This window comes from Dromiciops gliroides, chromosome 3, assembly GCF_019393635.1.
Source record: "Dromiciops gliroides isolate mDroGli1 chromosome 3, mDroGli1.pri, whole genome shotgun sequence".
Taxonomy (NCBI): domain Eukaryota; kingdom Metazoa; phylum Chordata; class Mammalia; order Microbiotheria; family Microbiotheriidae; genus Dromiciops; species Dromiciops gliroides.
The window spans coordinates 667,897,365-667,968,995 of record NC_057863.1 but is presented as its reverse complement, the minus strand read 5'-3'; the positions used below and the strand labels follow the sequence as shown (position 1 = coordinate 667,968,995).

The window sequence follows — 71,631 nt, the reverse complement described above, 5'->3', positions numbered from 1 at the left end:
GATGGGATGGACCAAGGGACAGCTGAGGTCCATTGCCACTCAGGCATGTTGGGGTTCTGCAAGCTCTGGGGGGGCTGCTGAGCCCAGCAGCCAGCACAGGCGGGAGGGAGGAAGGGCCTCCCAGGGACCCCTGGCTCTGGGCTAAGAAGCACACAGACCAGAAGGTGGGGGATGGTCTCTAGGGAGGGGACATTCTGGGCCCTTGGGTTGTTGAAGTGAATTCCTTCCAGCTGACCCTCCTCCCTGAGGGTGGATCTAGGAACACAGACCTGGAACTGTTCTACAGAGAAGGAAACTGAGGCACAGAGAGCTTAAGTGACATGCCCAAGGCTCAGAGGTGGAACTTGAAAACTGCTCCTCTGGCTCCAGAGTGAAGGTATACCCACTGTGGGAGCAGATCCCCCTGAGGGAAGGTATCTCTCCCTCTGGGCAAGGCCAGAGCAGTGAGGGGAGGAGAATAGCTCCTGGGAAAGCCTTGAGGAAGCTGGGAGCTGGGGCTCCTGCAGGGAGCTCAGGGGGAGCCTCACTCCAAGGAGCCCTAAGTCAGCCCCCACCCACAGTCACCTTCTGCAGGCCCCAGCTCGCTCAGGGTGACTCTGTGTGACCCCTAACTGCACTTTGCTAACTACCATGCAGGGGTCTTCCTGTCTCTGTCCCTCTCTGTGTCTGTTTTTCTCTGTTTCTCTGTCTCTGCATTGTCTCTCCAGCCCTGTCATTGTCTCTGTCTGTGACTAAGGTCTCCAACCTCTTCTCCCTCACTCCCACCCCCTTCCCTCTTCAGGTCTGCTGGGAACACTCATTAGCTTCCTCTCAAGCCAATTAGTCACTGTGGTAATTTTCTCATTCTGAGCATAAGGGAAAGGGGGTGAAAGAGGGAGGGGGCTTGTGTGCCAACATCCCTGAGGAGAAGAGAGGGCTGAGGGAAGAAGGAAGAAAGTGAGGGCTTGGGGAGCCCAGGTCACCAGAAGGCTGCTGGCACCTAGCCTGCAGATCAGCCTTCAGGACTGTCATTGGTAGTGAGCTCCCCATCCCTGAAGGGCTGACAGTGGACAGACCCTATGTGACCACCTGTAGGGATTGGTGTAAATCGTGGAGTGACTGGTCTAGGTCAGGGTGTCTTCAGCTTTTCCCGCTTGTGGCCCCTTTGGCCTGTGTGTAATTTAAGATTCTAAATGTGGATTTTAATCTGTTCCCCCAGTTTTGGGGGGAACTGACTAAAAATCACTGATAAAATGAGTTTAGGTTTTTAAGGGTTTATTGGAAAATAGAAAGAAAAAGATTGAGAACAGAATTCTAACAGCCTGGCATTTCTATCTTTCCTCAAATTTCCTGTGAAGTCCTCTGCCGCCACCACCATCAAGTCAGGAAGCCAAAAAGCCCCCGCGCTCTCTGCGCAGGCTCCCTTTCCTCCTTCCTGTCTCCTCCCAGACCATAGGAGGCTCCTCAAGTTGATTGGCTGGTAGCCTTGATAGACAGCACCCATGAGCAAATGTCATTTCCTGACGCCAAGGAAAAGCCACAATTCCTCTGAGGCATTTTCCTCATGGTGGACCTTTCCCACAGCAAGTCTCCAGTAGGTGGCGTCATTCCAATCATTACACCTGGGATGTTTTCTTGTGGCCCAGGTCTATAGGTGTATAAAATAGGTACACATGACCCTCTTCTGCTGCCAAGTTTCTTGTGACCCCACACTCAGGTACAGGACCCCAGGCTTAGAAGCTGGAGTCTAGGGGACCTCCAGGCCCTTCCTGTTCTGGAGCTGGGGAAATCCCACCTCTCTGCAATCCCAGCAAAGGTTCTCCAGGACTCTCTCCCTGCCTCTCCCTCTGGGCTGCCCTCGGGATGCTCTGCAGCCCTTTCCTGCCAGGCCAGAGGATGCTCTTCATCCTGTAAGCCCCCTCCACCTCTGGGCAATCCTCCCACCCCAGGGCCCACAGCCCCTGGTGGCTCTTCCTCTGATTAGCTGCTTCTGCCCAGAGCTGCCATTTCTAGGAGGAGCCTCAGGTCAGCCCTGTTTCCTCAGCCCTCCCGACATGTCCAACCGGTCCCTTCTTCCCTCCCTCCCTTTCCAGCTTCCTTTTGTGTGCTGGCTTCTCCCATTAGAGTAGAAGCCCTGTGAGGGCAAGCACTGTCTTTCTTTCTGCGTCTGTTTGTTGTCTCAACCTTTTTCACGATGCCTGGTACATTCTACTGTTATTTATTGATTTTTATTTTATTTTTTGCAGGGCAAATGAGGGTTAAGTGATTTGCCCAGGGTCACATAGCTAGTAAGTGTCAAATGTCTGAGGCCAGATTTGAACTCAGGTCCTCCTGAATCCAGGTCTGGTGCCACCTAGTTGCCCCTGCAAATGCTATTTTTATTGAACTAAGTTCTTCCTAACTGCTTCTTAACTTCACTTGACCCATTGGACAGAAGGATCATGCCTGTCCTGCTAGACCTGCTGCCCTGAGGGTAGCACTTAGGGAGACACATTTGTGTTGACACAGAGAAGAAATACTGTTCTGAGATGGAATGGGGTTGGGGCTCCTTCCCTAGAAGCCAGCGACCTTCCCCAATGTACGACCACTTGTTGGCATGCCAAAGGCCACCTGAGCTCTGGCACTTCTGGCAGCTCTGAGATTCAGGGAATCTTGGGTGCCTGAGGACCACCTCCCCCACTGCATTTCCAAAGGCCATGATGCCTTCAGAGGGATATTCTGGATACTCGCCAGGCTGAAGGAGCACCTGCTTGTCTTGAGGACATGATCTCCACCTTCATGCCTAGAATCTCCTCCATCCTTACCTCTGCCTTTCACAGACACAATCTTCATTCAAGACTGCTCACTCTACCCTTCACTGGATGGCAGGTGGCATCTCCTCCCCCCTCCCCAGTAGTAGAATATGACCAGGAGCCTCTCTCTTGGTTGAGCTGACTTATCTCACTCTGAACAGGAGAGCCCTTTCATTAGTATTGTGTGGTATCTATCCTTTTATTTGTCCTTTAATTCTCTGATTTGGACAGATGGGTTTCTCTGCTATTCTCTGTGCGTTCATTTTGGAACCAGACTTAGGCATGGAAGGACAAGCTCGCATCCCTCCATTGAGAGGCAACAATAGAAGTTAACCAGAACCTGAAAACCACGTCTCCTAGATGAACAAAATGTAAGGTAGTAGAGAGACATCACTCTAGTCTGGTACCCCCTCTCTCTGAAGGGAACAGAGTGGCCAAGCTTCTGATGCCAAGATCCTGCTTGCTTCCTGGCAGGAATTACGTCTTCCTTGGTGAAGGTTGGGGAGAAGATGCTTGGAGATACCACACAAGGATACTCCATGGTACATGGATGGGCAGTCCCACTAGACACACACACACCCAGACATGTGTATTCATATGCACACATGTATCTACATGTATATATAAGTGTACATATGTGCTTGTGCCAAATAGGTACAAGATCATCTTTTAGGAGGAGGAAGCACTAAGAGCTGGTGGGGAGAGGGGAATCTGGGTTGGAATTGGGGTCAGCATTTGAGCCGAACTTCGAAGCTGACTAAAGAACTGAGAAGGGGCAGCCTATCAGGCATGGGGGACAGCCTGTGAAGAAGTGAGGAGGAAGGAGAGGGAGAGTCAAGTGTGAGGAGCAGCCTGGAGGACAAAGAGGATAGGAAGGGGAGGAAGACATCAGTACCTTGGAGAGGTCACGTCTGAAGGCCTTGCTTCTAAGCCGGGAGGGAGCCACCCGGGCTTCATGAGCTGGGCAGTGCTCTGGGACCATCTCAGTGACAGCAGGCTGGAGAATAAATGACAGGACAGAGATCACCCAAAGCAGCTCAAGCCCCTGCTCCAGCCCTCACTCGGACCATCTTGTTAGACCTAACACTGATGAGAACCTCAGCATCTTGCCACAATCCTTAACATTAAGCCTGCTTGGGGTTCCCAGGTCCATGCCAGCCCTTGGGCTGAACCCTCTCTCATACCTCACAGTGACTGCAACCTCATCCCCAGCATGCACCCTAACTCAGACAGTCATCCAGTCCCTGACATGGAAATGACTCTGATCCTTAAAGCAGACCCACCCCTAACTGATTGGCCTCTAATCCCAGAAGCTCACTACCCTCCTCAACCATAGCCCATATTCACACTGACATCCTGTCACATGGTCTAGGACCAACACAAACCTCAGCACCCATCCAGACCCCATACCTACATGGAGCCAGGAAGACTACTGACTGACCCCCTTGGGCCCCGTGGGCAAACATTCTTCCTTGATTATCTCTCTGCCATTCCTCTTGGTGGTCATTGCACCCCTGTTCTCCCTTCCTCAAAATGCCAATGCCTCTTCTACCCCTCTGTGCACCAGTGCCATCTCAAATTCTGAACCTACTCCTCAGTCAATAAACATTGATGTTCCAGGCTCTGCGCTAAATGCTGGAGCTTAGGAAGGAGGCAAAAAGACCGTCCCTGTCCTCAAGGACCTTACACTCTCATGGGGGGAGTGTAGCATAGGGATGCTCTAAATTGCTTGTGTCCTCCAGTTATTCAAGTAACTATTCCAGTGGTCCAGAAGCAACTCAGCCTCCCCTCAGCAAGCGTTCAATCTTCTTCCCCCAAAAGGGGAGGTCCTTCAAAAACTGCCTATGGAGAGGTTTCTCCTTCTGACCTCAGTAGCACATGTAACTTCAGGGTGGGCCAGATGTGGCCCCTCCCAAATGAGTCAGCTAAACTCCAATAATTTCTACCACAATACATAGACTTTCCCTGCATTTGTTTTACTGTTTATGCAGGAGGTTTTAACATCAGATTATAAGGGAATGAGGAACCCAAGTGTTGTCATTACCAGCACAGGCGGCAGATTCCTGATTACACAGACATTGCTTAACAGGAAAAAAACAGGCCCATAAATTCTGAGTTGTACCCCCTAAAACTGTTATCCTGCTGTTTTAAATTGCTTTACTGAGGGAACATGTCTTGAGATTCCCTCATGCATGCATGTTCATCCTGATGAGCAGAAATCCAATGGGTTCTTATCTAGACAACTGTGTTTTATTGTCTGTTTTTATGGGGGACAGGTTTGTGTTGTTAACGGGAGACAACAATCAAACAAATGCATACATAGCCAATTATATACAGGTTAAGTGGGAAATAACCAAGAAAAAGGAGGTTCTAGAAGTGGAGGGGCTGAGGAAGGCTTCTGGTAGAAGGTGGGGTTCCATCTGGGATGTAGAGGAAGCCAGAGGGATCAGGAGGAAGAGAGGGGAGAGGTGGCTAGTAAAAAGCCAGGAGCCAAGAGATGAAGGTTCTTGTTCATGGCACACGCAGGAGGCCAGTGACACAGGAGAAGAGTGAGGTTTGAGTGGATGGGAAAAGTGGCATGAGGCTGGGGGATGAGGGACTTTGAAGGCCAAACTGAGCACTTTGTGTTTGATCCTGGAAGCCACTGGGGTTGATTGTGTAGGAGGGAGTGACAGACTGGAAAGCATTTAAAAAAAACAAACATTTTATTGAAAGCTTTGAGTTCCCAATTCTCTCCTTCCCTCCCTTCCTCCCTTCCCTTACATGGTAACCAATCAGATATAGATTATACATGGGCAATTATGCTGTATTAGTCATTTTGTAGAAGAAAACTTGAATAAAAGAAAAAAATGAACAGAAGTGAAATATAGCCTGCTTCAGTCTTTGTTCCATCACTAGACTAGTCAATACTCGACTGCAAACTTTCTTTACAATAACCCCTACAGGTGGGCACAAAAAGGTCTGTCCGCTATCAGCCCTTCAGGGATGGGGAGCCCACTACCAATGACAGTCCTGAAGGCTGATCTGCAGGCTAGGTGCCAGCAGCCTTCTGGTAACCTGGGCTCCCCAAGCCCTCACTTTCTTCCTTCTTCCCTCAGCCCTCTCTTCTCCTCAGGGATGTTGGCACACAAGCCCCCTCCCTCTTTCACCCCCTTTCCCTTATGCTCAGAATGAGAAAATTACCACAGTGACTAATTGGCTTGAGAGGAAGCTAATGAGTGTTCCCAGCAGACCTGAAGAGGGAAGGGGGTGGGAGTGAGGGAGAAGAGGTTGGAGACCTTAGTCACAGACAGAGACAATGACAGGGCTGGAGAGACAATGCAGAGACAGAGAAACAGAGAAAAACAGACACAGAGAGGGACAGAGACAGGAAGACCCCTGCATGGTAGTTAGCAAAGTGCAGTTAGGGGTCACCCTGAGCGAGCTGGGGCCTGCAGAAGGTGACTGTGGGTGGGGGCTGACTTAGGGCTCCTTGGAGTGAGGCTCCCCCTGAGCTCCTTGTAGGAACCCCAGCTCCCAGCTTCCTCAAGGCTTCCTCTGGCCTTGCCCAGAGGGAGAGATGCCTTCCCTCAGGGGGATCTGCTCCCACAGTGGGTACACCTTCACTCTGGAGCCAGAGGAGCAGTTTTCAAGTTCCACCTCTGAGCCTTGGGCAAGTCACTTAAGCTCTCTGTGCCTCAGTTTCCTTCTCTGTAGAACAGTTCCAGGTCTGTGTTCCTAGATCCACCCTCAGGGAGGAGGGTCAGCCAGAAGGAATTCACTTCAACAACCCAAGGGCCCAGAATGTCCCCTCCCTAGAGACCACCCCCCACCTTCTGGTCTGTGTGCTGCTTAGCCCAGAGCCAGAGCCCCTGGGAAGTCCTTCTCAGATGTGTCCTGTCCTGCCTGCTGGGCTCAGCAGCCCCCCAGGTGCCCGCAGAACCCCAGCATGCCTGAGCAGCAATGGGCCTCAGCTGTCCCTTGGTCCATCCCGTCCCCCAGAGAATGTTCCATGTGCCATCCCTGGGGAGCACTCCCTCGCCTTGCTGACCTGTACATGTACACTCAGAGTTCATCCATTTCATCTTCAGAGGAGGATAGCATTTTATCATGGGTCCTTCAGAATTGTCTTGGATCACTGGCTTGATCAGAGTAGCTGTCTTTCACAGCCCTCCCCTCTTCTAAAGTTCTCTATTCCTGTCCAGGACAACACTGTGCTCCCAAATGCTCAGGCTCACAACCCAGGTGTCATCCTGGTCTCCTCCTCCATGACTTACCCCTAGATCCAATCAGTTGCCAAGACCTGTCACTTTTACCCTCCTAAAATCTCTCCAGTGATGCTGCCACTACCCTGGTGCCTCATCATCTCCAGCCTGGACTATTGCAATAATCTGCTGGTTGTTCCCCCTGTCTCAGGTCTTCCCCCACTCAAGTCAGCCTACCCTCCTCCACTCAGCTGCCCAAGTAAGCTTCCTGAGCCTCAGGTGTGACCCTGCCATCTGCCTCCCCCAGCCTCACTCAACAGACTGCAATGGCTCCCTACCACCTCCAGGATCAATTATTACATCCTCAGGTGGGTTGTCTCTCTGTTTTACCCCACCCCTCACCCCCGTCTCTTTCTCTCTCTCTCTCTCTCTCTCTCTCTCTCTTTCCCTCTCTCCCCTTCTCTCTTTCTCAGTTTCTGTCTCTCCCTGTCTCTGCTCAAAGTCTTTTCTTACCTGTGCCCCTGACATCTTTCCAGCCTTCTTACACTTGACACCCCCTTCAATTCAGTGGCTCTGGCCCCCTTTCTGTTCCTCACAAGACATTCTATCTCCCAACTCCAGGCATTTCTCCATATGCCTACAATGCTATCCATCCTCATCCTCCCCTCCTTTCTTCCTTCAAGTCCCAGCAAAAATCCCCCCTTCTGTGTGAGGGCTTTCCTTACCCTCTCTTATTGCCAGTGTTTTCCTTCTGAGATGCTCCAATTTGCCCTGTCTGTCCATAATTGCTTACTTGTTCTCTCCCCCTTTAGAATGTGAGCTCCTTAAAAGGAGGGATTGTGTTCAGCCTTTCTTTGAATTTCTAGTACTTAGCACAGTGCCTGGCACATAGTAGGTGCTTAATAAATAAATGTTTATTGGGGCAGCTAGGTGTCACAGTGGATAGAGCACCAGCCCTGGATTCAGGAGTACCTGAGTTCAAATCCGGCCTGAGACACTTAACACTTACTAGCTGTGTGACCCTGGGCAAGTCACTTAACCCCAAATGCCTCACTAAAAACAAAAAAACAAAAAAAAAATGTTTATTGACTGACTGAGCTCACAGTGGGGGGGTGGGAAAAGGCTGTGAAGGAATGATGCCCACTGTCACCAATATTATTCAATATTGTATTGGAAATCCTAGAAATAACAATAAGAAAAAGAAATGGAAGGCATCAGATAGGGAATGGGGCCATAAACCTATCTCTTTTTGCAGACAATATGATAATATACTTGGAAAATCCCAAAGACTCAACTAACTAAAAAGTTAGTTGTCTTAATATGAATATATGGATCACCTGGATTTGATGGAGGTGCCTTATTATCTAAAAGTATTTTTTATGAAACCCTAGGTTAATAGGAGCAACATGTCCTTCAACTGAACTCCAAACTGAACCCAGATAGCTAGCAGATAAAAGTCTCTACCTGGTGACTTTTCCCTCAGGATAGTAAGTCCCTATCTTATGGTAACATCTGAGAGTCCTCAACCTTGCCAAACCCTTTTTTGGAATCCTGTAATCTTATCATGATGCTTCTGTATTCCCTCCATACTTGTTATAACTGAAATTGTTAAACTGCTTTTGCTTCTGGGTTGACTTCTGTATCATGCTATTGAAACTGACAATGCCCTGTAAGCAGTGGACAAAATCCATATATACCCTCAGAAATGGAGAGTCCCCCAAGCTCTCCTCTTAGGAGGGGAGTCTCCACATGATCATACTGTGTTATCTTTCTTCTTGAGACAAAATATTAAATTGATATTATGTTTTTTCTGTTTGCCTCTGATCTGCTTTGTAGGAGGAGAGGTCCATATGGATATCATGTTCTGTGATCTGGTTAATAGGAAATTAATTTCTCTGATCTGGTTTTGGTAAGAGAAATTATAAGATATTATGATTTCTCTAATATGTTTATTAATTTGTAGGAGATTAAAGATTATTTCTCTGATCTGTTTGTAGGAGACAGGCAGACACAAAAACTATATGTTAATATTCTACAGTTGAAATGATTAATGACTTTAGCAAAGTAGTAGGATATAAAGTAAGTCCACATAAATCATCAGCATTCTTATATGTCACAAACAAAACTCTTTAAGAAAAAAATAGTAAAAAAAAAAATTATCCCATTTAAAATAATTCTAGACAGTATAAAATACCTGGCAGTTGGGGCAGCTAGGTGGTGCAGTGGATAAAGCACCAGCCCTGGATTCAGGAGTACCCGAGTTCAAATCCGGCCTCAGACACTTGATACTTACTAGCTGTGTGACCCTGGGCAAGTCACTTAACCCCCATTGCCCCGCAAAAAATAAATAAATAAAAAATAAAAAATACCTGGCAGTACATCTGCCAACACAAAATTATTTTTTTAAAAACATTTATACAAATAAATTCAGATTTAAATAATTGGGCAAACATCAATTGTTCATGGGTAGACAGGGCCAATAAAATAAAAATGACAATTTTGTCCAAAGTAACTTGTATATTCAACATCATCGCAATTAAATTACCAATTTTTTTTTACTGAATTAGAAAAAAATATAATTGTATATATATAACCTATATCTGATTGCTTACCACCTGAGGGAGGGAAAAGGGGGGGGGGATAGAAAAAAATGGAGCCCAAAATTATAAATAAAAATGTTTATTACTTATAAAAAACACTGCTTAAAAAATGATTCTGACAGCCTTTTTGATTTTTAAAACAAATTTCTTTCTGGCTTTCTACTTATATTTGTAATTCTCAGTACTTAGCACAGGACCCGGAACATGGGAAATGTTTAATAAATACTTGTGGGCTGACTAAATATAAGGTATTTCCTTCTATAAATGTGTGCTTGCTGGGTCTCATAAAAAAATTTTTTTAAAGTGTAGTCAGAAAAAAAACCAGGAAAAAAACATAAAAAAAACCAAACAATAACAAAATTAATTTGGAAAAACAAAAAGTCAAGAATATCAAAGGAAATAAAAAATATATAAAGGAAGGAGGTTTACCAGTTCCAGATCTTAAACTATATTATAATCTGGTACTAGCTAAGAAATAAAAGGAAGCTCAGTGGAATACAGTAGAAATATAATTTACAACAGAAAAGACACATAGTAACCTTTTACTTGACAAAGACTTTAGATTTGAGGTGTTAAGGGCTAAAATTCTAGCTAGTCTGTCTAAAATATCCATTGAGTGGTCACCAATAAATTATAAGCTTTAGCAAGAGTTAGACTTTTAAGCATTTATTAAGGAGAATAAGAATTTGGTAAAGAGAGAAAGAAAGGCCTAGATTCCTATCTATTAAAGGGAGAGCACATTTCTAGCTCCCTTCTCTGCCGGAGTCCTCAGCAAAGAGCCAGACTGAGCCCCAGTCTCTTCCCTCTTCCTCCCACTAGTCCCTTCCTGCCGCCAAAGAAAAGACTCCTGGTCTTGCCCTCAAAGACCTTCACTTCATGGGCGGAACTCTTCTACAGTAAGTCTCCAGCAGGTGGCGTCATTCCAATCGTTACAGTTCTCCGCTTTGTTTCCTCAAGAAACGGGACGTTTCCTTGATGAAACAGTCAAAAATAACAGAATATAATAACCTATGCTAACAATATGTTAATAACAATATAGAAAAGGGAGAGAGGAAAGTTTTGTCCAGAGGGGCGGTTTTTTGTCCTCATGAACCGACGCTTTGACATTGGTCTTGCAAAGGGAGGGCCTCTGCAGAGGGTACATGTTATAGATGGTGTATATTATAACAGAAAGAGAAATAGAAAAAAACAACAACAAAACAAAACCGTTCATTTAAAGTCTTTGAAAGTCTTTTCTCGGATGTCCTCTAGGTGTAGTCATGGAATGGAAGTCTTTTCAGGGGTTGATGTGTGGATGCTGGTAATCAGCCAGGAAAATTTCCTACAAAATTGAGCTTAACACAACTTTAAAATAGCTTTGCCAATAATCAAATCAAACAACAAAAGTTCTCAAAAACATGTCTAAGGGAATTCAGAATCTTAGTTGTTACACATGAAACATTCTTTAATATTAATATTACTAAAGTCCCCCCTTGTGGAGGGTAAATTGAGAAGACAATTGCTACGATATTAATTTTTTAAAATGATTTTTATCTTTGTTTCATCACTTTTTGCATCATCTGCCTAATTATCCTCATGCCATTATGAGAAATTTAAAAATCTAATATAATTGGTAACAGATGTCAAGGCCAAATTCAACACTGTATTTATCACGACACCTAAGATAATTATGGGGGTTACCATAAAAGAACAGAGAAATGATGGGATATGAGCATTCCCACACTTGAGCAATATGTACTGCCCATGAAGTATGCCAGGCTTAAAATAGGTGGATGGAATATATGTCAATGCCACTGAACATATTGGAGGAAACTGAGTCAGACTCAATGAGATGCATGGGATTGAGATGTCCATAGCATCAGGCATATAGGAGGGAGCATAGAAGCCAGGTGTAGAAGTGAGATGGGTGGGATCAAAACTTCCAGCCATCTGTATAGTATTGTGGGGAAAAATAAAATAAAATATTAAACCAAGAGAATCCAATCTCAACATTTGTCAAAAGCCGTTCCCTCGGCCATACCTTGACTTCATACATGTCTCCCCTCATGTGACAGTTCAGTGTCTGCTCTTGCATGTATTCCTCTTGTGATTGGATAGCATCTTGGCCAACTGGCATCTGATAACTCAGAATAAAGGCAATTAATGTCTTAAATGATAAGTTCCCACAATCTAAGTCTCATATGGATTTAAAAATTGAGGATAATAAATGATTGCAAAAAATGTGAATACATCTTGACTCAGAACACAATATATAATTATGCAACAATTTCAAATAATACCCCCTTTTTTTTTACTTAGTATACAATTACTTTTGTGAAAAATCAGAACATATTTAAATATAAGTTAAAGCACAACAGAATCTCAAAGAAAACTTTTACAAATGTTCCACTCTTTTTTTTTTTTGGAATATGCTTATCAAAAATAATACTTCTAGAATCAATTTACACTTGCTATGGCAACCAATTTGCCAGGGAAATGCTTTAAAGAGTTTGATCAAATATTCAGTTGAGAAAAAATAACAAAAACAAACAACTCAGAATATGGGAACACAATACTCCTAGAATTAACATTGTATTATGAAATCAAAACCATCTTGCAATGCTTAGATAGATGAATGAATAGAAGAAAATACACGTGGAACAATAAAAGACAATGAAATTCAAACTAAGGAAATCTAAATGAATAAGAACTTAATATTAATAAGAGTCTTATAAAATATAAACTTGATCACATGACTATAAAAAGCTTTTACAAATATTCTCCTTGTTTTAAAAACTAAGTATAAGACACAATCTCAAAAGCATGAAAATCTCTGTGAAAATAGACCCATACCATTAATTTCAAAATGTAGGTGTAATAGCATAGAAATCCTATGTAACCTCTGAACTGATACTATTACTCTGAGTGAATTCAGAACACTTTTGATTCCAATATCTAAAATCCCCAATACTCATATCAATACCTTGCTGCTTACTTCTACATTTCTGTAAAATATATACCCTTCCATGGCAAAAGAAGCTGAGTCTTGAACTATGTTGATGGTTGTCATTCTTATTCAGCTTAAGTTTTTCTTCTTTAGCCCCTCTATATTGTCTGTCAGTCTTTTCACCATACAAATGCTTTATAAGATTACTAATTAAAGACAAAAGAAGGTTAGCAAAATTATGAACAAAATGATCATATCTGGAATTTAAAGGGCTTTCTAAGGTTGTCTCAGAAGCACAGCCAGGCTGGGGAAGGGCTGAGCCTGAAGCTGCAAATGTAGGTAGAGAAAGCTGCGCATGTGCAAAATCAGGACCTGAGGAAGGTGGATTAGATCTCGTGACCTCCCGGGCAGGATAATCAAGGAGAGGAGGGGGAGGAGGTGGAGTACCTAGAGAAGGGGAGGGGACCACTTCTCCCACATGGTGTACAGCCCAGGAATCAAACTCAGGCCTGGGTTCCCCTTCTGCCACTGCTGGGGGATTAAAAGCTTCTAGAGAAGCCTCCAGGCATGCAAAATTAGAGCAACAATTAGTGTTAGAATTCAGAAAAGCTGAAGAAATCAGAGCTTTCTCTGAAAAAGCATGGCTGGGAGGGGGGGGGGGGATGAGCACCTTGCTAGCCCTTCTAACAAAAGTAAAAATAAAAATAGAAAATCCACAAAAACAAAGCATTAACATGATCTTATCCCCCATTTGTCTGGTTAAACAGACTAAAATCAAAAATAGGGTAATTAGGGAGTTTAAAAGGTCCATATGAAAAAATTTAAAGGGAAAACACCTGGCAATTCAGCAGTACTTCAGATTTAAAGGGATAGGGTAGGGAAAATTTCTTACCCAACCGAAAGATCAGAAGTGAGCTTCAGCTTTCCTCTTCATGGTTAGCCATCTGTTAAGGGCTAAAATTCTAGCTAGTCTGTCTAAAATATCCAATGAGTGGTCGCCAATAAATAATAAGCTTTAGCAAGAGTTAGAATTTTAAGCATTTATTAAGGAGAATAAGAATTTGATAAAGAGAGAAAGAAAGGCCTAGATTCCTATCTATTAAAGGGAGAACGCATTTCTAGCTCCCTTCTCTGCCAGAGTCCTCAGGAAAGAGCCAGACTGAGCCCCAGTCTCTTCCCTCTTCCTCCCACTAGCCAACGAGAATCCTGGTCTTACCCTCAAAGACCTTTACTTCATGGGCGGAACTCTTCTACAGTAAGTCTCCAGCAGGTGGCGTCATTCCAATCGTTACAGAGGATAAGAATTCATTATTTGGTAAAAATTGTTGGGAAAACTGGAAAACAGTATGACAGAAACTGGGCATAGACTAATATCTCGTGCCATTTAGTAAGATAAGGTCAAAATGGATACATGACCTAGATACAATGAGAGATTATACAAGAAAATTAGAAGAAAATGAAACATATTACTTATCAGACTTATGGATAGGCAAACAATTTATGAATAAACAAGAGATAGAGAGAAAAGTTAGATTCAAATGTATAATTCTTATTACATTAAATTTAAAAGGTTTTATATAAATAAAACAATTGTAGCCAAGACCAAAAGGAAAGTAGAAAACTGAGAACAGTTTTTATAGATGGATATATCCATCACATATATAAATTATGAAGAACTTTGTCAAATCTATAAGAATATGTCATTCCCCAATTGATCAATGATCAAAGGATATGAACAGGTAGTTTTCCAATAAAGAATTCAAAACAATTTATTATCATATGAAAAAATGCTCTAATTCATTATTAATTACAGAAATGCAAATTAAAACAACCGTGAGATATCATTTTAGAGCTACCATGTTGGCTAAAATGGTGGAAGGGGAAAGTCACAAATGTAAGAGGGGACATGGAAAAATTGGGACATATTCATTGTTGGTGGAATTATGTATTGATCCAACCATTTTGGAAAGCAATCTGGCAATACCACAACTTGGTCTTTGCCACCATGAAGAGAACTGCTTTAGACATTTTAGAACATATAGTTTCTTTTCCTTTTTTTCCTAAGAACTGGAAATTGCAGGGATGTCCAATAATTAGGAAATGGATGAATAAGTGGTGGTATATGATTATGTTGGAATACTTCTCTGCTATAAGAAATGCTGAGCTCCTTGATTTGATGGGATTTTTAATAGTATTTTATTTTTTCCAATTACATGTAAAGATAGTTTTCAACATTTTATTTTTGTAGGACTTTGAATTCCAAAATTTTCTCCTTCCCTCCCCCCTCCCCAAGACAGCAAACAATCTGATATAGGTTATACAGTACAATCATGATAAACATATTTCCATATTAGTTGTGTTGTGAGAAAAGAACCAGAACAAAAAGGGAAAACCACAAGAAAGAAGAAATAAAAAAACAACTACAACAACAAAAGTGAAAATAGTATGTTTTCATCTGCATTCAGACTCCATAATTCCTTTTTCTGTATGTGGAGAGGATTTTCCATCATGAGTCTTTTGGAATTGTCTTGGATCATTGTATTGCCAAAAAGAGCTAAGTTTATCATCACATTATGTTGCTGTTACTGTGTACAATGTTCTGGTTCTGCTCACTTCACTCAGCATCAGTCCACTTAAGTCTCTTCAGGTTTTTCCACAATCTGCCTGCTCATCATTTCTTACAGCACAATAATATTCCATTATATCCATATAAATTTGATTCAGTTCTCTATACTTGTGAACTCAATGATTTTAGAAAATCATGGAAAGATTTACACAAAATAATGTAGAATGAAATGAGCAGAACCAAGTGGACATTGTATACAGTAACAACAATATTATTTTAAGAATAACTTTGAATGAATCTGTGGTTTTGTCTATTATAAATATCCAAATTAACTCTAAAGGATATATGAAGAAGACTCTATCCACATCCAGAGAAGGAACTGATAAATAGAAGTATGTATAGAATAATTTTACATACTTCTTTCTTTTTTGTTTGTTTGTGGTTAATGGTAGCCATCTGTGGGCAGTGGGGGGAGAGGGGAGAAAAAAATTGACATGGCCATTTTGCTGTATATTTGTGTGAGAAATTATCATTTATAACATATACCTTGGGGAGATTTAGAGTTCCCTCCTTCTTCCAAAGCCCTAATTTTTCAAGGTGTGGCTTCTCCTCAATAATAAGACTGCATTAACTCTTTATCTTGGTTAGACCCCACCCAACCATGCATCTCATCTAGTATGGAGAGGCTCACTGTGTTCTGCTCAGGCTTGGGTGGAGACAGATTCTTTTGTCTAGATGGCTGAATTCTGGGGGTAGTCTGAGTAGTGGTGTTCTCTGTTCAGGGTTTCACTCAGCTCCCCCCCCCCCAAACACACACACACACACACACCATTGAAAGAGATATACATTCTGTGAATTGATATGGTTGGTCTGGTATAGCCCGCCTTCAAATCTACTGTCTGATGAACCACCTACTGTTTGGAAAGGTGTATGAACTATGAGCATACTGCCATAATTGTCTTTGGTCTGAGGAAGACAGCCAAATGATCACCCTTTTATTAATACCCTGCTGGCCTTTTAAAAAGTAATTAAATTATCCAGAAACTGTCTCTAGTCATCACATTCGAAGTCACAGCGAGCTGTTCATAGTAGATTTGCAGTTTCATGTGGAGTCGTCTTTTTATTGTCTTGTCATGGGAATGCTTGTTTTAGTTCATAAAATAAAGTTTCAAAACGGAATACGGAAGAAAAGGGCACAATGTCTGGAGAGCCTTTCCGGGGTGGCCATTCCCAGTTCTGTCTCCCAAGAACACTGCAGAGGGGGGGCAGACAGAAGGAGCACCAGGCCCTGCCCACCCCCACCCCCGATCAGATCTGGCAAGGACTGGATCTTCTTCATCTTTCTGCCTGCTGAGTGGGCTGGACTCAGGCTTCTCAAAATCCCCTTCTTCCAAGTCCCCCAGTTCTGAAGTGCCCTGGCTCTATGACTCAGCCTTCCCCTCCTCCCTCCCCCTCTGGCTCCCATAAAAGCATGTCCCATGGCACCCATGATCCAGAAGCCACATCCCCTGAGCTGCTTCTGACTGGCTGGGCCAGGGGAGGAAGGAAGGGTGGGAAGATTTCAGGTCTCTTTCTCTGGGGCTCACTCTGTTCAAACTGCTCTCTTGTCCACATTCACTGGATCCCTGCGTCTGTCCCTCAACTTCCCTTAGGTTTGTCCCTCAACCTGTGAACCTCCAAACTTCTCTGTCTGTGTGTCTCTGTCTGTGTCTGTCACCCTTTCTCTTTCCCCTTCTCCTCCTCCCTCTCCTCTCTGTCCCTGTCTCCATCCTCCCTTTGTCTCTCTCCTCCCTCTGTCTCTCCTCCCTTTGTCTCTCTGTCTCTCTCTCTGTCTCTCTCTCTGTCTCTATCTCTCTGATTCTGTCTCCATCTGTGTCTCTGACTCTTTCCACCACCACCCTTTTCCTCTCTGTCTGTCTTTATCTTTCTCTCTGTGTCTCTCTCCTTCTCTTTCCTGTTTCCCTCTCTCCCTCTCTCTGCCTCTCTCTGTCTTTCTATCTCTCTCTTCCCCCTTCTTCTGTGCCTCTTGCTTGGCATCCAAGCCACTGGATTTGTACTTCTCTTCTTCAGATGGCCACTCCAGCTCCAGCCATTGTTCTCATCCTCCTCCTGAGCCTGCCTTGGCTTCCCGAGTCTGCCCCAGGACACAGGGTAAGAGATATTATGCCATTGGTCTGTCCTTGCCCTTGTCCCTGGTGCTAGTCCTTCCCCAGCCCTTGCCTCTGCCCCGTCAACCCATTGTCCTGTTCTTTCCCTGTCCCTGACCTTCTTTTTGGTCCTGTCTTTTTTCTTCTTAGTCCTTACCCCTCCCTGACTCCTCTCCCATCCAAGTCCCTGCCCCTAGTCCTAAACTTTCCTCCATTCATGTCTCTGTCCCTTTCCTAGCCCCTGCTCCTGCATTTGTCCCTGCCCTAGTGCTTACCCGATGCCTGTCCCTTATCTCATGATTCTTGGATTCCAACAGTGGGTTGGGAATCAGCACACCTGGGTCCTGATCCAGCCTGTCCTTGGAGGTACTTTGTCCAATCCCAGGACTCCATTTTCTCTAGTGGAATAATAGGGGCTAGGACAAAACCACATCTAAATCCCTTTCCCCTCTGATCCTTTATAATCTGTAAATTTGGGGAACTAATGGTTGGGGGGATGGGGAAATTATCAAAGTTCCCTATTTGTCTCTCTTCAGGGTGAGACAAACTTGGAGGGAGGAGGAGGAACCTAGACCCCTTCCTACATTATACATGTGGAAGATATGGCTGAGGAATTGCATGCCCCCCCCCCCACACACACACACATGCCCCAGCTGTACTGGCCTCTGATGGTTTCTTTATGAGTCTAACTTTGTTTCCCTTTCTCTATCTCGATCCAGATACATGGAGGGTGGACACTAAACAGCGCTGGTTATTTGCTGGGCCCCGGTACGTACCCCCTTGGGGAGTCTCTTGCTGTCTCTAGTCTCTGCCAGTTCCCAGGGGCCACCTCTAACAATTTTTCTTTTTCTTTCTTTCTTCTTTTATTTTTAATTTATGGATTAAAACAAGAATTTCCTCAACATTGTAAAAAATTTTTAAAAGATTGAACATGAAACTGCAAACCTATTATGCACAATGTGCTCTTCCTTTCAAATACAGAGCAAAATTATTGCATAAATTCCTTTTTTTTTTGCTTCCTTCCCCCCTCCTGTCCTAAAGATGGCTGCCATTAGGCACTTATAGGTATATGTATATATATTTATATACATTTTATATATTTATATCTACATTTAATTTATATATATACATACACAGAGAGAGAGAAAGAGAGAGACTCTTTGCATGCTTTCATTTATCAGTTCTTTTTCTGGATGCAGACAGAATCTTTCTTCATATGTTCTTTAGAGTTAATTTGGGGATTTATAATAGTCAAAATAACTTATTTGCTCTTAAAACAATATTGCTCTGTATACGATATTCTCTTGGTTCTGCTCATTTCACTCTTCATTATTTCATGCAAGTCTTTCCATATTTGCCTAAAAATCACTGAGTTCATCATTTCTTATAGCACAGTAGGATTCCATCACAATCATACACCACTACTTGGTCAGCCATTCCCCAATGTATTTCCCATTCACATTCAGTTAGAATTACTATTTGTGAATTTTCCTCCATCTTATTTTTACTCACTATTTTCTTTTGTAGCCTCTTTTCATTCTATCCCCATGACTTCATCTTCTCCCCTTATCCATTTATTCCCTATTTTATCCTCCCCTCTAAAAGTCCCTCCATTATCTATTTCCCACCCTCTTAATCTTACTATCCCCTTCTAACAGTCCCTCCATCACCGTACCCTCAGTTTTCTCACCTCTCTAGAAGTTTAGAAGGCTTCTGAACCTCTTCAGATGTGGGAGTTGTTTCTTCTTCAACCCAGATGAGAGTAAGCTTCCAATATTACCAGCCCTCCACCCCCACCTGCTTTCTCTGCATCACACCTCATCGTTATGAGATCATTTCTGCTTTTAACCTTTTCCTGCCCAGTTTGGTTTGTTAAATTCACCTCATCATCCACAACTCAGCCACAACGTTTCTTTCAAACGACCTTAGTAACAAAAACCATTTTAAGAATACTATTCCTAATAATAATAATAACTAATGATTTCTAATATTTATAACATTTTCATATATCATAAGCAACAGGCTGACCTTCATCAGTGACTTATAATTATTCTTTAATGATTTCCTTATATTTCTTCTGGATCTTTTCTATAGAATTTGGCGTTGAGTTCTGGCCCAAAGTTTTTCTGTGGGGAAGATCAGATAAGTTCACCTGTTCTCGAATCCTGAGGTCTTAGTGTACCCAGGTCTGGTGAACTCCAGCTAATGCTAACCTCTCTTGGCTTGCAGTCATTCAGCTGCCCCGGGGAAGCCATCAGACCCCACACAGGGAAGCCAAGAAGCCTGAGCTCACAGCCTGGTGGGGAGCCAAGGGTGAGTGACAAAGCCTGTGCCCACCTTCATGGGCTGCACAATGGGAGCGATCTTCCTAGAGCTCCAGTCCTGAGAAGTCTTTCAGACTATGCATGAGGGGCTCTTTGGGGAGGCGGGTTGGAACCCTCCCTGGAAGGCTTTAGGCAAAGGGTACGTGGCCACCTGTGATGGGGAGGGGGCGCATATCAGGGGTCTTTCATCAGGCAGGGGTTGAGGGTCTGATTCTGAGCCTCCCCTCTGGCTCTTGGTCCCTGGCCACCCCTCACCCCTTTGATCCCCAGGCTGTGGGCAGCAGGATGATTCTGAGGGCCAAGCCAGAGCCACGCCAGGAGAATTGGACTTTGGTCACAGCTCAGACCCTGACCTATCATGTGTCCTGGAGCCCAGGGTGACAGCTACTCCAGTGACACTCAATAGAGGGGGGGAGGGCATGAAAATGGAAACACTTTGGGAGATTATTAGCAGTCACCAACCCTCTGTGGGAGGGCATTTTTTGGTTTAAAGGGTGACAGGGTAACTGTGCAGTACTCCGAAAATCCTCAGTGTTTTGTTGTGCTCATCAGCCTCTTTGACCACATGAGGCCTTACAAATGCCCAATGAGCTCATGGTGATGGGACTTTGCAAACTGCCCCATGTTTCAGCGACAGGGCTGCGCAGTTGGGCCCTGGGTGGCCAGTGGCTGGGTTTTGTAGGCCGACATGCTTTAGAGATGAGCATCCATGGCCTCTGCAGAAGATAAGGGGCTTTGGACCACGTGGTCCTGAAGCCCTTTGCAGAAGGTTAATAGGGTGGCTTCAGAAACAGGAGAGGGGGGGGCGACAAGTGCTGGGGATGCCACTGGGCTTGTAGGTGGCCTTGGGACATCACTGGGAGGAAGAAAGTGCTGTGTCTCATGGCACCTGATTTTCATCAGATGGGCCGCTCCCACCCCAGCCCCCTGAGGACGTCCCCAGGAGGGGCCTAGGAGGGCCGCTGCCCCGGCCAGAGATAAGTGGTGAGTGGATGACGGCAGCAGGGAGGGAAAAGGGAGGGGCATGAGAAGCCCCTGCATCCATCCTGGACTTTGCTCTCACCCCAGCCTGGCCCAGCTGAGAGTAGGGAGGAGGAGGGGGCGCCAAAGGGAGGAGCCAGAAGCCAGAGGAGCAGGAGGAGGAGGAGGATGGCTGCTCGAAGCTCTCCCCAGCTGGCCAGACCTGGTTGCTTTGGCTGGAGAGACCCAGAAGAAGAGGATCCTGCCAGGCCCCATCCCTGTCCCCTCCTTGCTCAGGCTCCTGGCACGGCATCCCCCCATTCCACCCCCACCCCCACCCCCAGTCTGCCAAGACCTTGGCTCCATCATTGCCCATTCCTTCTCTGGCGCCAGTAAAGATGGTATACTGATGCATCCCGGTGTGGCTGACTCTATGACACTGTGCTCAGAAGCAGGGAGCACTGAAATACAAAAATGGAGGGCAGGAAAGGGCTCAGGCCAAGATTCTAACTGGATAAACACACACTGATCATATCCATGGATAAAAGGGGCAGCTAGGTGTCACAGTGGATGGAATGGGTAGACTTAGAGTCAATCAATTCATAAACATTTACTAAGTGCCTACTATGGGCCAGGCATAGTGCCAATCTAGGAAGACATGAGTTCAAAGCCTGCCTCAGGGTCTAGCTGTGTGACCCTGAGCAAATCACTTAGCCTCAGTTTCTTCCGCCATCAAATGGAGATAAGAACTGAATCTGACTCACAATGTTGTTCTGAGAAGAAAATGAGATATGTCAAGCACTCTGCAACCCTTAGAATGCACTATGAAAGCCCATTACCATGGTCTGCCCCCAGTAAAGTTGCAGGGGGAGAGGGCCCAGGGGAAAGGAAGTCCCTCATGAGAATGATGGAGACGGACATCTTCCCCAAGTGTCCCTAGTGTGGTCAAACAAGCTCTCAGCTAGAAGTCACATTGAACTTGTGACTCTGCACTCGGAGAGGTCCTGGTTTCTCATTAAACCATTTCACTTCCCCCGAATTTCAGCCCAGGATGTCAGCAACTTCCGACAAGATGTTAGGGCATTGTTTTGAGTCATGTCAGTCATGTGACATTCTTTATAACCCCGTTTGGGGTTTCCTTGGCGAAGGCGTTTCCATTTCCTTCTCCAAGATTTTCTGAGCTAGCCTAAAGTCCTCAAAAGAAATCCCAGGGGGCAGCTAGATGGCACAGTGGTTAAAGCGCTGGCCCTGGATTCAGGAGTACCTGAGTTCAAATCCAGCCTCAGACACTTAACACTTACTAGCTGTGTGACCCTGGGCAAGTCACTTAACCCCCATTGCCCCGCCAAAAAAAAAAAAAAAAAAGAAATCCCAAAGAACTCCACAAATCAAGGAGAATTTACAAAACTTTTTGTACTTCCTTCCCAAAGTGTAAGTTATTATTCATTTGGAAGGAAAACATACCTAATTCAATACTCAACAGCTTTTCAACATCGTGATAACATTCTCTAAGAACTCCATTCCCAAGGTCATGGCATTCAGATCAATTTTCTAAGTTGATTTTCTAAGGAGATGATGACATCATCCCCTAGGTATCATTTTCCAAATTCCCCACATTTCTGATACAACGGTTTCTCCCAAATCTGATACAAGAACAGTCAGTGTTTAATCATTCTGTGGTATGGTACTCTTTGGAAGCCTATGGACCATGTCCATGGGGCTTTCTTGGCAAATATACTGGAGTAGCTTGCCCCTTCCTTCTCCAAAGTATTCCCACTTTACAGATGAGGAACTGAGGCAAAGATAGCTAGAGTGGCTTGCAAGTAAAGCGTGTGAGTTTGAACTCAGATCTGCCTGACCGCAGGACCAGGGCTCTACCCACTGTGCTACCTCGCTGCCCATAAAAGAAATAAGAAGCTGTCAATAGCAAGAACAATATAATGAGTTCTGAAATATAAAACACTTATGGACAGTCAAAAAGCATCAATTCAGTTGAAGGTGTTTCTGAATTATTTTACATTGAAAAATCACTTCAGGAGTAGCCAGGTGGCATAGTGGATAGAACACCTGGAGTCAGGAGAACCTGAGTTCAAATCCAGTCCCAGACACTTGACACTTACTAGCTCTGTGACCCTGGGCAAGTCACTTAACCCCAATTGCCTCACAAAAAAAAAGAAAGAAAGAAAAAAAAAAAGAAAATCACCTCATCCGTCTATGAACACACCACACTAATCACATTAGGAACCAACATGGAATCATTTTGATTCAATTACACTTTTAATTTTCAGTTTCTTATGGTTTCTAAACATATCACATTCATGTCAAAATTAACTACACAAGACGTAAACTTCAAAACTTCCCCTCTCCTTTCACCCTTTGATTCTTTTTTTTTCCAATGCAACAAACATTTATTTTTTCCAGTTACATGCAAGGGTAGTTTTCAACATTCACTTTCATAAGACTTAGAGTTCCAAATTTTTCTCCCTCCCTCCCTTTCCTCCCCCTTCCACAAGACAGCAACCAATCTGATATAGGTTACATATGTACAATCCACAAATGCTATTTTTATCAGTTTTTTTCTCTGGAGGTGGATAATATGCTTCATCATTAGTCCCTTGGAACTGTCTTAGATCATTATATTGCTGAGAGTAGTCAAGTCATTCACAATTGCTCACAGAACAATACTGCTCTCACTATGCACAATGTCCTGAATCTTTCCAGGTTTTTCTGGGATCATCCTGCTTGTCATTTCCTACAGCACAATACCATTCCACTACAATCACATACCACAGTTTCTTCAGTCATTCCCTAATTGATGAACGTTCCCTTGATTCCCAATTCTTAGCCACCACCAAGAGTTGCTATAAATATTTTTTGTACAATTTCCCCCCTTTTCTCTTTTTCATGATTACTATTGTTAACTGTTTCCCTCCATCCTATTCCCTTTGTGGGAATTTATTATGATTTGGGGACCCTGCCTTTGGGCTGAGATTAAAAAGCTTTAGGCCCTCAGGGGTTTTTTCTGTGTAAGAGGGGCTAGTGCCCCTCCCCCTCCACTTCAGCTGAGCCAAAAAGCCCTGTGGGCTGGCTGGCAGACGGAGATCCCGGGCTTGCCCGGCTGGTCCCAGGGGCGCAGCAGGAGGCACGGCCCCTTGAGCCCTGGGTGTGGTGCGGCATGGCAGACTTGAGCCCCCCACACACACACACACAGTCCTGGTGCAGCTGGTGGATTAGCTTGGTGTGTGCAGAGGCACAAGGAGCCCAAGGTTTGAGGGGAGAGAAGGAAGATATATACTAGGGAGTTAGACAGTAGGGGGAAGAGACGCCAGTTAGACAGAGGTCACTAGAGGACTGACAGAGCAAGGCTGAAGGATGCCAGAGGACTAGGAAATCGCTAAGGAGATGGTGGCTACAGTACAGAAAGGGGATTTGCAACAGTAAGAGGTTTTTCAGGGGGGTTGGCAGGAGTACAGAGCAGGGAAGCTTTTCAGTGAGGGGAACACTGGAAGAGGGTCCGTTGGTACACAGGAGGATGCTAAGAAAGTTAGATGTGTGGAAATTTATTTTGATTTGGGGACCCTACCTTTAGGCTGAGATTAGAAAGCCTTAGGCCCCCCAGGGTCTCTTCTGTGTGGGAGGTGCTGGTGCCCCTCCCCCTCTGCTTCAGCTGAGCCAAAGAGCCCCGTGGGCTGTACAAGACACCAGGTCAGACAGCTGGGGGGAAAAAGCCCCCAGCTCCTTCTGACATGAGTGGAGGTATCTGAGAGATCCTGAGTTTGTCCAGGCTGGGCTCTGGCGTAGCCTGTGCTGAGGCACATGATGCTCGAGTGTCCCCCCAGCCCCAGCTGGAGCCCTGGCTGGAGGATTAGCTTGGTCTGTGGGGGCACAGGAAGCCCTGAGATTTGAGTGGAGAGAAGAAAAGGTATATATAGACCTGGGAGTTAGACTCGAGGGAGGCAGCTGATGAGATTAGAAAGGTTGGAGATAGAGAGACAGGAGGACTGGAGGGGTACAAGGCTACAGGGACGCAGGAGAAGACGAGAAGGACTAGGAGAAGAGAAAAGAGAGGCCAAAGGGCAGACTGACGGAGCAGACAGACAGAAGGTCGGTGAGAAAGAAACACAGGGGGTCAGCAGTGGCAGTAAGGAGAGGAAAGTTAGAAGCAGGGGGATTTACAAAGTGAAAGGGGCTTGCAATTAGAATAAAGGACCTGAGTGCCCTAAGGCAAGAGGCGGCTAAGGCCCTTATTGTATTAAAGAAGTTTGAGGCGCAGCAGGTGGGAAAGAGACGCAGTGGAAAGAGAAGTGCCGCAACGCAGTCAGGTTGTACATTTTATTTCCCTGTATTCTCAATTTGAAATAGTATCTCATAAATAAACTCTGCTTTGATTATTTAGTTAAGAGGCTTCTTAATATTTTGCTTATCAATTTTGGGAGTGGAGCAGTGTGGTGGAACTTTATAAACGGCCCACATTAAATTAACATTACTTAGATAGCCAAAAAGTCAAAAGTCCCCAGAATTAGTCCTCCATAGATTAGTCCCCCCAAATTAGGTTAGTCATCAAAAATATTTCTACAGATGGCAGGGAGTAAGCACAAGCAGTGGCAGGAGGGAGATGTGTGGAAAGCAGTCAGGTCTCATAACTTTGCATTTCTTATCTCTTACATTTATTTTTATGAATAAACTCTGCTTTGATCATTAAATTAAGAGGCTTCTTAATCATTTGCTTATCAGTTTGGGAGCAGAGCAGTGTGGAGAAATTTTTAAAAGGCCCTAACAGATTGGCTTTAGAAATTAATAGCAGTCAGATAGCCAGCCAGTCAAAAGTCCCCAGATTAGGTACCCCAGCTAGATTAGTTCCCCCAAGTTGATAAAATATTCCTACACCTTCCCCATGATATTTACTCTGTTATCTGTCTTCTCTCATCCTATCCCTCTTCAAAAGGGATCTGCTTCTGTCTTCCCCCTCCCCCACTCTGCCCTCTCTTCTTTTACCCCTCTCTCTTTATCCCCTTCCCTTCCTATTTTCCTGCAGGTTTAGATAGATTACTCCACCCAATTGTGTGTGTTATTCCCTCCTTGAGCCAATTCTGATGAGTGTTAGGCTCATTTACTGCCCATCTTAAATAGATTACTCCAACCAAATCCCTCCTTGAGCCAACTCTGATGAGATTAAGGTCTTTGAGCCTATTCTGATGAGTATAAAGTTCACTTACTACCATTCTCCTCTCCCATCTCTTCCCACACTCCATAATCCCTTTCCTGTTTCTTTCATGTGGGATTTTACCCCATGCTGCCTCTGCTCTTCCCCCTCCCCTAAAGATGTCATCATGGAGCACCTAGGTGACACAGTAGACAAAACATTCACCCTGGACCCAGGGGGACCCCAGCCAAAACCCAGCCCAGGTATGTCCCCCAACTCCAATTTTTTATGGTTCTCTAGGGTCTTGTTTCCTGACTGGAAGTGATATGGGGAAGACTGAACTTTAGGCCTGTAGGGGTCCATTACCTTCCCCTGATAACTACAAATTTACTGAGAACTGACTGATCCCTTTCCCAGGCCAATGACTCACCTGGGGCTAACCAATCTTTGTCAATTCCAAACTCTTGATTGACTTATGGATTGCCCCCAAACAAACTAGCTCCTCCCAAAGATTCCCCACCTTACATTAAGTAGTTTCTATTTAGACTTAAGTAGTATCCCCAATTTTGAAAGCAGACCTTGCTGACCTTAAGTTTCCTGTAGGCTCCACCCTCTCCAGTCTGTGGATGATTTACTCCCTGGATCTCCAGTCTTCAAAAGCTGATTCCATTTTTCTCACCTCCTTCCTCAAATTCCATAAAGCATCTTTTTCTAAGGTTTTAAGTATTTAGGACATCTGTTATCAGCCCATAGTCTCTGCCTAGCAGGATTAGAAATCTCTCTACTATCCAAAGTTGGCACAAAGAGGGAACAACAAATACACTCAGTTTCATATAGAAATCTATCTTACCCTATAGGGAAGTTCAGATAGGGACAGTGATAATGGAGGGAGAGGGGGGACTGATATGAGGGAGGGAATATTGGGGAAGGCAGTGATCATAGGTAAGGCAGTTGTGGGAAAGAAGAGGGTGGGGGTTAGAATGGGAAGGATGAGCAGATGAAAATAGCATGGAGAGATATAGACAGTCATCATAACTATAAATGTGAACACATTTGAGACAGAGTGATGCACACAGGGTGAATGTAGAGAGTTGGAGCGGGATCTGTTATGCTTCAGCTGGAGCAAGGAAAGTAGGGGTAGCAATTATGATTTTAGACAGAAAAAAGGCAAAAATAGATCTACTTGGGGAGATGGGGAGGGAAACTGTAGTTTACTGAGGAGTACCATGGACAATGAAATCATATCAATACTTAGCATGTATATGCCAAGTGGTATAGCATCTCGGTTTTTAAAGAAGTTGAATGAGTTGAAAAATCTGTAGGACCAGATGGATTCACAGGTGAATTTCTACCAAACTTTTAAAGAACAATTAATCCCAATACTATATAAATTATTTGAAAAAATAAGAGCTTCAAAAAAGCTTGGAAAGGCATGGATGAAATGATGTATTGGAAAGTGAGCAGAACCAAGAGAATACCCTAGACAGAGACAGCATTATTGTTTGATGAAAAACTGTGAATGACTTGACTATTATCAGCAATCCAATGATCCAAGTCAATTCCAAAGGAATATTGATGAAAGATACTATCCACCTCCAGGGAAAGAACTGATATTGATGGAACAGATTGGGGCATGCTATTTTTCACATTCTTTCATTAAGTGACAAATATGGTGATGTTTTCCATGATTACATACATATATATATAATCCCATATCAGATTATTTACTGCCTAAGGGAGGGGGGAGGGGAGGGAACAAGGGAGGGATAGAGATTGGAATAGAAAAATATAAATAAAAATTTTAATCTGGAAAGCTTGGGGAGGGGTGTGCTGGGAAGGTACAGGAGGTATATATGTATTTATATACATACACATATATTTATATGTTGTGCATTTATGAGTTATTTAGGTATTATTTATATAGTAATTATATTTAAAGAAATTCATCATAAATTATTTATATAAATTGGTATGTATTTATTATTTATAAAAAAGTTATGTTAAGGAATTAAAATACTAAGTTATATGTATTAGAATACATCTAGGTATATCTAAATGTGATAATATAGAAAATTTACATTATATGTGTCATATGTGTCTTTGTATATATTGTATATGTTTGCTATATTTATAAAATCTAATTATATACCACAAATAAAATTAAAAATTAAAAAAAGAGAACAGGTCCCAGGGAATGTGTGCACAATATGAACCTGGGTAGCATGACCAGAGAAAATGGAGAGAACAGGGACAATTGGGGGGCTGTGGGAGCACCCCAAGGTTTGCAACTTCCCTGACATGCTGGTTCACTGAGTGCAGTGTTCCACACAGATACAGGCACCAGCAGCTCAGATATTCCAGACATCAGGTGTCCTTCTGAAGACAAAATGTGTGACAGCCTTGACTCATTTCTTTTTCCACCTTCAGACTGAGTCTTTCTGCTCCTTGTTTTTCCCTTTGTTTTTTTCACAACCTTCTCCTGTATAAAACTTCTCCTTCTGCTTCTCTTCCTTCAACTCAAGTCTTTCTTCAGAAAACTCTAGCATCCACAGAATGGGAGAGATGGAAGGGACTGCAGCAGCCAACCAGGCAAACCCATACATCAAAAAAAGTCTTACTCTTTTAATACTTTTTGGGGGCAGCCAGGTGGTGCAGTTGATGGAGCATTGGTCCTGAAGTTGGAAGGCCCTCAGTTCAAATTTGAGCTCAGACACTTACTAGCTGTATGACCCTGGGCAAGTCATAACCCCAAGCCATTTCCAGTCATCCTAATAATATATCTTGCCCCTGGAGCCCAGATGACTCTAGAGGAGAGTGAGGCTGGTGACTTTGCACAGCCCTTCCTCACTTCAGTCAAATGCATTGCCAGTCATAACACCTGTCATGGTCCTCTTTGACAACAGAGGACAAACAACAACTCTTGTACTGCCATCTGCTCAGGGTGCTGCCTCCTTATCTTCCTCCTGTTACTCCTCTTCCCTCTTCTGCTTTTAGCTGTCTGATTCACAGCCTGCACAGCTAGCAGATGGTTTTTTAAAATGACCTCCTCAGGAATATGGTGCAGTGTGGTAAAAATTATTTATGGTAAAGATTAATATCGAAAGTTTTAGCTAAATCATTTGGGAGGGGCCACACCTGGCCCACCCTGAGATTATGTATGCTACTGAGAAGGACCTCCCCTTTTGGGGGAGGAAAAAACAGAATGCGAATGGAAGGGAAGGAACTTCCGGGAGGTGGGGTGTGTTTGAGAGTTCGCACTCTGTTGGCCTGGAAATCAATCTGGTGGCATTCAGGGACCTGGCAGAGGCACACATTTTGCTCCGTTTGGGCAACTGCATTTCTTACCAGCAACGGTAAACTGACTGGGGTTGATGAGTTTAATCCTAAATTCCTTTGAACTAGCTTAATTGGAAACACTCCGGGATTGCATGAAATAAGCTTAGAGTTAAGACTATCTATTTGTATTTTTACTTCCTTATTTCCTTAATTGGTTTCACCTTTTGTTGTTTAATTAATTCCCAAGTAATAAAACCTGACCCTTTGTGAACTAAAGCTCAGAGGCTCCTTTTCTTATTGGCCTGGAAGGAATATATAAAAAGGAAAGTTCAAAGGGGAGATTAAATCTAAAAGAGTCCCTCATATTTCCAGGACCCCAATATTAAGGTGAGTCACCCTAATAATGCTCCATATATCAAATTTTGGCCCTCACAGCAGAAACATTATAAAGTTAATCTAAATGACTTGAAAGCTATTAAATTGAAGTTCTCACATGCTGGTCAATCCATGAGACTAACAACTTCACTTTGAACCTGATGAATATTTCATGAAAGAGATTTTGATAAAGACACGTGGTCCCAGCCACATGATTCATATCTCTTCTCTGATAGACCAGAAGTTGGAAGGCTATCAGCTAGAATGAGAAAAAGGGGGGCACTTTTTAAAAAAATCATAAAAGTATTTTATGATTTTCCAGTTACATGCAAAGATAGTTTTCAACATTCATTGTTGTTGATTTTTTTTTCTTTTGCAGGGCAATGAGGGTTAAGTGACTTGCCCAGGGTCACACAGCTAGTAAGTATCAAGTGTCTGAGGCCAAATTTGAACTCAGGTCTTGCTGAATCCAGGGCCAGAGCTTTATCCACTGCACCACCTAGCTGCTCCTCAACATTTGTTTTTGTTTTGTTTGTTTGTTTTGTTTGTTTGTTTTGTTTTGTTTGCAGGGCAATGAGGATTAAGTGACTTGCCCAGAGTCACACACCTAGTAAGTGTCAAGTGTCTGGGACTAGATTTGAACTCAGGTCCTCCTGAATCCAGGGCTGGTGCTTTATCCACTGTGCCACCTAGCTGCCCCATGCAACATTTTGTTTTGTTTTGTTTTTGTTCTTTGGTTTTTTTTGCAGGGCAATGAGGGTTAAGTGACTTGCCCAGGGTCATACAGCTAGTAAGTGTCAAGTGTCTGAGGCCAGATTTGAACTCAGGTCCTCCTGAATCCAGGGCCAGTGTTTTATCCACTGCACCACCTAGCTGCCCCCACAACATTTGTTTTATAAAATTTCTAGTTCCAAATTTTTCTCCCTCCCTCCCTTCTCTCTGCCTTCCCCAAGACAGAAAGCAATCTGATATAGGTTATATATGTACAATTCCATTAAACATATTTCTGCATAGTGTGAAAGAAGAATCAGAACAAAAGGGAAAACCCTCAAAAAAGGAAAAAAACCAAAAAACCAGTATGGTTCAATCTGCATCCTAATTCCACAGTTCTTTTTTTTTCTGGATGTGGAGAGCATTTTCCATCATTCATAAAAGGGGTCACAGGGAAATGTGTCTGCTCCTCTTCCACTCTGCCCCTGGAGCCAAAATGACCACACTTCATTTTCCTTCTCCAAGACAATCCTCCAGCCAGTTTTAAGTGCCTCATCACAACCTGATATTTGTTTTTCTTGTCCTCTCTGTTCTTGTTCAGAGGCCTTGCCAGAAGGCCTCAGGGAGTCAGATTAATTTGTTTTGACCATCAGACATTGCAGGTTTCTCAGCTTCTTACAGAGTCCACTCTCCTCTGTGGGCACTGAACAGGCACCGAAAGGCACTGGACCTTGGGCAGAGACAAGGAAACAGGAGAAGGGCAGTGAGCAGTATCCTAGAGAGATGAGAAGTCAGCCTTCATGGAGAATCCAAACAAATTCTCATTTGTGAAAGGGATCCCCTTCTTCCCCCGAGTCCATGATGTGGAGGCAATCAAGAGAATGTGGAATGAGTTCAAGGTTCGGGACAAAGACGTCATTATAATGAGCTACCCCAGGTCAGGTAAGGAGTTGGGTGAGGAACCAAGACAGGGGAAAGGGGGCCGGAAGAGGGGGGCTTTCTGCTGTTCTTCCACATCCCAGGCCTCAGACCTGAGAGAAGGAGAGGGAGAACCTAGATTCTTAACCTTTGGTGTGTCATGGCCTCCTTTGTAGACAGTTTGATGAAGCCTATAGGCCCCTTATCAGAATGAGATTCTTAAATGATTAAATGATTGAAATAAGTGCCAAGTTTCAATAAGATGCAATTCCCCCCTCAAGTGTATCGATCCCCTGAAACCTCTCTACAGCCTCTTCTGTAGGCCCATGGACCCCAGGTTAAGAGCCCAGGTACAAAGAGAATCCCTGGGCCCTAGGAGGGAAGGAACTTACCAGAGGTCATACGGCTCCCAAAACCCAGGTAGAAGGGAACGGTAACTCAGCCACCATGGTCTTCCCATTGCATCCTGAATTCTATTTGAAAGAAGAGGTGTTTGGGACACCCCCATGGGGCCTAGATTTGTGTTCTTCTTCCAGAGGCCAGATGAGCTATACCAAAGGGAAGGCAGTGGAGAAAAGGGCAGCATTGAGTTTCAGAACAATGAGGGGTGAATCACAAGGATGGGACAAGATTAGGAACAAGGGAGACATGGGAGCAAAAGTTGTAGAAGAAGCAGAAGAGTCTTCCAAGTAACTGAATGACTCTCCCATTTGTCTGTGTGTTTAAAGATCACCAAGCACCTTCTGTTCTCCCAACAAGCCTCTGGTGCACATGGCCAATCTTGTCCCCAGCTCAGAAATGAAGAGACTCTGGCCCAGGCAGGATTCCAACCCAGGGCCCCTGCTTCTAGAGCATAATACTGTCTCACTGCTTTAAGCTCCCTCATCACCCTTGCTCTCCTCTCCCTCTTCTCTCTAACTCTTCTCTTCCTTCCCTCCTCTGGGGTTGTCAGGAGTATCACAGACTCTGAGTAAGAAATAAGTTGGGGTCATTCAAGCCACTTCCCCCATGAGGAAGCGTTCCTGAGAACACACACGATGTTTGGTCAGAGCTTTACCTCCCTGGTGATGGGGAACTCATCCTCTGCAGAAGCAGTTCCCTCCACTGTGAAGCAGCTGTTATTGTTGGCCTAGCCCATGACTCAGCCTTCCAATCTCAAGGCTTCCTCAGGCAGTGTCCTCTCCAGGATGTTACCTGAACAATGGCTATCTGACTCCTTAGATGACAATGTAGAGTTGGCTAAGAAAACAACTCAGAGCATGGCTCCTGTCTGGGATTCCACTCAGAGTGCTCAGAATAAGCCACAGATGATGAAGTCAGATGCAGAAAGCACTGTTATCCAAACACAATTCCTTTGGGAGGGAAATACCATGGAGACCCACATCATCTGAATTACTCCTGGGAACAGTGACATGCAAAGAGTGCACATGAGAATGCTCTCCATTTGAGGAAGCCGTCCAGTTCCCAAACGTGGCCTCACCATCCCATTGCTTGTCTCCCATACTGTTTCCCCCATTACCAATATGCAGTCCCCATCCATGAGACCAGGATGCTACCAAGGGTGAGAGTCCTCAACCCTGATTCTGGATAGCTCTTGGGGCCCCTGGAAAGCCTCCAGATGTCTTATTCTAAACTGCTGCCCTCTGAGCTTTTCTTAGTGATCACAGAAGTGACCCTATTGCACAGCTCCTAGATACTCCCCAAATTAGCAACACCAGAACCACCCAAAGTGAGAGTTAGAAGATGCCTTAGCGACCCCGAATCTAACCTCTACAGGAGAGAAGTCCCCACTCTACCCAACTCGATAAGGGAGCCTCCAGAGGACAGGTGGCCATTCTCCTTCTTGACCAATCAAGTTAAGAAGTTGGGGGGGGTTGTTTGTTTTTCACTGATAACAAGCCTAGCTTTTTCTCTCGGCAACATCCCCTCAATGTTCTTGGCTCTGCCTTCTGAGGCCAAAGAGAGCATGTTCTTTCTGGCCTCTTTCCACTGTTCTAGGTCAGAAAAGCTGCTCAGGATCCCCCTCCTTACTAACTTCCAGAAAAATCCTATACGGGTGTGATCTCAACTCCCGGACTTGAGGAAAATGTTGACTCAATCTCCCAGCCCTCTTAAGGCCATCACTGTCTCCAGTATGCTTTCACTTCAAGTAGGAAAGAAAAGAAAGGAGAACAGAGACCTAGGACTATCAGCCACGTGTTGGCTCTAGGTGCGGAGGACCCAGAGTTAGGAAAATCGAAGGTCAAATCTGGCCGCAGATACTTCCTAAGTGACCCTGGGCAGCTAACTTACTCTATCTCCCTCAGTTTCCTCAGCAGTCAGATTCAGTTACTAGCGCCTGCTTCCCACGTTGTTGTGGGGATTAAATGAGAAGCAGATATACAACATACTTAGCACAGTGCCTGGGACATAGCAGCTGCTAAATAAATGCTCTTTGTTTTCCTTCCTTCCTTCCCATTAAAGCTCTTTGAATACTTGAACACAGTTCTTGTTCCCCCACCTTCCCACCCCACAATGCTTTGTTTCCAAGCCAAAACATGTCCAGATCATTCCAGTGATCTTCACACATCACAGACTCATCTGTCACAATGCTCTAGACACTCTCCAGTTTATTACAGTTCTTCTCATACCATGCTGCCCAGAACTGGACCCAACCCTCCAGATGAGCTTTGATCAGGGGGAAGAACAGAGGGCTCACCAGTCCCCTCCTCCTGGAAGCTCTGCCTGCTTGTGTGCATCCCAGGATCCCATGAGTGTTTTTAGTTTCCATATCCCACTTTTGAATCATAGAGCTTGTGGCCCAGTCTGACCCCTCCGATCCTTTTGTTAAAAGAATACTTGCTCTCTAAGCAAGCCTCCCCCAACTTCTATTTGTGAAGTTAATTTTTTTTTATATTGTGGCAGGTGAAAGATGAAATAACTAAGGAAATAAGGGTTTGAGCTTCTGAGCATATTGATTTATTAAGCAATGCATACCAATTGCATAACAGATTGGCACCAGGCCTCCTTCAGCTTTGGAACTATAGACTGAATACAAGGGAAGGCAGATTTTTATGCATCAAAAACAAACAAATAACAGGATATAAACCAGGATACAAGATTAGGTCATCTGATTGATTTCTAACTGAGAGGAATGCACTGGGAGAAAGGGAAAGGGAGAGGTGGAATGGGGTAAAGTATCTCACATAAAAGAAAATAACCACATGCTTCCCAGCAGATCATCCCCCACTATTGCTGTTATTCTGTATACAGTACAATTCACTTTGCATTAGTTCGTGTAAGCCTTTCCAGGTTTTGTGATAGCATACTGCTCATCTTTTTTTTATAGTAAACTACATTTATATAGAACTTTAAAAGGAGATTTCCTCGCAAAATACCCATGAGGTTGATTATTGCAATAACAATAGCTAACATTTATATAGTACCTTATATCTGATCAAGAATTTTCTTCACAATAGCCCAGCAAAGTAAACACCACCACCACCACCATCATCATCTTACATTGCTCTTGCCTCTGCTTCAAATTTTTTCTCAGTTACTATTGTCAACTGTTTCCCTCCATTCTATTTGCTCCCCACATTTACTCTATTTTCTATCTTCTTTTACCCTATCCCTCCTCAAAAATGTTTTGCTTTTCATTACCCCTCCCCCAATCTGCCCTCCCTTTCTTCACCCTTCCCCCCATCCCCTTCCCCTCCCATTTCCCCACAGAGCAAAATATTACTATACCTACTTGTATGTGTGTTATTCTGATGAAAGTAAGGGTCATTCACTCCCCTGCTCCTCCTCCTTCTTCCCCTCTACTCCATAAGCTTTTTCTTGCTTCTTTTATGTGAGATAATTTGCCTCTATTCCCCCTCTCCCTTTCTCTTTCTTCCAGTGCAATTCTATCACCCCTTAATTTTATTTTAAAGATGTCATCATGCTAGGTGACACAGTGGACAAAGCACCCGCTGAGGACCCAAGCCCCAATTTGGCCTCAGACATAAGACACTCCCCAGTTGCATAATCCTGGGCATGCCCTCCAACCCTGACTGCCCCCCCACACACACAAAGATAAACAATCAATGCTTTGCAGATACCATCCCTTCTTAATCAATTCCCACCTGTGTCCTCTGTCTATTCCTTAAATTTACTCTTTATTGTAGTAAGCTTGTAAATTCCCACAATCTTCCCTTTTGACAAAGAATAGGAGAGGGAATCCTATGTTCTTTGTTCTAGATTCTTAAACTTTCTGTACCATTTAATTTTACAACATTCAACAGTGTTGATAACATCTTATGCTCCTGCCTGAGTGTAATGTCTCAAGGGATCTCACAGATAAGAATATTTTAAAGGGTCTGTGCAACTCCTCCCCCCACCACCAAGGTAAATTAGTAGTAGTAGTATTGAAGCAAAATTTACCCATTAAATATTTAAATTTTCAGTTAAATATTTTGTCACATTTTAATAGCTCAATTCATAACCTAACAGGATCTATATAAAAAAAGAAATTATCTTAACCTAATTTCTGATAGAATGATTTCCTAAATATCACAATATAAGAGAATTTAGAAATAATACACAAAATCATATTTTAAAACATGATAAAACATTATCATTTAGATGACATCAATTCAGCTTAATGTATTTCCAAATTATGCAGAAAAATATTTGTATAATCACTTTTGATATTTTATACCAATCACATCTAAAACTCAGTACAAAGCTATCAAGTATGGAATAATAACATACAATTAAAGAAACAATAATAGTCAGCATTTATATGGTGCTTTCCTTTATGGAATCGCCTTTTTTGTTTTTATGCCTGTCTCCTACAGAAAAAACAGATCAGAGAAATTATATTTTCATAACATCTCTTAGAGGAAAAACCAGATCAGAGACAGGCAGGAAAAACACAGCACCACTTCCTTATTGGGGATAGGTTGGGAGAAATGGTTCTGATTTCTGGAGTTATCTCTGTCCCCTAGGCACCACTGAGGCAGTAGTCACACCTGATGGGATTATCTCTCATTAGTGGAGGAGACTGGAATGAAAGGTGGTGGTGCTGACTTCTGGAGTTATTTCAGTCCTGAGCAGGTGCCCTTTATCTCCCTTGCTTCTTTAGGTGTGTCTGTCCTTTGGTTTAGCTTCTCAAGGAGGAAGTTCTCTGAGTTCCCCCAGAAAACTTCTGAGATACCTCAGGCCCATAACAATGATGAAGGGTCATGTTCAAGAAACAGCAAGTAGTTCACTGTTACTGGTAGTCATGTAAAAAGAGTCAGGTGTAAAATGACTGGAAAGGTAGGAAGGGACTAGGTCATAGAGGGATTGAAAACCCAGGTGAGAGTTTATAGTTGAATAGAGGATTCCAGATGGGACAAGATTCAAAACCAGGTCTTCTTGACTTCCAGTCCCACGGTTCATTGACTACAACACTACAAGACCTGTTCAATATGGCCCAGCTTGGAGGAAGTGGTAGATCTGGGATTAGAACTCAAGTCCTGAGACCCACAGGGCAGAGGGGCACTACAACTTCCCCAGATATATATGCTAGAACATAGCTAAGCTCATCTGCTCCCCCAAGCCTAGAAATGCTCCCTGCTGCCCTCCTTCCATGCCTCTAATTATGCTGTTCCCTAAGCCCAGAAGGCCCTTCCCATGCCCATCTCTCTGGTGAAGTTCTACCCAACCATGATGGCCCAAGAATCTCTGCTTTATCCCATCAGTCTTATCGATGAATGATGTCTCTCTCATGCATGCTTCCATGCAGGTCTAGTACTTGGCTAGGTTTCACAGAATCTTATCCCACGGACACCCTAACCCATGATGGTGAGCAACATGAAGTCAGGGACCCATATCAATGTCTCCCAGGTCTGAGCACAGTACAGCCTTGCCTTAACACTGGCGGTGTCCCCTATGCCTGCAAGGCTTCCCCTCCTCACTTCTGCCTCTTACAGTCCCAGCTTCCTGCAAGATGGCTCCAATCCATGCCCTCCTCTCTAAGATTCCCTCCCATCCAGTCTGCATTCTTCTTATATAGACTGAGTGATTTGCATGTCCTGTGAGTTCTGAGAGAAGCGCCTGTGTTTTTGCCTTCTTTTTTATATTGGGCATTCACCACATTGCCTGGCATCTGCTAAGTGCCTGGCAAACACTTGTGGAATGAATGGATACTCTTTGGTGTGGCCACTCCATTATTCAGGCAAAGCTGAGCTCCATGGCAGGGACAGGTTTTCGACAAATAGCACTGTCCCGAGTGACATGGAGCATTCTTCCTTCCTTCCCTCCTGGGAAGCCTTCCATTGACTTGTTCCAATATGGGCTTCATTGACACCCCTGGGACATCTCCTACCTCTGAGAAGCTGTGATTCTGTGAATGAAATGTTCATGAGATCCCTCCCTCCTTTTTATTCCCTGCAGGTACCCACTGGATAATAGATATTCTTAGCCTGATCTACTCAAAAGGAGACCCCACTTGGGTCAAGTCTGTCCCTTGCTGGAAACGTTCTCCTTGGATAGAAATGAAAAATGGCATTGAAATGGTCAAGAATAAGTCAGACCCACGGCTCTTCTCTTCCCATCTCCCAGTACAGCTCTTCCCTAAGTCCTATTTCACCAGCAAGGCCAAGGTAAGCACATGAGGAGGCCCCTGATTAAAAGTGAAAGAAACAGGTGACTGGGGATTGGAGAGAGGCTGGGATAGAAAGGAGCTGGGGCTGTATTCCTGCTTCTTACTCCACAGGAGTTCAGGGAAAGGAGGCAGCAGACAGAGGACTGTCTCTGCTGCCCATCCTCTACACTCTATCCTAGTCATCTTCCCAATGGTCCCCTCTGACCATGTCACTGCTCACTTCTAGATCTGATACTCAAGGGCAAAGGACCTGTGGAGAACAATTTTGGGGGGCAGGGCGGGAGGGACAGGATCAGAAATAGCAGAATGGCATTGAGAGCTATGCTGGCATGGCTGGCCTGATTGTTTTTGTTTTCAGTTCCATAGCATGAAAGGGCCCTCTCCCCTCATAAGGAAGAGCTGAATTATATAAACCACTGGGTGGATAAGGATGCGGTTAGAGCCTCCTGGAGCATCTTGATATTTGCTCCAAGATATGACCCAACCCAAAGATGGAGACAGTTCCATCTATGGTATAAACACCAATAAGGGTACCAAGGTCTGCAAGGAACAAAGATGATACGCAAGCTCCATGTTTGAAATGTGGAGTTCTTGCACATCAGCAGGATGTGTAACAGATAACCCCTCACTTAACCCCCAAACACCCCCTCTCAGTTATTTTGCAATCTCTTCACTTGGCATGGAGCTTTCTTTGTCTGTAAACTATATATAAGGTCAACTCTTCTCCTATTCAGAGAGGCTATCTCCATCATGGCTCTGCCTCCCAGCCATGTATTCCTCTCTCCTAATGAATCTCTCAATTTTACAAGATTTGCTATTAGCCTCCAGTTCTTTGGGTGAGTTAGCCCTCTCAAACCAGGATGGAGTTACTCTTAGAACAAAGTGAGAGAAGGACATGAGATAAAGGAGAAGGGGAAAGAGAAGATGGAAGCATGAAGGTGGTTTGGAGGGATTTGGAAGATGGCCAGAGATAGAATGGGATAAAGGTAAATTTGGCAGAATTGAGGAGACCGAGTAGGAGGATGAGGAATAGTAGGGAGGAGCTCAAGAGAGGTACAACAGTTTTTCTTTAAGTATCTAAAGAGCTATCATGTGGTAAAGGGGTTAGGTTCCTTATGCCTGGCCTCAAAGAAGAAAGCCAGAAATGGAGGCAAGTTACAAACTGTCCAATGGAGGCTAGATGTCAGCAACTACTTCCTAACAACGGGAGATGTCACAGAATGGAATGGTGGAGTCTCCTTGCCTGGCAACCTTCAGGTAGAAGGTGGGAGGCCATTTGTGGGGAATGTGATAGTGAGTATTACATCTCTGTGGCCTTTCCACAGACATCTATGTAAAGGGATTTTTATGTAATGTGAATTTGCCCAGAGAAGCAAGAGTAGGACGGGGAACATAAGGAGTTAAGGTGAGTCATGTGGGGGTCTGACCAGAATTGAGAAGAAGAACAGGGCAAGGCAGACACATGGGGGACGGACATGGACAAAGAAAGGAGATGATGAGTGACACATAGTGAATGAGTGGCACAGTGGATAGAGTTCCAGGCCTGGGGTGATGAAGATTCATCTTTGTGAGTTCAGAACTGGCCTCAGAAACTTCCTAGCTGTGTGACCCTGGGCAAGTCACTTCACCCTGTTTGCCTCAGTTTCCTCATCAGTAAAATTAGCTGGAGAAGGAAATGGCAAACCACACCAGTGTCTTCAGCAAGAAAACCCCAAATGGGGTTAGATGTGACTGAAACAACTGAACAATAACAAAAATAGTGAGTATTCTTTCTTTTTCTGAAAATCCTAGTTTTATTCATACCCCAGTGACAAAAAATAACCTTAATATGATGATCAAAGTTCTTTGCAGATAACTATGTCACGTTAAAATGAGAAACCCAACAAGCAGATAGTTAAGAAAATTCTTTGTGGTCTTCCTGGAAATGTTTAACTCTATACCAGTCTCTTCTCCAATCCAATTTCAAAATGCATTATGTTGGGGGTGGCTAGGTGGCGCAGTGGATAAAGCACCGGCCCTGGATTCAGGAGTACCTGAGTTCAAATCCAGCCTCAGACACTTGACACTTACTAGCTGTGTGACCCTGGGCAAGTAACTTAACCCCCATTGCCCTGCAAAAAAAAAAAAAATAGAAAAAAAAATGCATTATGTCTCCTAGTTAGTACAAGTCACTTCATTTTTGTAACAAATGAATGAAGGCACAGTTTATGCAAGAAGACTCAGCCCATTTCAACTCCTTGGCTGAAAAAAACACTTCAGTCAGTTCTTCAGAAGGAACAGTGAACAGTCTGGATAATTTCCACATCAACAATCTAATGGGGGGCAGTTAGGTGGTACAGTGGATAAAGCATGCACCCTGGATTCAGGAGGGCCTGAGTTCAAATCTGGCCTCAGACACTTGACACTTACTAGCTGTGCGACCTTGGGCAAGTCACTTAACCCTGATTAACTCACCAAAATAAACAAATAAATGAAAAATAGAACAAAGAAAAAAGAAAATTGCCATTTGGGGGCAGCTAGGTGGCACAGTTGATAAAGCAACAGCCTTGGATTCAAGAGGACCTGAGTTCAAATTTGGCCTCAGACACTTGACACTTATTAGCTGTGTGACCCTGGGCAAGACACTTGACCCTCATTGCCCTGCAAAAAAACCAACAATATAATGGCTATAAGACTTCACAAGAGCCACATGATATCACAACAGACATGCTTCAGGGGTGTCCTGCACATTACACATCTGGCAGGAAATTATGCTATTAAAATTCAAGTTAGAATGAACCAGTGTCCTGAACTGGTTTGTCAATGTTTATTTTGTCTTTTTCTTTAACAAAAATGGTTTCCATAATTCCTTTAAGAAAATAGAAAAACCTCTGTGACTAAGTTGTATCTGGACTATTTCAGTGCAGGCAACCTTCCAAGTGATATCAACACTGCTTCAAAGATACTTTGGCACTTCTGGGTTTTAGTCTTTCTTCAGATATGCTCTGGATTCTCCTTTTCCTTCTTCTGTTTCCAATTTCTCTTTCAGATGATTTATGTTGCCAGAAATCCAAAGGATGTCATTGTATCGTTTTACCATTTCAACAATCAGTTTCTCAATTCCCCTTCATGGTTAACTTTTGAACATTTCTTTGAGGGGTTCCTGCAGGAAAATGGTGAGTGAGGGAGGAATGGTGGAATCACACCATACTCCCCATCCTTCTCCCCTTTCTCTTCTTCCTCCTCATGCTCCCTGGAATCATAAGAAAAACCCATTTTACTTGTGCCCTTCCACTTGAGGAGAGACACATTCTTCCTGGCAGCTCAGGGACAGAGACAGGGCAAGAACTATCTCCCTCATGTTGGAGAAGAGGGATGGGCATCCAGACTTGGGAAGTGACTTTCCCAAGCTTCCATGGCCAAGAAATCTGTGGATTGGGCCATATTGGAGGCCAGGTCTTCTGAATCTAAGACCACTGCTCTTCCCACTCAGGGCCTGGACTGAAATGGAAAGCCTTCAAGTTCCCCAACCTAACATATCCCTCACATCCTTGCTGAAAGTCCTCAGGCTGAGGCCAGCACCTGGCCCTGTGCTTGTGTTCCTGGCTCTTCTCCCAGCCAGCCTTCTTTTGGGAGACATTTCTCTGTGTCTGGGAATCACGCCCTGACCCTAACTCTATGTCCTATAAGGCAGAACTTACCTCTCTGTCCTGGACACCCATCTGACCACCCTTCAGAGCAGAGCGAGCAGCACCCTATTAGTCTGTGAAGCAGGAGTGACCTCAGCTCCCAACTCTCCTTCCCAATTCTCTTCTAGTGATGTATGGATCCTGGTTTGACCACATCAAACAATGGCTGCCCATGAGAGAGGAGGAGAAGTTCTTGTTCCTAACCTATGAGGAACTTCATCAGGTAAAGTCCCTGGCCTTTTCCTTTGTCAATTATCTCCATTTTATCTTGTGTGTATTTGGTTTGCACATAATTGTTTGCATGTTGTCTCAATAAGTCAATAGACATTTTTTTTTGGTTAGGTAGTTGTGTCCCACTCTTCACGACTCTATTTGGAGTTTTCTTGGCACAGATACTTTAGTGATTTGCCATTTCCTTCCCAGCTCATTTTACAGATGAGGAAACTGAGTCAAAAAAAAATATATATATATAGTGTATATTTCTATATCTATGGACTGAAGTGGGGAGTAACTTGAGGCAGGCAGAGCCCCCAGCATTTATTGTAATAGTCCAGAATTGGGGTGATGAAGGCCTGAACCAGCAAGGAGAAAAGGGGGAGTGTTTGAGAGATGTTGTAGAAGTGAAGTTCATAGGCTTTGATGACAGCTTAGATACAGGACTAGAGATAGGGGGTGGGATCCTGGTTGGGAGAATGGTGCTGCCCTCTACACCAGGAAGGAAGGAAGGAAGTTGGGAGGTTTTAGAGGGAAAGATAATAGGGGCAGCTAGGTGGTGCAGTGGATAGAGCACCGGCCCTGGATTCAGGAGGACCTGAATTCAAATCCAGTCTCAGACACTTAACACTTACTAGCTGTGTGACCCTGGACAAGTCACTTAACCCCAATTGTCTCACGAAAGAAAGAAAGAAAGAAAGAAAGAAAGAAAGAAAGAAAGAAAGAAAGAAAGAAAGGAAGGAAGGAAGGAAGGAAGGAAGGAAGGAAGGAAGGAAGGAAGGAAGGAAGGAAGGAAGGAAGGAAGGAAGGAAGGAAGGAAGATAATGAGTTCTGCTTGGGACCTATTTAGTTTCAGATGTCTACTGGACATGCAGGATGTCTGAAAGGAAGAAGAAATGTGACACTGGAGGTCAGCAGAGAGGTTGGGGCAGGAGAGATGGATTTGAGAATCATAAAAAAAAAAATTGTAATTCAATCCATGGGAGCTGATGATGCCACCAAGTGAAGTAGTGTAGAGGAAAGAAGAAAAGGCCCTAGAACAAACGTGGGGGCACCTCTAGTCAGAGGCCATGAGCTGGATGAAGATGCAGCCAAGGAGAGAGAGGAGTGGTTAGAGAGGTAGGAGGAGAAGCAGGAGAGTGGTGTCCCCAACCTAGAGAGCAGAGTATCCTGGAGGAGAGAGTGGCCAGGCTGCAGAGACCAAGGAGAATGAGCACCGAGAAAAGATCATGGAATCTGCCCTCCAAGAGATCATTGGTTACTTTGGAGAGAGCAGTGAGGGTGCGCTGATGAGGTCAGAAACCACATTGTAAGGGGTTAAGAAAGGAGTGAAGCGTTTCTGAAAGTTAACCCCCCACTCCCAGAGGCTGCTGTTCAAGTTCTCACCCCTTGAACTTTGTTCTACTCTGGAGAGGGGAGGCTAAGTAGAATTGGGTCTGTATGGAGCCCAAATCCCTTCTATTCTCTGACAATTCCATTGAACAAGCCTAATGTAATACGGCTTCCATTCCTCTTCCCACCATGGCTGCCCCCTCTATGGACTGAGATTCCTGGTTCTGCAAAGCCATCAGAATTCTCTGGGAGCATTGGTTTTCATGTTAGGAAAACAATCCATTAGTGATGTATTTAGAATTTTTCCCTCAACCAAAGCTAATCAGACTCTCTCTCTCTCTCATATATATATATATATATATATATACATACATACATACATACATATATATGTGTGTGTGTGTACATATATGTAATCAATCTATATCTTAAAAAACTAGCACCACATACATCCATCTCCAGTCCTGAATTACAATTTTCATTCCTCAGGACCAATCAAATTTGATTTACCTGTTGAATTTACCTTCATAAACTCTCTTGTCTAGAGCCCTTCCTCTCCTCTCACACTGCCCCCACCCCCCAACTGAACTATTCCAATGACTAACTGAGTGGGGGGAGTCTTCCTGCCTCAAGTCTCTGCTCACTCCAGTCCATCCATCCTCCATCCAACAGAAAAATGGATTTTCCTAAAATATTGGTCCAACCACAGAACCCTCTTCTTCAACAACCTCCAGGGGTTCCCTATTGCTTCCAGGGACAAACAAACACAAAATATTCTGTTTGGCATTCAAAGCCCAGCCTTCTCCAGATCCCTCCTTCATTTCCAGTCTTCTTACATCTCACTCCTGGCCATGGACCCTTTCATCCAAGAATACCGGTCTTCCAGGCTTCTGGTGGCTCACAGCACTTAACCTGGAGTAAGGCAGACCTTTGTTCAAAGGTTTCTTTGGCTTGGCGGCCAAATATCACTGAAGTGTTGACTCTGGATACACCACAATCCCATGAAAAGCAGCACATGCATGAGAGAGAAGAAGAGAACTGGGAGCAGGCCGGGTGAAGTGAGCCAGAAGAGAAAGAGCTCTGGCAGCCCAGGGAAAGGGGACTGAAATCCCAGCTGAAGCTGGTCTTTTCCACCCCAGAGGTTACTCTGCTCAAGGGTGGAGCCTGGGACCCCAACATGCCAAGTGTGGACAGGCTGAGAGTATCCAAATAAAGCAGACGCACACAACCAGGAATGGGACGGGCCACACTTCCCAGGGAGAAAGCTTGACTTTTAACCCCACTTGCCAGCACTTCCATCAACAGAGCAAGGAGGAACAAGTTCCACTTCAGAGAAGACAGAGCCCATAGGCCAGTGTTTAGCTCTGGGTCTGCTATAAGGGTATAATGAGTAAAACCAGGAAGTGTTCTTTCTTTCTTTCTTTCTTTCTTTCTTTCTTTCTTTCTTTCTTTCTTTCTTTCTTTTTTTTAACGGGGCAATGGGGGTTAAGTGACTTGCCCAGGGTCACACAGCTAGTAAGTGTCAAGTGTCTGAGGCCAGATTTGAACTCAGGTACTCCTGACTCCAGGGCCAGTGCTCTATCCACTGTGCCACCTAGCTGCCCCCAGAAGTGTTCTTTCTAGTCACTGCCAGCTCTGGGCTTGGGTCCACCCTCTGGTCAGTCAGCTCACCCACTCAGAAGAGAGATCCACGGAGAGATCCTGCATTTGTCAAGAGATCTTTACAGCATGTGTCCACATCTGTCAGAAGCTTCTCCTTCTGGTGGCCGGCCACACGAGGCTGATTTCCTCAGCATGGGCTGGGAACTGGTGAGAGGAATTCCCACAGACAGTGTTGATTGAGAAGGACTTCATTTCCTCTCCACAGGAATCTCTTAGCCTTTCTTTTACCCATTCTCCAAGTCTGCTTTCCTCCTGTCTGATCTTCTTCCCTTCCTCTGTGTTCCTGGGTTTGTTCCTACCTTTTCTTTTTCTTCTTTTGACTGTCCTCCTCCTCCCCTTCACCTAGTCCTTTTCTCCCCCTTCATTTCTTAGCCCTTTTTCATAGATTTTTCTTTTTTTGGAGGCAATAGGGGTTAAGTGACTTGCCCAGGGTCACACAGCTAGTGTCAAGGGTCTGAGGCCAGATTTGAACTCAGGTCCTCCTGAACACAGGGCCAGTGCTCTATCCATCTTAGCTCTTTCAATTGCTTCTGAGTTTGCTTGCCTTTTGCTCTACATCCCTCTCTTGCTACTCTTCCTTTCCCTAATTCCTCTTCACTCTCTCCTTCCTCTCCACAATGACTCCCTACCCTCCTGATTGAATGCCTTTCCCACTTTGTCATCCGCTCATCATTCCTTATCCTTCCACCTCCAACTCTTCTTTTTTCTCTTCCTTTCTTTATTCCCACCTGCTCTTCTTCCTGTTTTAACTTCCTTTTTCTTTCCCTCCATCTCTCCATCCAATTTTTTCCTCTCTTCCTACTTCCTCCAACTCTTCTTCCTATTTTCTCTTCCTTTCTCTTTCCCTCCAAATATTTTCCCTGTTTTTTCTTTCTTTATATCATTTTCTTCAATTCTTCTTTTTTCTTCTTCCCTCTCTTTCTCTCCACCTCCCTCACCAGCTCTTCATCCATTCACTATAACCTCCACTTTTATCTACAGTTCCTCTTCCCTGTGCTCCTTCCAAATCCTCATCCTGCTCACCTTCCTCGCTTGATTCCCTTTCTACTCCTGCTTTGGATCTTATCCTCCCCCACATCCCACTCCTCCCACCTTCCCCTCCAATTCTTTTCCCCCCACCCCCTGCACTTAGTCCTTTCTCTCTTCCCCTCAGATCTTTCCCCTAAGGCTCTTCCTTCTCTCTACTTCTCCTAAATCTCCTGTGTCTACTTCTCTTCCTTGAACACTTTTCTTCCACCCCCTACTCCTACCCCTTATCCACTTTTTTTTTTTAGTGAGGCAATTGGGGTTAAGTGACTTGCTCAGGGTCACACAGCTAGTAAGTGTTAAGTGTCTGAGGCCGTGAGGCCGGATTTGAACTCAGGTCCTCCTGACTCCAGGGCCTGTGCTCTATCCACTGTGCCACCTAGCTGCCCCCCTTATCCACTTCTTATCTGGCTCTTCCCTATCTGCTTCCTCTTCCTTTTTTCTCACTTTTGGCATCTGCCTTGTCCCTCTTTTCTTTCTACCTGACTTCCCCTATCCCCCAGCATGATGATGGTTGATGTTTACTCCTAGGATCTCAAGGTCAGTGTGGAGAAGATTTGTGGATTCCTGGGAAAGGAGCTGAGTGAGGAAGAAATAAACTCAGTCCTAGAGAATACTTCATTCCAAGCCATGAAAAAGCACAGGCTGGAAAATGATGAACCTGGACCATTAGAAAATATGGAATCGGGGCAGCTAGATGGCGCAGTGGATAGAGCACCGGCCCTGGATTCAGGAGTACCTGAGTTCAAATCCGGCCTCAGACACTTAACACTTAATGGCTGTGTGACCCTGGGCAAGTCACTTAACCCCAATTGCCCCTCAAAACAAAAAAAAACAAAACAAAAAAAAAAAAAAAAAAAAAAAAAAAAGAAAATGTGGAATCTGTCAAAAAGATGGTGTTGAGAAAAGGTGAGGCTGAATGGTCTGGGGCCACAAGGCATTTAAATAAGAAGGTTTCTGTCCCTCCCACAGTTGAAATCTAGGCATCCAGAAATAGGATCAGAGAGGTTGTGAAAAACAAAGCAGATAGAAGTCAGCCAATGAATTTCTTCTCTCCACAGCATAAGCAGTACCAGATGTCCATGCAATAACCTGCTCTGAGATAGGGTGCCCAAGCAGCCAAAACAACCCTTCCAGGTTCTCCTGTGTTAGAGGGGAAACAAAAGAGAAAAAGTAGCAGAATAGGGACAGACTTGTCATCCATACTCCCTGAATGATGAATGATGAAAAGGAGAGCCCTCTGGCTGCAGGGGAAGGTGCTAGCCCATCAATGTTAGTCACTAAAAGTCCAACCAATTTCTCCTTCCTGGGCCTAGGAGGGAGGGAGAATGGAATGGAAAGGCATGATCCCCAAGGACCTGTCTCCAGAATGTGCTGTCCTCTTTCTACATGTGACAGGAATCTGTGGAGACTGGAAAAATCACTTCACAGTCACCCAGATGGAAACATTCAACAAGATGTACCAAGAAAAGATGAAAGGACAAGATCAGAACCTGTTCCCATGGGATCAATGAGGAGCTGAGCTGCAGCATCCTTGGTGTTCTCTAATTTGCCTATAGATGATGTGCAGATAGAGATAATTCTTCCTCCTCTTCCCTCTCCCTGTTCCCCTACTCTCTATTCTCTTCTCATATTGCCATAGTTAGCACAAAAAAAAGTAAGGTTTGGCACGGGAGGCATCCCTGACTCTTCCCAGAGGAGAGCTTCCAGTGTGGGACTCTCCCTTGACAAACATGCTTTGGATCCTGTTGTGGAGTAGTCCTTTGCACCCTATGATTGTGAGTATTTCAGACATAAATGAGTGCTGAATGTTGGGGCTTTTCCTGCCTACTGATGCAATGGTGATTGTAATCATTTCTCAAGAAATTAATTATGCTAAGAGGTTATATAATGTTAAACAATGCTTGCCTCTGAAAGAACTGCAACAATTCCAACTCTGTTATGGTGAATCATTTTCAAAATGCTTTTCTAGTCCATTTCTGGCCTAAGATGGCAAAACAACAGGCTCCTACAAAGGGATGGCTAATGCAGAAAGCCAGCTGGGAAGAATGTTGTTGTTTTTCCCCAGAGGACTGCACATTTAAATTGGAATGGAAGGAAGAAAGAAAAACTATCTACCAATATTGGCCAAAGGAGGGACTATAGAGAATTACAGCCAGGTTGTGTTTAGTGTTGGTTACTTGTGGCAAAATGATTAACTGGGACACAGCATCCACCTGAATAGAGGGAATGGAGGCATAGTTCAAGTGCAAAACCTAGAAGCGTTTATTGGGTGAGTACAGCATAAGTGCCCATAGGTAACAGAAGACAGGGTCTATCTGTTCCAAAGACTAGAGGTTTACGGAGTGATTTATATGGTTTTACAACAATGTGGGCAGGAGAATAGGGGGAAAACAGAGTACCCAGAACCAGCTGGTTTGTGCAAGCTCTGTCCATTTGAGGCTGGTATGAACCAGTTTGGACCAGCCCTGTGGTTGCTGGCACAGCAGAGGTGTTCAGTGGGCACCACAAAGGATCAGTGCTAGGTCAAACTTGAGCGACACTCATTTTGCCTCCTGATTGCCTGATTTTGATTCCCAGCTCATTTTGGCCTTTCCTGGATAATAAGGGAGATCAAGCAAATCAAGGTGATTCTGAAACTCATTATATGCTCCATTTCCACAGTGTGAAGAATGAATTGCAAAAAAGGGACACATGGTTAAAATTCACATTACATATTTCCATTGGGCTGGAAAGAATAGCTATATTTTACATAATTAAACACTCAGGAGTACACAGGAGACAAAATCCAAGAAAGGAGTAAGACCCATGCCCTCAAATGTCTATACATAAAAAATTTTTAAGTATAGGTACCTGGAGTAGCCTACAGGACAGAGCCAAGGTGTCAGGGAAAAGGCAGAACCTGGCCTGAAAACAACATCTCCAAATCAACTAAAAAGCTACTTGAAATTATTCACAACGTTAGCAAAGTTGCAGGATACAAAATAAACCCACATAAATCATCAGCATTTCTTTAGATTACCAACAAAGTCCAGCAACAACAGATAGAAAGATAAATTCCACTTAAAATAATTGTGGCAATATAAAATACCTGTGAATCTACCTCCCAAGACAAACACAGCAACTATATGACCAGAACTACTGTTAAGGGCTAAAATTCTAGCTAAACTGTCTAAAATATCTAATGAGTGGTCGCCAATAAATTATAAGCTTTAGCAAGAGTTAGACTTTTAAGCATTTATTAAGGAGAATAAGAATTTGGTAAAGAGAGAGAGAAAGGCCTAGATTCCTATCTATTAAAGGGAGAGCACATTTCTAGCTCCCTTCTCCGCCAGCGTCCTCAGGAAAGAGCCCCAGAGTCAGCGCCCGTCTCTTCCTTCCTCCTCCCACTAGTCCGCGTCACTTCCTCCCAAAGAAAAGACTCCTGGCCTTGCCCTCAAAGACCTTCGCTTCATGGGCAGAACTCTTCTACAGTAAGTATCCAGCAGGTGCCGTCATTCCAATCGTTACAGTCCCCCCTGTTGTTCCTCAAGAAACAAAATGTTTCCTTGATGGAACAGTAAAAACAATATAATAACTATTGCTAACTAATAATATGTGAACAACAATATAGAAAAGGAAGAGAGGAAAGTTTTGTCCAGAGGGGCGATTTTTTTTTTGTCCTCATGAACCGACGCTTTGACATTAGTCTTGCAAAGGGAGGGCCTCTGCAGAGAATACATGTTACAGATGGTGTATATTATAACAGAAAGAGAAAAAAACAACAAAAACAACAAATCAAAACTGTTCATTTAAAGTCTCTGAAAGTCTTTTCTCAGATGTCCTCTAGGTGTAGTCGTGGAATGGAAGTCTTTTCAGGGGTTGATGTGTGGATGCTGGTAATCAGCCAGGAAATTTCCTACAAAATTGAGCTTAACACAACTTTAAAATAGCTTTGTCAATAATCAAATCAAACAATGAAAGTTTTCAAAAACATGTCTAAGGGAATTCAGAATCTTAGTTGTTACACATGAAACATATAATAAAACAAAAATTGAACCATTCTTTAAAATTATAATATTACTATAGTCCCCCCCTTATGGAGGGTAATTGAGAAGACAATTGCTACGATATTAATTATTAAAAATAATTTTTTTATCTTTGTTTCATCACTTTTTGCATCATCTGCCTAATTATCCTCATGCCATTATGAGAAATTAAAAAATCTAATATAATTGGTAACAGGTGTCAAGGCCAAATTCAACACTGTATTTATCATGACACCTGAGATAATTATGGGGGTTACCATAAAAGAACAGAGAAATGATGGGATATGAGCATTCCCACACTTGAGCAATATGTACTGCTCATACAGTATGCCAGGCTTAAAATAGGTGGATGGAATATATGTCCAAGCCACCGAACATATTGGAAGAAACTGAGTCAGACTTAATCAGATCCATGGGATTAAGATGTCCATGGCATCAGGCATATAGGAGGGAGCATAGAAGCCAGGTGTAGAAGTGAGATGGGTGGGATGAATACTTCCAGCCATCTGTACAATATTGTGGGGAAAAATAAAATAAAATATTAAACCAAGAGAATCCAACCTCAACATTTGTCAAAAGCCGTTCCCTCGGCCATACCTTAACTTTGTGCATGTCTCCCCTCATGTAACAGTTCAATGTCTGCTCTTTGCATGTATTCCTCTTGTGATTGGATGGCATCTTGGCCAACTGGCATCTGATAACTCAGAATAAAGGCAATTAATGTCTTAAATGATAAGTTCCCATAATCCAAGTCTCATATGGATTTAAAAATTGAGGATAATAAATGATTGCAAAAAATGTGAATACATCTTGACTCAGAACACAATATATAATTATGCAACAATTTCAAATAATACCCCTTTTTTGCACTTAGTATACAATTACTTTTGTGAAAAATCTGAACATATTTAAATACAAGTTAAAGCACAACACAATCTCAAAGACAACTTTTACAAATGTTCCCCTCTTTTTTTTTTTTTTGGAATATGCTTATCAAAAATAATACTTCTAGAATCAATTTACACTTGCCATGGCAAACAATTTGCCAGGGAAATGCTTTAAAGAGTTTGATCAAATAATCAGTTGAGAAAAAATAGCAAAAACAAATAACTCAGAATATGGGAGCACAATACTCCTAGAATTAACATTGTATTATGAAATCAAAACCATGTTTCAAAATTAGATAGATGAATGAATAGAAGAAAATACACGTGGAATAATAAAAGACAATGAAATTCAAACAAAAGTTATTATATTCTTTTTACTGTTCCATCAAGGAAACATTCCGTTTCTTGAGGAAGCAAAGGGGGGAAATGTGGTAAAATATGAAAGTTTTTAACAGTCGGTTAGGATAACTGAAAGACGCCAGTTTTTCAAGGACCACCCTTTTGGGGAGGAGATGAACAGTCCGCCTGCTGCGCATGTCAGACTGCCTGCCGGGTACAGTCTGCCTGCTGCGCATGTCAGACTGCCTGCCGGGTTTTTTTTGGACTTCCGGGGTGGAGAGAACGAGAGTAGGCCTTTTTTGCCCGCTTGGCGGGACTCCTGACGGCGCGGCACAGACTCTCTCTCCAAAGGTGGCTTTGTCGGTTTGGTGAGTTTTTATAAGGAATATAGACTAAGCTTAGACTTAAGACGATTTGTATTGTGTTTCTACTTTCCTATCCTTCTAATCAACATCACCTTGTGACTATCATAACTATAAATAAAAAGGTCTATCTAGAAAACCAAAAGCTGCTTCCATTTACTAGTTTGGGAGATAAATTAAGGGAAAGGTTAAGTAGGGGAGATTTATGATCTAATATCCAATTTTAAATCTCACACTACAAAATACTTTTCACATAAATACAGATCTAAATAATTGGGAAAATGTTAATTGTTTATGGGTAGGCTGAGCCAATACAATTAAAATGACAATCCTACCTAAGTTTATTTATTTAGTGCTATATCAACCAAACTATCAAAAAATATTTAATAGATCTAGAAAAAATAATAACAAAGTTCATCTGGAAAAACAAAAGTTCAAGGATATCATGGGAATCAATGAAAAAATACAAAATAAGATGGTCTAGCACTACCAGATTTCAAACTGCATTATAAAGTGGTAATTATCAAAGCAATCTGGTACTGGCTAAGAAATAGAGAGTCGGATCAGTGGAATAGAATAGGTACAAATTACACTATAGTAAATGACTATCGTAATCTAGTCTATGAAAAACCCAAAGATCCAAGCTTTTGGAACAAAAACTCATTATTTAACAAATGCTGCTGGAAAACTGAAAGAAACTAGGTATAGACCAACATCTTACACTGTATACTAAAATAAGATCAAAATTAGCACATGATTTACACATAAAAGATGATACCATAAGCAAATTAAGAGAGCATGGAATCATTTATCTGTCAGATTTATGGGCATAGAAAGAATTTAGAACCAAAGAAGATATAGAGAATAAAACAAAATGTAAAATAAATCATTTTGATTATATAAAATTAAAATTCTTTTGCACAAAAAAACTAATGTAACCAAGATAAAAAGGGAAGCAGAAAACTGGGAAAGAATTTTTAAAACAAATATCTCTGATTAAGGCCTCATTCCTTAAATATATAGAGAACTGAGTCAAATTTATAAAAACACAAGTCATTCTGCAATTGATTAATGATAAAAGGATATAAACAGGCAGTTTTTAGTCAAAGAAATCAAAGCTATCTGTAATCATATGAAAAAATGCCACAGCAGAGGACTTTACCCCCAGCCTCTGAATCAGCTACAGCACCAGCATCTTCTGGAACTGAGTTTGTTATCAGGTGAGAGGGCTGAGTGGCTGGCAGGGGTCGGGGCAGGTGGGAGGGAGTGCAGGGGTATCAGCGGGACCTAAGGAGGAATTTGGCTGTCCCTCCCCAGCAGGGAAACAGGAAGAAATCCTGAGTGACAGGAGGCACAAGTGGGGGATGGGCACAGACTCACCAAAGCTAAAAACCACAGCGCAGAAAGCTTTGTTGGCTGATCAATTAGTAAGTTGGCTTGAAGTTATCTTTGGACCAGAGAACAGGCCAGGTGAGAGAAAAACCTGCCCTCCCTTAAACGGAAATACCTGGGACCCTCTGAAGCTTGGGACAGTGTAGCCCTGTCGGGGTCACAGGTTCAAGCCCTTGATGGGGATTGAGGATCGGAGACAATTAATCACTGACACATCAGCACTTCCTTAGGGTGAATAACTGTGTGTTTTATTATTGGGACAGCTCAGTATTTAAAGCAAAAAAACACAAAGAAATCAAATAAAGTCTCTGCAAGAATAATTCTAAGAGAATAAGAGTAATTTCTCAACCTTTCAGCCTTGACATGTCAGAACTTGTTCTAGGCCTTAACAGAGCAAGGTTAGCACAGCTGAGTCCTCAGACCCTGGGAGACCCGCCAAGTGACCACAACCCAAGTATGGGGAGGGGGAACTCAGTCAGAGGGGCGACAGAGAGCCCTCTTGGTTCACCACATAGCCCCAGTGGGGAGTTAAAAGTCAAGTAAAAGGGGCAACTAGGTGGCACAGTGGATAAAGCACCAGCCCTGGATTCAAAAGGACCTGAGTTCAAATGCAGCCTCAGACACTTAACACTAGCTGTGTGACCCTGGGCAAGTCACTTAACCCTCATTGCCCTGCAAAAAAAAAAAGCCAAGTAAAAGACTGCAAGATGAGTAAGCAAAGAAAGTTGCGAACTATAGAAAATTTCTATAGCAACAAGGAAGATCAAGGTGCACCCTCAGAAGAGGATAACAACCTCAGAGTCCCTGCATCCAAAACTTTCAATAAAAATATGAATTTGTCTCAGGCCATGGAAGTTCTCAAAAGGGGCTTTGAAGAGAAAGTAGGTGAAATAGAAGGAAGATTTAGAGAGAGGGAGGAAAGAATGGAAAGAGAAATGAGAGCAATGCAGGCGAGCTATGAGAAAAAACTCAACAGCTTGAAAATCAAATGGAAAAGGAGATAAAAAAGCTGTCTGAAGAAAATAATTGTCTAAGAATTAAGATTGAACAAATGCAAGCTAGTGACTTTATGAGAAACCAAGACACAGTAAAGCAAATCCAATTGAATGAAAAAATAGAGGGCAATGTGAAATATCTCCTTGGAAAAACAGCTGACCTGGAAAATAAATCCAGGAGAGATCATTTGAAAATCATTGGACTACCCGAAAAACAGGACCAAAATAAGAGCTGGGGCAGCTAGATGGCGCAGTGGATAGAGCACTGGCCCTGGAGTCAGGAGTACCTGAGTTCAAATCCGGCCTCAGACACTTAGCACTTACTAGCTGTGTGACCCTGGGCAAGTTACTTAACCCCAATTGCCTCACTAAAAAAAAAAAAATTAAAATTAAAAAATAAAAATAAAAATAAGAGCCTACACATCATCTTCCAAGAAATTGTCAGGGAAAATTGCCCTGATATTCTAGGAGCAGATGGCTAAATAGAAATTGAAAGAATCCACCAATCACCTCCAGAAAGAGATTCCAAAAGAAAAACTTCCAGGAATATTATAGCCAAATTACAGAGCTCCCAGGTCAAGGAGAAAATATTGCAAGCAGCTAGAAAAAAGGAATTCAAATACTGTGGAGCTCCAATAAGGATAATACAATATCTAGCAGCATCTACATTAAAGGACCAGAGGGCATATTCCAGAGGGCAAAGGAACTGGCACTACAGCCAAGAATCATGTACCTAGCAAAACTTGCATAATCTTTCAGAGGAAAAAATGGGATTTCAATGAAAAAGAGGACTTTCAGGCATTTGTGATGAAAAGACATGAACTGAATAGAAAATTTGACTTTCAAATACAAGACCCTGGAGAAGCATAAAAAAGTAAACAGGAAAAAGAAATCATGAGGGACATTAAAAGTTTAAACTTTTGAAGCAGCTAGTTGGTGCAGTAGATAGAGCACTAGCTCTGGAGTCAAGAGGACCTGAGTTCAAATCTGACCTCAGACACGTAACACTTACTAGCTATGTGACCCTGGGCAAGTCACTTAACCCCAATTGCCTCACCAAAAAAACAAAAACAAAAAAGTTAAACTGTTTACATTCTTACATGAAAAGATAATACTTCCAACTCATAAGAACTTTCTCAGTAAAGAATACACAGAGGACACAGGTCTAAACTGAACATGAAGGGATGATATCTGTAAATCATTTATTTTTTGTTTATCCTTGTCCTTTGTGGGACAAACAGGGTGGGGTGTCTTATGTCTGGGGCCAGATTTGGGCTTGGGGACTCCTGGGTCCAGGGCTGGTGCTTTGTCCACTGTGCCACCTAGCTAATCCATGATGACATGTGTGAGAAAATAATGGGATTTGGCAGATACCCAAAGGTTTACCTGGAGATTAATCTAAACTGATTGAATTAAATGAGAGTGATTGACTTTGCTGAATAACCTACTTCAAGTTAATTAGATTGTAAGCACACCTGGTTAGCCCTTAAGAAGCTATTGTTCTCAGGAGCTAAGGACTTTGAATTCAACTTGAGACCACCTTCAAGTCTAGTGAAGCTATGGATTTGGATGAGCTAACCAATAAGCTTGAAGCAGTGTGGAAGGACTGCCTCTGCTCCAGACCTATAAAAAGCTTCCACACTTTGAGAGCAGTTTGTGGTTGAAGCAGACTCATGGCAGAGGACTTGAGGAAGAACCAGACCAGGCTGGAACTCTAGGCTAGATAGGCCTTTTCTTAACTCCACGTGTTCTCTTTTTTCTAATACCTAGTATGCTTTAATAAATGCTTAATGCCCAAAGACTGGTGCTAAAGCTTCTAATTTAAGGCGACCACTCATTTCGATTTTAAACATCACACATCTTTAAAACAGGGTTGAGAGGTAGGAGGAATAGACTGGGGGAGGGTGAAGGGGAGAGATGGACTGGGGAGAAGTAGCTCACATGAAGGAAATAAAAAAAAGCTTATGGAGGGGAGGGGAAGAGGGGGAAGGAATAGGGCAGTGAGTGAACCTTACTATCATCAGAATTGGCTCAAAGAGGGAATAACATACATACTCAAGTGGGTATAGTAACATATTTTTGCCCTGGGGAAAAGTGGGTGGGGGGAAGAGGGGAAGTTGGGGGAGGAAGCTGTAAAAAGCAAAACATGTTCAAGGAAGGTGAAGATGTTCTGCATAAGAGCACATGTATAACATATATTGAATAGCTTGATTTCATAGGGAGAGTTGAGGAGGGAGGGAGGAAGAAAAATTTAAGAAAACAGAATTAGCTCAAAGACCTTAATCTCATCAGAGTGGGCTCAAGGAGGTAATAATATACACACCCAATTGGGAGGAGTAATCTATTTAATCCTTCAGGAAAGTAGGAGGGGAAGAGGATAAGGAGGGAAGGGTGAAAGAAGGGAGGGTAGAGTGGGGGAGGGGGCAGTCAGTAGCAAAACACTTTTGAGGAGGAATAAGGCAAAATAAGATAGAAAATAAAGTAAATATCATTGGAAGGGAATAGGAAGGAGGGAAATAGTTATGATGGTTGACTACAGTGGCAAAACACTATTCTATTGTGAAGAAAATTCTTTGTCAAGTTTAAAGTACTATATAAAAGTTATGATGAACAGGATGCTATCAGAAAAACCTGGAAAGACCCACAAACCGAGGCAGAGAGAAATGTACTATATACAGAATAGCAGCAATAGTGTAAGATGATCTGCTGGGAAGCATGTGGTTATTTTCAGCAAGGCAATGATCCAATATAACTCTGAAGGACTTATGAAAATTGCAATACACCTACAGAGAAAGAACTGATGGTATCTGAAAACAGACTGAAACACATTTTTTTTTGACAACTCCTTAATCTGAACTCTTGTTTTTATCTGTTTTCTCTCACAACCTAGCTAATGTAGAGATGTTTTCCATGACTACTCATGTATAACTTATATTTAATTGCTTGAGTTCTTGGGGTAGGGGGTGGAAAGAGAGGGAGGAAGAGAAGTTGGAACACAATGTTTAAAAAAATTGATGTAAAAATTTGCTTTTACATGTAATTTGGAAAATAAAATTCTAAACAGAAAAAAAAGAAAAGGTAATTGTTTAAAATGTATTTGAAAAAATGTATTTGAGAAGCTGTTATTTAAAGAAATACTCTGGTGAATCATTTTGCAAAGTAAATAATCATCTATTTTGGCTGTTTTATAAATCTGGATTTGCAGAGATTAATGTTGCTTTAAGTAAAGCTGTTGTCATTTTTTAAAATGTGTATTACATTTTAAAAAAATAAATATAATTACAAGAGACAAGGAAGGAGAATATACCCTCCTGAAATGTACTATTAATATGAATATATGGATCACCTGGATTTGATGGAAGTACCTTATTATCCAAAAAGAGTTTTATGAAACCCTGGTTTAATAGGATTAATAGGAGCAAAATGTTCTTCAACTGAACTCCAAACTGAACCCAGATAGCTAGCAGATAAAAGGCCCTACCTAGTGACTTCTTTTTCCTCAGGATAGTAAGCCACTATCTTATGGTAACATTTGGGCATACTCATCTTTGCCAACCCCTTTTTTTTGGAATCCTATAATCTTATTATGATGCTTCAGTATTTCCTCCATACTTGTTATAACTGAAATCATTAAACTGCCTTTGCTTCTGTGTCATAGTATTGAAACTGACAATGCCCTGTAAGCAGTGGACAAAACCCATATATCCCCTCAGAAATGGGGAGTCCCCTGAGCTTCCCTCTTAGGAGGGGAGTCTCCACATGATCATGTTGTGTTATCTTTCTTCTTGGGATGAAATATTAAATTAATGTTATGTTTTTTCTGTCTGTCTCTGATCTGTTTCGTAGGAGGACAGGTATGGATGGATATCATGTTCTCTGATCTAGTTAGTAGGAGATATTATAAGATATTATGATTTCTCTTATCTGTTTATTAACTTTGTAGGAGATATTAAACATTATTTCTCTGATCTGTTTGTAGGAGACAGGCATATACAAAAACTATATTTTAATAATTGACACTATTAATGGTTAATGGTCCCTAGTTACAGTCTCTGTTGATGGTGAGGGTCGATAGGGACAAACCCTCTTGGTTACTGTAAGAACACAAACTTTAGTTTCTCTGTTAACCCTTTTAGGTAGTATTGATAAGGACTCAAGCCTCAGTTTATTTGTTAACCCTCTTTTGCCTCCTCCATCAATCAGAAAGCCCCAAACCAACTCTCTTTTTGAAGGACAAGCAAGGGTTTCTCCAAGGGGAGTCCACAGCTTGGCAGACCTGGCCACCTCTTCCCTCAGTGACATCCAGAAGCTCCCTTCAACTTTCTGCAATGCCTCCCTAAATCCTGGCTTGCCTTTGTACCATGCTGGAGACTGGGATGGCTGGCAAAGTTGAGGACTGGGCACTGCCCAGCTTGGGTGACAAACCACCAGTTCTATTTTTCTCTTTTTGGGGAATCAAAATGAAGGCTAATGTTTACATTTTTGCTACTTTGGGGAGGAACTTCATATACTGTCATGGGGGAAATTGATGGTGGGGGTCCTTGGGTATTCTTCTTTAAAGAATTACCCCCTCTCACGCACAAATCCAATTAGAATTAAATAGTCTTTTATTTAAGCCCTAGAGAAAGGAACCAAGAGAGAAGTCAAGGACTTCTCTCAAGGGAAGATGGTTCAGAGACCTGGTTCTCTGAGATACCTATCTCCTCAAACAGAGGAAAGTCCAAAGCTTTTCTAGAGGATGGATGGTGGAGGGACAGGGGTGACCTGATCATGGGAAGTTCCCTTTTGGGGTGGGGAAGGCTTGAGTGAGGGAAGGTGGTCCTGACTTCTGGAGTTCTCTCTGTCCCCTGGCTCAGACCAGGCTGCAGCCGTGCTTATCTCCCTTGTGTCTCAAGGTGTGTCCTTCCTTTAGCTAGTAGGCCAGTTTAAACTGGAATAGTCCTAAATTCCTGGATATGTCCCAACCCGAAGTCATATACTTTTCATTGTCTTTGAACTGGGTTTCAAGTCTACACTGTATCCGTATAAACTCTAATTTCTTGCCAATTCTCGCTCTCCTCTCTCTCTCTCCCTCCTTTTCTCCTGCCATCTCACTGTCTCTGTGTGTCTCTCCTGATATCTACCGGTCTCCTCTCTCTCTCTCTCTCTCTCTCTCTCTCTCTCTCTCTCTCTCTCTCTCTCTCTCTCTCTCTCTCTCTCTCCCTCTCCCCCCCTCTCCCTCCCCCTCTCCCTCTCCCTCCTCCTCTCCTTCCCCCTCTCCCTCTCATCTTTCTGTCTCTGTCTCTCTCCTGATTCCAGTTTCCCCAGACAGCCCTGCAGACTCCAGAACTGACCTTCTCTTCACATCACTATCCATAAAGTCACTGTCTTTCTGGAAGTCAGAGGGAGGACAAAATGGGCGGGAGGCTGTGTGAAGCTTCCCAGGAGGTGTAAAGGGGAGTGGTCTAGTCTCTGCCCCCTCGTCACTGCCCCTGATCCCTCTCCTCCTCCCTGTAGCTGTGCCCTACTTGGGTCCTGGGCGAAGGAGCTGCTTCCAGAGGTGGCTTGGGAGTCAGCCGTACAGTCAGTCGGCCCCAAGAGAGCCAGTGCGCAGGCCGGGTGTGTCGCCTGCAGGCAGCCCGCCTCAGGGCCGGCTGCCCCCTCCCTCTCCCTTCTCCTAAACCCCCTTGAGCTGGCTGTCTTGCTTCCCAGGTCATCCCAAAGCTCTGCTTTTTCCTCATCAGTGAGAGGTTTTTGTTTTGACAAATAAAAACACTTTCAATCTGGCTTCATCCTCAGGAACCTGAGAATTCATGATCTGTTTTCATTCTTTTTAGGGCACTGAGGGGAAAGGACCAAGTGTCAAGAGAGCACCATTGATGGTCCGCCAGGCTGAGCTGAACGCTTTACAATTAGTGCCTCACATTGATGGGGGGGGGGTTCATTGATCAAATTGATTGTGAGGTGTCCCAAAGAATGACAAGACTCAGTGACTCAGTTTCCCAAGTTTTATTGCAATACTGTGAGTGACCACAGGGAGCGCACTGTGGAGTTAGGTGTCTCAAATAGGGGGAAGAAAGATGGCTATATAGCAAAAAAGAAATTATCTCCTCATTATTATCATCTCCACCTTGGGGAGGTACAGGGGAGGGTTTATCCTAATTTGGGGTTCCTGGGGGCTTGAGCCAACCCCGGAGGCCATACCTTTTTCCCTGGAGGTGTGCTTTTGGGGTTACACTTCATAAGGTGAATTTAAGAACAAATTTGGCTTTTTCTGCACATGTTCCCAAGGACATGCTTAAACTTGTCAATCTCAGAGAGTCTCTGTGTTTTTTATATCTCTTTACTTAAGATCTGGTTTCTAGGTGTCCTGCCATCTAGGAATATTAATGGCTTTTAATAGTTAATGGTCCCTGGTTACTGTCTGTTGATGGTGAGGGTTGATAGGGACAAACCCTTTTGGTTACAGTAAAAACACAAACCTAAGTCTCTCTGTTAACCCTTTTGGGTACTACTGATAGCTGCTATTGTTAGGTTATCTGTTAGCCTCCTCCATAAACATCAACTCAGAGGCAGAGGCTGTTTTATTAATCCCATTTTATAGATAAAAAAACAAAGGTAGACCCTCAGAGGTGAAGTGACTTGCCCAAGTCCACACAGCTATTAAATGTCTGAGGCTGCATTTGAACTAGTCTTCCCCGTTCAAAGTCCCAAATTATCTCCTGTACAACCCAGCTGCCTCACAGTGTAATGGGGAGACTTTATGCACACACTTTTGTGCATATCATCTCTAGGCAGGATCAATTGGAGATACTTGACAAAAGTGCCTCTAAAACGAAGGGAGATTGGAAAGGCTTCTGGTAGAAGGTGTGATTTTAGCTGGAATTGGAAGCAAGTTGGGAGCTGAAGGGGGGGAGGGGAGGGCACTGTCGTACAGTGACAATGTCAGAAACCAGGAGAGGGGGAGTCTTCTCCGAGGACTAGCCCAGATCCCAGTGGGACTAGATCATAGAACAATTTCAGGGAAGGAAGTTGGGAGAAGACTGGAAAGGTTGGGATGAAGGGGCATCAGGTTGTGGGGGGGCTTAAAAGCCAGTAGAAAGGTAGAAAGGAGAAAGAAAGAAGGAAGGGAAAGAAAGAGGGAGGAAAATAAATGAGGGAAGGGAGGGAGGAAGAAAAGGAAGAAAGAGAAGCAAGGACTGGAGGCAGCAAGGCATGCACAGAGTAGAGAAAAAGGGAAAGACAGGAAGGAAAGAAGGAAGGTGAAGGATGGGGGACAGAAGGGAGATTGCAGTGGGAAGGAGGTAGGAAGCAGGCAGAGAGGAAGAAAAGAAAGGGAAAGGATAAGGAAGGAGAGCGGGTTTGATCTGAATATTGGGAATGGGCTCAGAGCTGGGGCCAGTGCTTAGAACAAGAGTGGGGCACCAGTGCAGGCTGGGTCAGCAGCACATGGCTAAGAGTGGAGGAAGCCTTAGGCATTGTCCTAAGTCAGTCACAACTTAGAAATGGGTGTGATCAGGGCAAGGGCTGACATCAGGGGAGGCTGGAGACCAGGGTCAGGCTCTGCCAGATCTGCTGGAGGTTCATGGTTTTTCAGCCAGAGCAGGGGGAGAGCTAGCAATGGCGCTGAGTTTGTTTGCAGATGAGGTCAGGCTTCAGGCTCCCAGTCCAGTAGTCAGCCTGGATCCCTCACTGCCTCTCACAACCACCAACCCCCATATCCAAGGCCTAGTGATGTCACCTTTGCAAGCTCTCCAACATATGCCCCATTCTGTCCGAGACATGGCCCACACCCTGCTGCAGGCCCTCATTACCTGACGCCTGGCCTATTGCTGTAGCCTGCTTGGGGAGCTCTCTGCCTACCTGAAGACTCCAACCTCCATTCAGGTCCAAGCATGTCACTCCCTCTTAGCCAATAAAGCCCAGTGGCTCCCTACGGCCTCCAGAATAAAACGCAGAGTGCTCACTTTGGCATTCAAAGCCCCAGAGCCCAGCCTCGCCCCACCTTTCCAGGCCTCTTCCTCCTTAGTCTTTGGCCCAGGGACTCCGGCTTCTTGGCTTTGTCATGAACAAGCCACTGGATCTCTTGGCCCTGAGGTGTGTTTCCCTGTCCAGCTCTCGCCTCTCTACCTACTGACTACTCGAGTTTCCTTTATGTCCCAAGTGACATGCGACCGTCTACAAGACCTTCCCCAGCCCCTCTCCAATTCCAGTGCCTTCCCATTTATCCCGAATACAGTTTGCTTTTCGTATGTTTCCTACTTTGTGGACTCCCCCCATGAGAGTGTAAGGTCCTTGAGGACAGGGACAGTCTTTTTGCTTCCTTCCTAAGCTCCAGCATTTAGCACAGAGCCTGGAACATCAATGTTTACTGATTGAGGAGTAGGTTCAGAATTTCAGATGGAACTGGTGTTAGGGACAGGAGTGAGGCCTGAGTTAGGCTGATTTGGGGAAATGCCAACAGCAGGCTGGCACTAGGGAAACGAAGACAAGCACAAAACGCTCTGTGCTCTTGGGGACTTCAGATTCTCCTGGGGGGACACAGCATATCCTCAAATACCAATGGGACAAGAACAAGGGAGGAATCAGAACCCTAACAACCTGGGGCCAGAGAGGGTATTTGAGTGGCACTCCAGGGAAGCTCCTGGGCTTCCTCCTGGCTGGGCACTGGTTACATGTTAGAGGCTGCTCACACCCTCTGTGCACCATGTGGCTGGGCAGGGCCCATTCTTTCAATGAATATGGCTCTCTGGCAGTAAGTTCTGCAGTGTTTCTGGGCCTGATGCCAGGAGCTCATGGCATCCACAAACAGGAGGAGCAGGAGGACCTCACCACCATCAGGGAACCATGTTGGACCTGGGCCATGGAGTGGTTCTTCTCTGGGCTGCTGATGAACAAGTTTGCTGAGCATCGATCCATCTTTGTTTTGTGCCTCATCTGATGTTTAGAGTTAATGTTGTTGGACAAGACTTTCTGTTGTCGCATCTTCCAAGGCATTTTCAACAATGTTAGTGTTTGTCAGATGGGAGACACTTTTTAGGAAAAGAGCCCTTTGGGCGGATGAACCAAGTGTTTTTTCCAAAACCAACAAATGAGAAGCACAGGGGATGTGGCATTCTCTACATTTTTCAGTCCCTCGTGTGATGTTCAAGATGGGGTCCATTGTTAAACATCAATTATGAAAGCCTACTTTGCCCCTCCTGATGCCCTCCTGGAAGGTGCCCTGAATTCACACATAGACAAGTCTCATAAACTTTGTATAAAGCTTTAACCGGTCAGGTAAGTTGGCAGCGGCTGTTCTTGTGGCTCCTCCACCACCCCCTATTCTCTTTGTTTTAACAAGGTCAGAAATTTCCCCCCTTGCTATCTCCATAATTTGACTTCTTAACAACATCGAGCTTGTGTTTGACACATAGATCTCCTCTACATGTGTTTGGTCCAATCTGACTGCTCTTCCCATCTTCTTCATTGCCCTTGCTAGACATCAGAGACCAAGTATGAGGGCTCCATCGTCCTTGATGGTGCAGTTTGTCATAAGGAGCCTTCTCTTCTCTTCTCTTTTCTTTTCTTTTTTGTCTTTCTTTTCCTTAGATGCTTTGGGCAATGCTTTTACTTCTTGGGTATCCATCTTGCCAAGGCCCTCTCAACAGCTTTTCCTTACACTGCTTCCCCCTGCCTGGAGAGATGCTCAGTTAGGGATCATCCAGCCTTCTTCCCCACCTTTCACCAAGGAGTTCTTCCTTTTTTCTTCTACCCTTCAGCTACTGTAAATGACCTTCTCTCTCCTCTTGGAAAGGAGGTCTGAGTCTGCTGACTGGGGCCTTTCTGGGCTCTTTTCCTCATCTGGTTGTGACAACTGATTTCTATTGGTTTCACTCTGTGTTCTGTTTGGTGTCATCAACACCACGGTCATCTCTATTGTCCTTTGCCTGCTTTCCATGATCAAAGTCTTGTCTGAATAGGTGTTCTTTTCAGATCTGGTTGCTGGGTCACCCAGAACCTAAGGTTCAAACAAACAGTCCCTTTCATCACAACACATTCAAATATTCTCAGGGAAAAGCACTCACAAAGGGCAGCCATGCCCCAAAGTAAAAGGTAGAGCCTTTGGCAAGGAGCCTGAAGGCCGAGGGCAAAGAGGGTCTTTGGGGGGTGCTGTGCTCCCCGCAAAAGTCCAGAAAACCACTTTTTCTAGTCTTCCCTAAAGGCCCAGACAGTGTTCAGTCTGCCTGAGGAGGTAGGTAGGCACTCTCTGAGTGGAAAGTCCAATGTAGGGAAGGGGGTAACTTGAGGCCTCAGTCCCCCAATTTCACCCTTCTTCCTCTTCCTCTCCTTCTCCTCCTTCTCCTTCTCCTTTCTTCTCCTTCTCCTTTCTTCTCCTTCTCCTTTCTTCTCCTCCTCCCCCTCCTCCTTCTCCTCCTCCTCCTCCTCCTCCTCTTCCTCTTCCTCCTCCTCCTCCTCCTCTTCTTCTTCTTCTTCTTCTTCTTCTTCTTCTTCTTCTTCTTCTTCTTCTTCTTCTTCTTCTTCTTCTTCTTCTTCTTCTTCTTCTTCTTCTTTCCCTGCTCGGATGAGCTGATGGTCTAACTGTCCACAGAGAAGTGAGGAAGGGGTGACTTCTACATCGATCAGGAATTTTTTATCATCTGTTAAATGAGGATTTGGGGGGTGAGGTTGTTTGGTGCTTGCCAGGTTGGTGCCTGACAATTCTTTACAAGGCAATGAACAGGGCAATTATGTTATTCCCTTGGTGAATTTAATGTAACAAACTGGCCTCCTGTATAGAGCACTGGGCCTGGAGTCAGGGGGATGAGAGTTTCAAGTCCAGCCTGAAAGCTTCCTAGCAATGTGACTCTGGGCAAGTCACCTCACCTGTCTGCCTCAGCTTCCTCGACGGAAGAATAGGGATAATGATAGCACCTACCTCCCAGTGTTGCTATGAGGATACAATGAGCTAGAATTTGTGAAGTGCTTAGCCCAACGCAGGTACAAAGACTAGGTGAATATTCTGTGTGCAAAATATTTTTTGAAAAAGCACCTGGGGGGTAGAGGGGTGCACAGCTAGATGGTGCAGTGGATAAAGCACCAGTTGTGGATTCAGGAGTACCTGATTTCAAATCTGACCTCAGACACTTGACACTTACTAGCTGTGTGACCCTGGGCAAGTCACTTAACCCTCAATGCCCTGAAAAAAAAAAAAGAAGAATCACAAATAATACCAAAAAAAGAAAGAAAGAAAAAGCACCTTGGGGTCTTGGACTGTTGTGGGGTGACCTGCCATCACCTCAGTCTTTTTTCAAATGTAGTCCAAAAATCTTTGCAGGAGAAGATCAAGTAGTTCTGGCAGAGAACTCTGCCCTTATATCTAGATCTTTAGCCATTCATGAGAGTAATTTTGTACTTTTTTTTTTCCATTTGTGTGGGGTTTTATAAGGAAGGGATTTGAAAAAAAAGCAGTGTGAAAGTCCTAGGAGTGTGTGGAAAGGCAGGAACTAGCTCCAGTTGGATAAGATCTTAAGGCCAAGCAGTGGCTTTAGCCTAGGGCTCAAACTTGATCCAGGCTTTGTTTTGTTTTTAGTATCTTAGCCTTAGATGTACTTCAGTGACTTGTTTAAAATGCATTAACGCTTCCTCCTCCTCCTGCTCCTGCTTCTCCCCCGCCCCACCCCCCACCCCCACCCCGTTCGCTTGGAGCGGACCATCCCGGTGCCTCTTTTGTGAGGCGGCGGCTGAGGAGACTCCCGGCTCGCCATGGCCGACGAAAAGTCGAAGGAAGGAGTCAAGACTGAAAACAAGGACCACGTTAATTTGAAGGCGGCAGCGCTAGATGGTTGAGGGGGGGGGGCAGTTTAAGACGAAGAGGCACACACCACTTAGTAAACTACTGAAAGCCTATTGTGAACGACAGGGCTGGTCAATGAGGCAGATCAGACTCCGATGGGATGGGCAACTAATCAATGAAACTGACACACCTGCACAGCTGGAAACGGAGGATGAAGATCCAATGGATGTATTCCCGCAGCAGACAGGCGGTGTTTACTAAAAAAGAACCGGTAACTCTGCTCCAGAGCTGTGCTCCCAAGGAAAACAATACATTCACAATCAGAAAACCAAGATTTGGTTCATCCACATCCTGACTACGGAAGTATAGTTTTCTCTCTTCTTTGATTCCCTTCCCCCATTCCTTTATTGTACATAAAGTAACCGGTGTATGTGCACAGGCATAATGCGTATTTTTTTTTAAATGGACGATGGTATGTTTTGATCAACATCAAATGGAGATGGGGAGGGAAAAAAACAAACTGGTTCTGTGAAAATATCCCTTTTCTTCATTAGTGGCATGCTCATTCAACTTTTATCTTTATATTCCAGTAAGTTATTTTGCTCTCACTGTTTAACAACAACAACAAAAACACACAAAAATCCTTGCATACCTTGTTTGATTGGATAATTTCAATGTTTTTCTTTTATCATTGTAAAACCAAGGATGATTTTATAACTTTTTTGTACGGAGCTGTTACATGTAGGGCAATCTCGGTCTCTCAGTAGGGATAAATTACTATAAAGAAATTGATCCTAGATAGTTTTCCCTTCAAGTCAAACATCTTGTTGTTTAAATAAACTTCTTGTTTAAAATTTTAAAAAATAAAATAAAATGCATTAACATTGTAAATACTGGTTTTTTATTTAATTAATTTTGGGAAGGCTCTCAATGTATAAATTATTAAGTGCTAACCCTCCCAATCCTAAAAGGTTAAGAGCCACAAAGAGAACAAAAAGGGTTAGTATATAATTAAAAAAAAAATTTAGGGGGCAGCTAGGTGGCACAGCAGATAAAGCACCAGCCCTGGATTCAGGAGGACCTGAGTTCAAATCTGGCCTCAGACACTTGACACTTACTAGCTATGTGACCCTGGGCAAGTCACTTAACCCTCATTGCCCTGCAAAACCAAAAAAAAAAATTTCCTTTTAAATGTTCAAAGTAGGCAATTGAAGATTCCCTGGGGAACACATAGGCATATTCATGAAGTGAATTCCCTAGACTTAACTTTGGAAAAATAGGGCCTTAGTAAAATACTGGTTTAATAACAGCATGTGCAATCTGAGTTCTGTTAGAATGTAAAAGGGAAGTAGGTAAAGATTAGCAAAGAGAAATAAAGGCTTGAGGGAAAATATGGAGGGTGAAGAAGGGTTAGGGACTACCACCCCCCTGCACACTTCAGGGGCAAGAGGCCCTCTCTCCCTGAATAGTTGCTTGGGAGTCATTATGCCAGAGTCAGAAGGGTCACCCATGTTAAGAGGGTGTGAGGGGCAGCTAGGTGGCACAGTGGATAGAGCATGGGCCCTGGAGTCAGGAGTACCTGAGTTCAAATCCAGCCTCAGACACTTAACACTTACTAGCTGTGTGACCCTGGGCAAGTCACTTAACCCCAATTGCTGCACTAAAAAAAAATTTTAATTAATTCATTAATTCATTAATAAAAAGAGGGTGTAAGGAAGTCTGTTATATACTACCACTTTAAAATCTTTTGTAGTGGAATAGCCCATAATATTAAATGCTTGGAATAAATGGCTTTTATGTAAAATATAATACTGATGTAGGAGGCAAAGAAAGGGTTAACAGACAAACCTAAGACCCAAGCTCTGATTTAGATCTGAGCTCCGAGAGGGATTCAGACTCCACTTCTGAAAGAGATTAATGAATAACTTAAGACTTGGGCCTTCATTAATACAAGTCAGGGCCTAAGTTCTTGTTACCCACATTAATCACCACTCATAACAAGAACATAAAGAGGCAGGTCACAGAGACCTTAACTATAACAAAGACACAAAGACAGGCTATAGAAATCCTAATTGATAAATGTTAATATCCAAAAACTAGGCTTGAGAATGGAAAAGCACGGGGCCACTCTGGCCTTGTTAAGTTGAGGTAACATGCCCAGAAAAGGCCAGATTTGTCCCCAGCTCACCTTATGATGGTAAACCCCCAAAACACACCTCCACGGAAAGGTCCCCACCTCAGAGGTTGGCTTAGGACCCCAGGAACTCCAAATTAGGACAGACCCTCCCCTGTACCTCCCTAAAGTAGAGATTATTATAATGAGAACTGATAATCCATTTATCCAGACTATAAATATAACTGCCTTTTCTTTCCCTATTTGAGAGATACCCCCATGATGCTCTCCCTGTGGTCACTCACAGTACTGCAGTAAAACTTGGGAAACTGAGTCACTAAGTCTTGTAATTCTTTTGGGATGCCTTACGATCAATCTGATCAATTAATTTGCCATCCCACATCAATACTAAATAATTTAAATTATAAATTAAGGTTTTATATGATAGCATTGAAAATAAAGACCCGGGTATAATTGAATTAATTTTCATCTCATTTTAAGTGAAATTCATTGTTTGTAATGTGTAAAAGTGCCTAATATTAGTTTAATAATTCATTGTATTAGAGATATTGTTAGGATGTGAACTCTTTAATTCTTTTGGGTTATGGATTTGATTGCTAAAAGACTGATGTAAATATGTTTTAGATTTAAAGAAAACCTTTTTGAGAAATATAGAATGTATTAGTAATGGTTTTCTGTGAAGTGGACATAGCACTGAACCACTTAAAATATCCTCATCTGTATTTTAAAATGTTAAGATCTAGCCATATGCTTAGTAAAGTACCGTGAATTAGTTTTAGTTAAAAGAGAGAAATTACAAAGAAAACATTTTTATTCCTATTAAAAAAAAAAAACCCACAACAATCTCTAACCATTGGACCATACTGTCCTAAAACTAGCTTTCAGCTTTGACTTCAGTTTTAGCAAGATTAGGCTGTATGATTAATCATATCCACCCACCTTTTAGACCTGTTCCAGGAGGCAGGGCCTCTAATGACTCCCTGTTGGTTTGTACTAGGCCTGAGGCCTCCCTTCGGCACACCCTGGAGGCCAGGATTTGCTGTTGTCTGGGCCTAGTGGTGGGATCTCACTGTGGGCCAGAAGTGGAGGTGGAGCCTTGCTGTGTTGCCAGTCGGGGACTGCTTGCTTACTGGGGCAGGGCATCACTAATGGATTGCCCCAGGGCTCAGAGCCTTATTGCAGGTGCCCTGGGTGTGGCCTGTTGCTGTTACTTGTTTACCGGGCTCCCCTCCACCCCAGCAAGACAGTCTGACATTCCTGCTAAGCTGGTAAACTGCTTCCCTGCTCCTAAACTGGTTCTGAGGTGGTTTTCGGTGTTATTTGGAGAGCAATTCAAGAGTGCTCCAGGGAGTTCCTTCCTCACTCTGCCAACGTGGCACCAGAAGAATTCGTCAGTATTTTTGAACTTCTCTTAACCAAGCCATTAATTCTCTTTTCACAACTTTCTCAATTCTCATTCCTTTTCCTAATTTTTCCTCTAACCCTCTCGTTTTTAAAATATTTTTTTGATCTTTCTTTAGCTCTTCCTGTAATTCCTTTTAGGTTTGTGCTGAATTCATATTTTTCTTGGAGATTTTGTAATTTTTTGTCATCATTGTCTTCTTCAGAGTTTGTGTCTTTTTTTTTTACATATAAGGTATTTTATTTTTTCCGTTACATGTAAAGATAGTTCTCAACTTTTGTTTATACAAGCTTTACAATTTCAGATTTTTCTCCCTCCCTCCCCTCCCTCCCCCCTCCCCTAGACAGCAGGTAATCTGATACAGGTTGCATCTATATATCTATATACATATACATATATAGAGAGAGATATATCTACACACACACACATATATATATACACACATAATAACATTAATCCTATTTCTGCATTAGTCCTGTTATAAGAGAAAAAATCAGAGCAATGATGAAAAAGCCTCAAAATAGAAAAAAAAAAACCAACAGCACCAAAAACAAAAGAAATAGTATGGTTCATTCAGCATCTATACTCCACAGTTCTTTTTTTTCCCCCTTGGATTTGGAGATCCTCTTCTATCATGAGTTCCCTGGAACTCTTCTGTACCATTGCATTGGTGAGAAGAATATAGTCCATCACAGTAGATCAACACTCAATCTTGATGATACTGTGTACAGTGTTCTTCTGGTTCTGCTACTCTCACTCATCATCAGCTCACGCAAGACCCTCCAGGTTTCTCTGAACTCCTCCTGCTCATCATTTCTTACAGTACAATAGTATTCCATTGTATTCATATACCACAACTTGTCCAGCCATTCCCCAATTGATGGGCACCCCCTCAACTTCCAATTCCTTGCTACCAAGTAAAGAGCAGCTATAAATATTTTTGTACATGTGGGTCCCTTTCCCCTTTCCATGATTTCTTTGGGAAAAAGACCTAAAAGTGGTATTGCTGGGTCAAAGGGTCAGAGTTTGTGTCTTGGTCTTCCTGTCACCATAGTAGCAACATATGGTGAGATTGTTCTTTTGACATTTGCTCATTTTTCCAGCCTACCTCTTGAAGTTGAACTTTATATTAAAGTTGGGTTCTGCTCACATGAGGGGTGGGTCACTATCTCAAGTCTCAGGCTGCTATTTTCAGAGGTAGTTCTGGAGCTTTGAAAGTTTTTTAGCTCTTCCAGCATAGTGTGATCTAGGGAGATGTGTGTTCATTGCTTTCCTGATCTATGTTCTGGTTCTTACTGAGGAAGGGCCTTTGATCCCTTGCAACCACAAGTGCTAGCACTCCTCTGCAGCCTGGAACTGCGATCTAGAACTGTGCCTGGGCAATGCCAGAGGGTCATGCATACACTGCTAACTCAAGGCCCACTCTAATCTCTTTCTGACCAGTTGTCCAATACCACTTCTGATCTGAGAACTCCCTAATCTCACTGCTAGTGTTAGTGCCACATGGGCTCTGGGCCATAGATCTCTCCTGTCAATCTCCTAAATTGTCTTAGACTAGAAAAATTTTTCACCCTAATCTTTTGTGGGCTTTGCCACTCCAGCATTTGATTTGAGGCACTATTTCAAAGTTGTTTGGAGGGGAATTGTGGGAGAGTTTAGCTGTAATGCTTCCTCTAGTCTGCCTTCATGGTTCTGACTCACCTAGGTGCTTTTTGTTTCTTAAAGGAAGACTTTGTAATTCCATCTACAAGAGTATTCTGTGACTTGTAGTAGATTTTTTTGCTAAATATTCTGTGCATTGCTTGCATTTTAAGCACTATTTATTTGGAATGGGGTTTCCCTATTACCACCCCCTGAGCCCAAAGCTTTAATATAACCTCTCAAGATCCTTTGGGATCCTGATTCTACCATCCACTGTATTAATCATTCTTCCTAGCTTTGGGGCATTTTCAAATTAGTGGAGCCATTTGATGTTAAAAGGATCCAGGATCAAGCACAGATCCCTAATGCCCTCCTCTGGAGACCTTCTGCCACTTGGACATAAACCTTCAACAACTCCAAGCCCAGATATCCCAACAACTCTGAACTGATCTGATTCTATTAAAATTGAATCTACATATCTCCATCCTCTCCACAGGAATAATCTGAGACACTTGATCCAAAGCTTTGCTAAAGTCTAGCTAGACACATCCACAGCATTCCCCTGATCTCCTGGTTTAGTAATACTGTCAAAACCAGAAATGATATGAGTCTGGCATGATCTGTCATTGACAAAACCTTTCAGGCTGCTTGTAATCACTGTTTCCCCTTCCTATCTTTGTCAATCATCTCTTTGAAGATTCTTCCTAGAATTTTCCCAGGAATCAAAGTCAATTAAGTTCACTGTCTAATACTTTTGTGAGAAAATAATTATTAATAATGGGTTTTGGGGGGGGCCCAGAAACTCTGGCTGGTTTCTCAGAGTCAGTCCAGAGTCCTTAGAAATGGTCAGATTCTCAGTAGACAATAGAAATCACTCCTACCTGAAAGTCTTTTCCCCTCAGAGGGTCTGTCCTCTGGATTCTGACCTCAGCACGTACAGCTGATTTTAATATGGAACACCCTCAGGTCCAATAAACCATAAGACTTGAATAATGCTAGCCAATGAGCTTGGAGCAGCGTGGAAGGGCCACTTCTCCTCTGGTCCACAGCAAACTTGCTCTCTCTCTTGGGCTGGAATGCTAGAAGAGGCAGCCATGTGTCCCCCCTCACTCTCCTCTCTATCTAAGTAATGGAGGGCTTCTGAACTATATATATATATATATATATATATATATATATATATATATATATATATATATATAGCCATGTGCTCTCTCTCTTTACTAACATTTAACATGATTAATAAATGCTTAATGCCAAAAACTGGTGCAATCACCTCAA

At 43.3% G+C, this 71,631-nt stretch overlaps 2 protein-coding genes across 2 annotated transcripts; both read left to right on the top strand.

The window, feature by feature from the left end:
• Positions 1-16,523: 16,523 nt before the first annotated feature.
• On the top strand, positions 16,524-20,735 carry LOC122749611 (galanin like peptide). The gene is made up of 6 exons (XM_043996056.1): positions 16,524-16,699; positions 17,118-17,198; positions 17,914-17,962; positions 19,424-19,507; positions 20,422-20,502; positions 20,587-20,735. The coding sequence occupies exons 2-6, from the start codon at positions 17,118-17,120 to the stop codon at positions 20,598-20,600; spliced, it is 309 nt and encodes a 102-aa protein (XP_043851991.1). The 5' UTR covers positions 16,524-16,699; the 3' UTR covers positions 20,601-20,735.
• Positions 20,736-30,783: 10,048 nt separating this feature from the next.
• LOC122748464 (sulfotransferase 2A1-like) lies at positions 30,784-44,077 on the top strand. The gene is made up of 6 exons (XM_043994095.1): positions 30,784-30,925; positions 37,304-37,512; positions 40,543-40,669; positions 41,311-41,405; positions 42,553-42,689; positions 43,867-44,077. The coding sequence occupies exons 1-6, from the start codon at positions 30,784-30,786 to the stop codon at positions 44,075-44,077; spliced, it is 921 nt and encodes a 306-aa protein (XP_043850030.1).
• Positions 44,078-71,631: the final 27,554 nt, after the last annotated feature.

Bases quoted from the DNA above. Each gene is read 5' to 3' on its own strand.
- LOC122749611 (XM_043996056.1), top strand. From the start codon at position 17,118: ATGGCCACTCCAGCTCCAGCCATTGTTCTCATCCTCCTCCTGAGCCTG. The intron at 17,199-17,913 runs GTAAGAGATATT...ATCTCGATCCAG, and splicing joins AGTCTGCCCCAGGACACAGG to ATACATGGAGGGTGGACACT. The intron at 19,508-20,421 runs GTGAGTGACAAA...GATTTTCATCAG, and splicing joins AGCCTGGTGGGGAGCCAAGG to ATGGGCCGCTCCCACCCCAG.
- LOC122748464 (XM_043994095.1), top strand. From the start codon at position 30,784: ATGGAGAATCCAAACAAATTCTCATTTGTGAAAGGGATCCCCTTCTTC. The intron at 41,406-42,552 runs GTAAAGTCCCTG...TCCCCAACCTAG, and splicing joins CCTATGAGGAACTTCATCAG to AGAGCAGAGTATCCTGGAGG. The intron at 42,690-43,866 runs GTCAGAAACCAC...TTTCCACCCCAG, and splicing joins AGTGAGGGTGCGCTGATGAG to AGGTTACTCTGCTCAAGGGT.